A 72089-nucleotide genomic window follows, 5' to 3' on the forward strand; every position below is an offset into this window, starting at 1 on the left:
CAAATAATTGGCACGAAGCCCAATTATGGCATTCAACCCAAATAATAATGATAGCAAATAGATTTCAATCAAATACACGGAAAAATCATCAATCGGGACAGACCAAGTCATAGTTCCCAATAGTGCACGACCTTACGCTCGTCATCAAGCGTGTGCCTCACCTCAATATAGCACCACGATGTGCAATCCGGGGTTTCAAACCCTCAGAACATCATTTACAATCATTACTCACCTCGATCCGATCCAAACTCTAGCCCGCGATGCCTTTGCCCGCACGAATCAACCTCCGGATGCTCCAAATCTAGCCACAATCAGTACATAATCATTAAAATATGCTAAGGGAACGAAGCCCACTCGAAAATATCCAATTCACATCAAAAATCCCGAAATTGCTCAAACCCGACCCCCGGGCCCACATCTTGGAATCCGACAAAAGTCACCTTAATAGAATCCGCATCCTCGCACGAGTCTATACATACCAAAAACATCAAAATCCATCCACAAATGACCCTTCAGATCCCAAATTTTAGGTCTCCAATTTCAAGCCCTAGTTCTTCAATTTTAGGCTTTGATTCCATGATTTACTAGGTGGAATTCACATAATAATCGAGTATTGAGTTCAATAATCTTACCTCCAAGTGCTTCTCCTTGAATCCCTCTTCAATCCTCTTCAAAAAGCTTCAAAATTGACCAACTATGGAGGAACTTAGCCTCAAATTCACGGAAATGAGCTTTTAAAACATTTTACCTAGCTCCTATTTTTCCTTCATCGCAATCGTGGGAAATCCTTCGCGATCGCGAAGCACAAATACTCAACTCTCAAAATTTACTTTACGCGAACGCATAAAACACACTGCGAATGCGATGCTCAGCCTTTTTATACTACGCGATCGCGGACTCACTGCCGCGTTCGTAGCGAACAAAGATCAAGCCAAGACCCCAGGTCCAATAACTCTACGCGAACGCGACCTTCCCTACGCATTCGCGATCAACAATTTCCTTGCCTCTATGCGATCGCAACTCATCCTCCGTGAGCGCATTGAACAAAATGGACTGCCCCTCAGAAAGCTCTACGCGATCGCTTGACTCCCTACGCGATTGCGAAGAGTAAAAACCTCTGCAACAACTGAACCAAAATCTGCAACATCTCCAAGGCATGAAATGGTCCGATTGACCATCCGAAACTCACCCGAGGCACCCGGGACCTCAACCAAAGGCACCAACATATCCAAAAACCTTATTCAAACTTGTACCAATTTTCAAAACACCTCGAACAACATCAAATCAACCAAAACGCATCGGATTCAAGCCAAATTTTTCTAAAATCTTCCAAATTCCGCTTTTGATCAAAAACCCAACCAAACCACGTCTGAATGACCTGAAATTTTGCACACACATCCCAAATGATACAACGGAACTACTAAAACTTCCAAAATTTCATTCCGACCTCTATATCAAAATCTCACCTATCAACCGGAAAACGCCGAAATCTCAATTTCGCCAATTCAAGCCTAAACCTTCCACAGACCTCCAAAATGCATTCCGATCACGATCCTAAGTCCCAAATCACATAACGGAGCTAGCCAAATCGTAAAAGTTTTGATCCGAGATCATATACAAACAAATCAAATCTTGGTCAAACCTTTCAAATTTTAAGCTTTAAACTGAGAACTGTTCTTCGAAATTCATTCTGATTAGCCTGAAACCAAAATGAACGACTTACATAAGTCATAATACACCACACGGGGCAAGCATGCCCGAGAACTGGCGAGCAAAGTGCAAAAGCTCTAAACGACCGGTCGGGTCGTTACACCCAAATACCCAAAACACCCCTCTAACAGCCTTGTAAGTACTTCCAAAGCGACTAAACTCATGGGTCAAATTTGACCCAAGATCCAACCCAAATGAATGGGCCCCTTTAACTGGGTCAGAGATGACCACACTTAATACAGAAGCCCAAACGACAAAAATGAGCAAACAAAACTCAAATTCTAACCCAGGCCAAACAAAGATCTAATCGACAGAAAAGAAGAAGTTGAAAGGAACAGGGCCAAAAATAGAACGTGAGCAATTTAATCAAAGAATACTTAATCAATTTTGGATATTATCTCGAAACCTATGGACTAATTGGGTAAAAAAATAAATACAAGACAAACGGACAAAACGCAGAATAAGAGAACAAAATTAACTCCAATGTAATTATCCAAAACAAGCCATAGATTATTGCTACCTGAACTTCTTTATCCGGTTAAAGAGAAAAAGAAATAGAAAAATAGAAAGAACGGGAAAGGAAAATAAAGGAGAAAAAGAAAATAAAACAAAGAAAGAAAAAGAAGAGAAGAGAAACAGAAATACCTAAAATAGGTAAACAGATGGTTGACTTGAACGGACCTCCGGCATTCTCCAATTTAAACCGAAATTAGTATTAATCGAATGTTCTTGTTGAGAACAAACGATCAATACAAGTTTCAGGTCAAATCGTTCTTGGAAACTTTGAATAACTGGAACGGATCTTTCTCCTTTTTTTTAGATCTAAAACTGGCCGGATTTGGTAGGGATTTTGGGAAATATGGCGGTGGATTAGGAATTATGGTTGGGTGGTGATTGTGTGACACGAGTTTGGGGTCGATTGGGTCACCCCGCCGGCCGGTGGATGTTTGGGAATTTGGGGCGGCGGATTCTAGGGTTTGAGTTCAGAGAGACAGAGAAGTGAAGAGGCTCGGTGAGGTTTGGGGGGGTTCCGACAATTTTATACGGATTGAGTAACCAGTTCCCAGTCATTGGATCAAATTAGATCAACGGCTGGGATTTGGCTTTATGTAAACGGGGTCATTTTGGTATGGGGATGGGGCTGGACCGGGTCAATGGGATTGGGTTGGGGCGTATTAGGCTAGGAATTGTTTAGGTGTTGGCCCAAATTGCGTTTTAAGATCAAATTCCCATTCCCTTTCCTTTTGTTCTTTGTTTTCTCTTCTTTTTTTTTTTAATTAATTAAAACCTAAATTAATCTAAGTTGCAAAATTAAGCTAATTATCTACTATAATATTTACAAAATTAATTACTCCTAAATTAAAAGAAGAAATTACTAATTTAAAACTAAAAGGCTAAAAATGCAAAAGTAAGCCAATTTTTGTGATTTTAATTTTAATAAGGCGACTAATTCACCAATTAACCTCAAAAATGTAAAAATGAAACCTAAATGCAATGCATGGTATTTTTGCATTTTCAGGATTTTAATCAAAAATAAACATGCACAGAAATACAAACAATTAGCACACTCAGGACCTCAACAAAGCATACCAACACATCCCGTAACATCATTCAAACTTAGTCGAACCTTCGGATCTCCCAAAACAACATCAAAACACCAAATTACCCTCGGATTCAAGCCTAAGAACTTATAAACTTCCAAGTATCGCAAACGACGCCGAAACCTACCAAACCTCGTCTGAATGACCTCAAATTTTGCACACACGTCACGAATGAAACTACGAACTTACTCCAACTTCTGGAATTCCATTCCGACCCCGATATCAAATTTTCCACGGCCGACCAAAAATTGCCAAATTTCCAAATTTCGCCAATTCAAGCCTAATTCTACCACGGACCTTCAAATTACATTCCGGATGCGCTCCCACTTCCAAACTCACCTAAGGAGCTAACGGAACCATCAAAAGTCACATCCGAGATCGTTTGCACATAAGTCAACATCCGGTTAACTTTTTCAACTTAAACTTCTAAATAGGAGACTAAGTGTCTCATTCCACTCCAAGAACACTCCGGACACGAACCAACTAACATGATACGATAAAACACGGCTGAAGAACATAAAAGGAAGCAGAAATGGGGGAACAGGCTATAACACATGAAATGACCGGTCGGGTCGTTACAACACGTATGAAAAATGTGTGCTATGTTAATATATTCTGTGGTAATATTATTAGGCCATGCAAAGGAAGCTGAACACCGACATTCATGTCAATCAACACCCACATGCTATTTCAAATGCATCTACAGAGGTTAATCCTGTTTATGGTGAAGTAAGAATGCAGGGAAATACTACATCTGAGGTGTCGTGTATCATACCACCTATATCTGACGAGGGTGTATCTAGATAAGTACATGTATCACAATTTGAGTTGGCGGATGAGTTTTTTCCAAGTCAAATTCCAGAAACTAGAATTGTGATACATCATGCAGCAAAAAATGTTGATTCAACCCCTTTACCCTCTCATAGGAATCGGCATCCAAGTCGATGGTATTCTTCGCCTTACGAGTCAAACTTCGACTCCGCTGGTTAGTAAATTATTATACAAAAAATATGTATCATAAAGTTATGATCTATTTCCCCATGATATCTATAATTAAATGTCTCTATTAATGACTTCAATGAATAATAGGTAACTCAGTAAAGTTGACTCCCATATTTGATAAAAAAAAATACCCCTTTGAAGATGATTTAATATCGAGGCCACATCTTGCATTAGTCATTCAGGAATACGAGAAGTGGGTTCGTAATGGTTTTCTTGCTAAACATGATCAAAAGTAAGTTTTTTCTCCGATATGTATAATATGGTTTTATCAATTAGAAAGTGGATATAATATTTTTTTCAATTCCTTGCAGAAATGGTATGGAAGGCCATTACATTTGACGGTAAACTATGGAATGACAACGTAAGATATAACCCTTCTAAATTTAGTTTAATTCATATTTCTCTGTTTGGTTTGTCTAATTGTATATTTCACAATTTTGTTAGTAACATACAAATCCTGTATTCATTTTATTTGTAATGTTGATGTGGTATGTAGACAGATGTATTCTATTAACAGAAATACAGTTAAATATTGTATTCACTGTTCCTGGGACAGTTTTATCTGCTGCTAGTTTAATTCAATGAGTTCTGTGTATTCAGTGTGTCTAAATGTATTCAGATTTCTATTTGTTTCACTGTTTTATCTAGCAATTTGTTAAAAGCAGTATGTATTCTTCATTAGTTTTTTAAATTTACGATTGATACAGAGTAGTATTTTAGTTATTAGTATGTATTTAACTGTATGCAATATTTAATACTCAAATGTATTCAGCAGTATGTATCTAACTGTACACACTATATTCAATTTGTTTTCAGCAGTACTGGCTTCTATAATCAGTTTCTTCAACATACAATACTTGTATATATAACCTTGATTTCATTCAATGTACTGATGCTATACATTCAATTTTATATATAGCATATTGATGTCATATTTTACTACTTGAGAAAGAAGGGCAAGTAAAACCAAACCACCACCTTCAAGTATACAACTGTTGATTGTATATTCAAGACAAAAATTACTGAAATCTTTGACAGATATGCCGATACAGATAGTAATGCAAGTGTAGCCAAAAGAATAGGATGTCGTATGTGAGTACATAAGGGACTACAAATTGCTAGCTAATGTACCATGACATATTGTTGACAATGTCTTGATACCAGTCAACATGAAGGACAAACTTCATTGGATATTGGCAGTTGTCTTATTCAAGGAGGGATGTATCAAAGTATATGACTCATACAGATCAGCAGGTCATGATGCCTATGTGGGTTCTGAGATAGATAAGTTTGCTAAGCTTGTACCTCTGTATCTATTATCAGTGATTTTTACAGAGATAAGCAAGGCATAGATTGGTCTCGTAGCATACAATGACAAGGCACAAACTGATCCCTTTGATGTTGTTTTCATTTCGAATCCGCCTCAACAAAATTCTGGGATCATGTATGTATTCAATCCTCTTGCTTGTATCATTTATAAAACTAATAATATGAATTGTTTTTAATTGTGTCAATCTACATTTTCAGGGATTGTGGGTCGCATGTCGCGACATACGCAGAGTATTTGAGCACTTTTGGTTTGGTTCCACAAACAACATTAGATGCCAATTTACTCTGTCAAAGATATGGTGCTCTCCTTTGGGACTATGCTATGCGAAAGATAGACGCTAATGCCATAAGCGAGAATGAAGCACCCTCAAAGATTGTTGGGCAAATCATGGATTCGGATACTTCTATGAAGATATTTTCAGAATAGTTTCGGTGAATATAGTTTTGGAGGATAGTTTTATGTGAACACAGTTTTTTGAATGTTTTTCGGTTAAAGATGGTGTTCTGTTAAGAAAAACTCATGTTTTCACTTTATGCACTGTATCCACGGTGTTTATTCAGCAGTTTATAATTTCAAATATTGATGTTGTTTAATGTTTTGTGCAGCAGTTAATATTCAGCAGGTTGTATTCATATGTATTCAGCAGATGTATATATACGATATGCATTCATCAGTTTACTAAAAATAATCCTTTAGCAGATTGTATTCATATGTATATATGTATTTAGATATATATAGCAGGTTGTATATGCATCATGTATTGACATACATATTCAAGAGATTGTACTGTCTGTATACTGCATTTTATGTTCACATGTATTCAAATATATTCAGGAGATTAATTATGTATTCAAATATATTCTGGACATTGTACTGTATGTGCTCTGCATTTTGTATTCACATGTATTCAAATATATTTAGAAGATTGTATTCATATGTATATATGTATTCATATATATTCAGCAGATTGTATACTCATCATGTTTTGAGATAAATTCAAGAGATTGTGCTGTATGTGTACTGCATTTTATATTCATGTGTATTCAAATATAATCTGTAGATTAATATATTCATGAGATTGTATTGTATGTGTATTGCATTTTGTATTCACAAGTATTCAAATGTATTCAGACTGTATTGTATGTATAATGCATTTTGTATTGATATGTATTCAGCAGATTGCAATTATGTATTCAGATATAACTGCACCTGTGTGTATTCATATTTATTCAAAATATAAATGCAGTATGTATTCAACAGTTAACGAAATTATATTTTTAGTAACTGTTCTAAAACGAAATCATCATGCAATAATCCAATACACCAACAAATCAATATGTATTATTTCAAAATGTCACTGGAATCTACGACACGTCGTTATTGCAGTAATACAAGTTAGAACATGAACTAAGTCCTACGTGGAACATTTCTACAAGTACGCTTATTATGTCCTCCCTGCCCACATATGCTACACAAATGTTGATTATTCTTCTGCAACTATTCACCGAACGGCTTATCGCGCTTCTTCTTTGGCCTTCCAAGAGGTCTATTCTATTTGGTGGTAAGACAACTTCCTCTGATATATGTACTGGTATATTCCATTCATTTTGGTCAGGCAGCGGATACACGGGCACCTCGTATGTCATTACAACAGACTTTGGTTTGTAATTGTAATGATCCGGCCGATCGTTTTGAAAATTAATGCCCCAATCCCCTATTAATTGCTTCCCCCGTATCTTTTTCTGCTATTGTGACTTGCCGGGATGATTCATTTTGAGTTTCAGAGTGTTTTGGGACACTTAGTCCCTATATGAGAGCTTAAGTCTTAGAATTTGGACTGTAGTCAGAACAGTGTGAAAACGGCTCTAGAATAGAGTTTTGTCGATTCCGTTAGCTCCGTTGGGTGATTTTGGGCTTAGGGGCGTGTCCGGATTGTGTTTTGGAGGTTCGTAGCTTATTTAGTCTTGAAATGGTGAAAGTCGAATTATTAGAGTTTTGGGCCGGCAGTGGAATTTTTGATATCGGGGTCGGAATCCAATTTCGGAAGTTGGAATAGGTCCGTAGTGTTGAATATGACTTGTATGAAAAATTTGGGGTCAATTGGACGTGGTTTGGCTGGTTTCGGCCGAGCCGCAAATGCGATTTTTGGCCTGCCTAGCTGGGACCGCAGAAGCAGGCATGCAGAAGCGGCCCTTGATCGTAGAAGCGATTCTTGAGGACATAAGTTAAGTCCGCACCTGCAATATTTTTTCCGCAGGTGTGGGACCGCAGATGCAGAGGATCCCTCGCAGAAGTGGAACTCGCTGGTAGAAAAGGGGATTTTCGACGGTTTGAAATTCATATCACAAAATTCAATTTGGAGTTCGGTGGAAGGCGATTTTTCAAGAGTTTTTCATAGGAAATCATTGGGTAACGATTCCTAATCCTATTTTGATCAAATTTCATTAATCTATAGTTGTTTTCTTCAGTAAATTAAGGATTTGGAGTGATGAAGTTGGGAAATTGGAGGAAAAGTTCCCCAACCAAAAATTTGAGATTTGAGTGGGATTTAGGCGTCGGATTTGGATGAATTTTGCACGAGTGATCTCGTTAGTGAGTGGGTGTTCATAATTTGTGACTTTTACCCCATTCCGAGACGTGGGCCCGGGGAGGATTTTTGGGTGTTTTTCTATTTTCTTGCCTTAGCTTTGATTTCATTAGCTAATTAGTTGCTTGTAGATATATTTACATTATGTAATTGATTTGATTAGATTTGGGCCACTCGGAGTTAGATACTCGTGGCAAGAGCGTGATTTTGGATTGATTTGAGCTTGGTTCGAGGTAAGTGGCTTGCCTAACCTTGTGTGGGGGAACTCCCCTTAGGATTTGGTATTGTTTGATATATGAGCGCCGTGTACGTGAGGTGACGAGTGTGTACACGTGTTATTTGTTGAAAAACCCCATTTTCATTAAGCAAATCTCTGTTTTCCTTTAATTGAGCAACAGTAGTATATAAAACTATCATGTTTAGCTTCGGAAAGAATGCCTACGTGTCGTAACTGTCTTAACTGCCTTAGTTGCCTATCTGAACTATTTGCAGCATGCTTAGTGGAAATTATCTGTCTCTTTTGTTATGAACTTTGTCTAAACTGTAGAATTCCTTGTTGAAACTGTTGTTTATGTTGATTGAGTTGCATATTTACTTTGGAATTACGGAACGGTATTCCGGGAGATCCCCCTGCACGTTTACGTTTGGGACTACAGGACGGTATCTCGGGAGATCCCCCTGTACTGTATATTTACTTTGGGACTACGGAACGGTATTTCGGGAGATCCCCCTGCACATGTACGTTTGGGACTACGGGACGATATCCCGGGAGATCCCCATGCACATTTACGTTTGGGACTACGGGAAGGTATCCTGGGAGATCCCTTGTTGTTATATCTGTGTACTGAGGTGTTGTTTTTCTGTGATTTCATTCTCGTTTAATTTTAGTATTTATCTTTACTGCGATATTTCATTCCGTATTATTTTGTTATATATATATATATATATACCAGTAGGGCCCTGACCTGATCTCGTCACTACTCGACCGAGGTTAGACTTGGCACTTACTGGGTACCGCTGTGGTATACTCATACCCTTTCCTGCACATGTTTTTTGTGTGCAGATCCAGTTACCTCTTTCTAGCCACATTACCAGTGAGGCAAGACGACTGTAGAGACTTCAAGGTATATCTGTCGCGTCCGCAGACCTAGAAGTCCATATCTACTCTTCCTCAAGTTAAAGACTTCTTGTATTTTTCTTCTTTGTTAGATTCTGGAGTTTAGAAGCAGTGTTTTCTTTCTGTAGCTTGTGACTTATCACGTTCCGGGTTTTGGGAGAGTTTCAGTACTGTTCGGATGTGATTAATGTATACGCCGAGCGGCATCTCATTTTCCTTTTTTAAATTTGCTTATTAGTTGATAGCTTTTATGTTTGTTTCCTTTTCCGTGAATGTTAGGCTTACCTAATCGTAGAGACTAGGTGCCATCACGACGGTTCATGGAGGGAGAACTTGGGTCGTGACAGTAATAGTCCGAGCAATAATCTTCTAGCATTAGAAACTTGCTCTTCAAGACAGCCCAAGCGTGTGGGCATGGTAATTCGTCAACTTGGAACCGCCCACAACTGCACTTTTTCTCTAAGAGGCAAACGGTGTAATGCCTTCCTTCATCGGTCACCGTATGCAAGTATACGGTCGATGGTACAACCTACATTTAAACATAGACCTATAAGTTTTGAAGATTTTTAAAAAGTTATATATATCTCAAAGAATAGACGTATTAAATACAATATAGCTATATACGATAAAAAATTAATTTAAATATACAGCAGTAAACTTTTTATTTATCTTTCAGAATTATCATCTATATTGAATTTAAACAAATATGTATATATAATACAATGAAATACAAACATATATGAAGATATAAAATACAAAGATATACAGTGATATACAATGAAATATATTGAATACCGTGGAATACAGTCTATATTTAGGCTGGCAGAACATTAAAGTTGATGACATTTTAACCGATGAATACAGTAATATACAGTAACATATAGACTATCTACTTAGGAAATGCATCTGATTAGAAACAAAACCATTGAATTCAACCAATGAAATGCAAATGTATAAACAAGTAATGTATACATATAATGATCAGTTTTTTAAACATTTCATGAAACAGAAAACATGCACAATTGCTATAATACAGTGAGCATTTCGTATTTGAATAGCAGAAATTGTATCAGAAATAAATACATCTTGTACTAGGGCTAAATACATGATACAATGACTTAAAAAAAAACTTACAGTCATACGTGTAGACATTGCCTCATTCATAGAAAGCATTTCCTGGTATTGTTTTCCCAGTGTTGTGTACGTGCGTGAATCTTCTTTCCGATTTCTGCAATTCCAACGTCCGAACATCTTCCTAACTTCTTCGAGGAAGTCGTATATTGACAATTCTCTTGCTGACACAAGTTCGGTATTGATTGACTCAGTAATATTTGACGTCATGGTCCATCCCAAGTTAACAGGTGCATACAACCTAGCCCACTTTTCGTATCCAGCTAATTCCAAGTATTCTTTCACCCTAATATGTACATTCTCCATTACACTATCAAATTCAGCCTATGTGTATGCTTTTGCCATCGATAAGTATATCTCGCTCAACTTTGAATGACTCTTTTTGAATTTCTTATATACGTTGTTACATAGATGCCATATACAAGCAAAATGTGGTACAGTTGGATACTCTCTCGATACAGATTTGATGATGCTCTCATTCCTATCTGAAACGATGCACATATTTTCCCTCTCACCATATGCTTCCTTAAATTGCTCAAAGGACCACGACAAAGCAGTATCGTTCTCTGAATCAATAACACCATATGCTAGTGGCAGTATATGACCTGTAAATACAATTGCATACATATTAAAAATATGTATTTCAATCTTTAATAGGCAGTAGAATTAACAAATTTTATTATAATCCCCATACTCACCTGCACCATCCAACGTGCTGGCTGAGACGAATGTCCCGGTGTATGCCGATTTTAGGTGGCTATCATCCACAACCACAATGGGTCTACAATGATCGAACCCCTTTCTAAAGGCATACAAAGATATATACACATACATGAGCTTATTTTTTGGCGATTTTACCATTCTAATGTGTGAACCAGGATATGTCATATTCATTGTATATAAGTACCCTGGTAATATATTGTATGAATTAGCTGGTTCACTTCTCAAAAAACTCATTGCTTTTTCTTTAGCCCGCCACGCCAATATGTAACTAACATCTACACAAAAATCGAATTTCACATCATCAATTATATCCTTTGGGGTGTATTTCCTCTTATGATTAGTAAGCTTGGACCTAATCATATCACCGATAAGACTACTACTTGTTTGACGTTGCTCGTACACCTTATCCTTCAACGGACATGTATACTTATCATTGAACTCTCTCACTTTGAACATTTGTGATTAATGCTAGAAGCCTTAAATCTCCATTCACAATCCTCTGACATACATAATAATGTATAGCTGCAAATAATTTATCGTTATATATATTATCAATATAAATTATTAAAAAATATACTCATATACATTTGAATACATTGTTACATATATATACATTATTATAAAATACACACATATACATGTGAATACGACTGTAATTATTTATATACATCTAAATACATCTAAATACATCTAAAAACAAACAGAGAAAGTTACTGTAATAACTTTTTATCAGTAAAATACAGATGAATACATATATTTGAAATATATAACACATTCATAAGTACAACAGTGAAAGTCATGTAAATACATCCAAATATATCTAAATACATATAAATACAATTTAAAAATTCTACCATGAATACAATATACGAAAAATTTAAAATACATAACCATACATTTGAATATAACATGATGTTCAACAAGTTGTAATTAAGAACACTCAAACCTGATAGCATTAGACCTATCAACCCGGAATTAAAACCTTTCAGATATTGCATAATGCTCCATCACCTCTTTCAATGTAGCCTTATCATTATATACTTGTCCAGCCATAACCTCTCTTTGACTAGTTTTTAAAATAATCAAAACTGTGTCCAGTTCAAACACCTCAATTGGTTCGCCTGAATTGACGGACTCAAGAGCAAGCGTATCATCTGTATAAAAATTACACCTATGATTTGCTTCGTCTATTTGCACAAGGTCTCCTTGAATTAAACTACCTCCAGCTACAACTTCTTTATCAATTGTTGTTATACACAAAGGATATCCCGAATTCTCTGTTCACCTTTTTTAACTCTACATACACCCTGTAACCCATGTCGTTGTGTATTTTCATTGTCGTACAATTTCCTTCTACTTTGTATTCAATTTTAATTGACTTTGAGATCAAATCTATTTCGATTTGCTTCGAAATTGAAGCAACCAAATCATTGTATGACACATACTCCTTTATTGGTATCCCCTCAATCGAATAATCGACACAGTTACTCTCACTATTCCGCTTGCCAGAATGACGCAATAGCACGGTTAAACTTGCCATATGTAAAATCGATTTATATCGATTTCTGTATACAATTGTATGAATCTCGAATTTTATTGGTTGAAAACAGAACTTCCACGAACGACAGCATCAGAAAAGGGAAGGATTGAAAATGTAGAGATTGCTCTGTTTTGTGATATTTTTTCAGCTGGGAAATCTTTTCTACAACGTGAAATACAGATTCTGCGTGATATAATTGAGTTAGCTGAGGTATATTAGGAGTCTATTGCGTTAATTGATTCACTTACCGTTTTAAAACAGCTGAAAAGACCATTTTTTACGCAGTTTACGTTATTGTATTCACGAATACAGTCGAATACAATAATTGCTTAGCTGGACTCCCCTGTTTCACGCCGAGTTTTGCTACTGTATTCATGAATACAATAGCTTAAATAGATCGAACACATTCTATAACAACTGAAAACATAGCTATAGGAAGCAATATAGTAAATGATAGCTCCAGCTAACTGATAACCACTAAACAACAGTGGTTTGTGAAGATTTAAAAAATACCATATTCTTCTTTCGTCCAACAAACTTTTTGAACAGACTTCCCAAACAAAAGAATAAACCGAGAAAAACTTTTCACAAAATCTTCCAATTTTCAATAAAAAATTCCAAGTGGGACTTGAAGTACACCACGTTTATCTATTTCTGGTCTAGAACAAGCGAAGCATATGTTGAGTCTCCAATATATATTGGTAAAATGTTCCACGTTTTCTATTACTCGATTTGAAAGGTATTTTTAAAAATAAATTGGTTTTGAAGAATAAGTTACGTCGTAGAACTTTTTGATATAGCAAGGAAGGAGTTCACGTAATTACGCTGAAGTGGGAAACCATCTCATCTAAAAGGGCCAACATTTATTTACTTAATTTTCTAGTACACACCCCTCACGTGCTTAGTTCTTTCTGATGTATGTTAGATTAGTTATAGCCTGTTTGGCCAGAAAATCGCTTTTCAAAAAAGTATGTTTGGCTAACTAATTTGAAAAATACTTTTGAGCAACAATTAGTGTTTTACCAAACTTTTAAAAAGTGCTTCTAAGCGTATTTTTCTCAAAAGTGCTTTTGAATAGAAGCTACTTTTTTCTACTTCTCCAAAACTGCTTCTTCTGCTTCTACTCAAAAGCACTTTTTTCCTTCAAAAAGCTTGGCCAAACACCTTAATTTTGGCAAAAAAATACTTTTGACTAAAAAGCACTAAAATAAGCTTGGCCAAATAGGCTATTAGTGTTTGATGGGAGTACTTGAGAAGAGGTTGTTTTGGAGGGAAACTAGAAGTTGACTATATTATTAATAGTCAAGATTGGGCACTTGAGCCAATTAAATAGTAAAAAATTTACTTTTTAACAGTTTACTAATTTTGAAAACGTGACTATTGGTTTTAAAAAGGTGCTTGTTGGCAAAGGTTGAGTCTGTTAATTCTAGCGGACACCTAAAAGGGTTTATAAATACTCAATTCCTCTCCAAAACGATTAGAAAAGCAACAATTTTCCATCTTCTTGTTTTTCTGCTATCTTCCATTCACAAAGTTTGTTCTAGTAGAAATTTGAGCTAATAGCTGATACTCGAATTTCAGATACTTTGTAGAATCTTGGAGGAATTCTGCCATAATCTCTGTAACAACGAAAGTGGGAGGCTTAAATTCCGTAAGGATAGTGATTACACTATCAAGACCTAATTATTTCGTCCCCATATTCTGCAAATTTCTAAAAATGAATGTCTTAAGCGCATGGAAATTATTTAATCCTCCGCTGCAAAAAGAATGATACACCTCAGATTTTGAGAGTCAAATGAGTTGCTCATTGACCACAACTATTTTGTATGCATGCTTAAATATTTTGAAATTGTTAATTGTGACTTATAGTACTTTTTCTATAGTTTTCATATATGTTTTTTGTTTAAAAACACTTAAAGATTCTATGTTCGGATTTCAATCAAATTTAAAAGGCTTGACTCTCGAAATCCAACCCGTATCATTCTTTTTTGGACGGATGAAGTATATGAGGGGTAACGTTGAGACTCGAACCCAGGATCCCTACGCGCTCTGCTACTGTATTGAACTGTGTGATCATCTCATCTATGGTCTAACCGTAAACAAATACACACAAAAACTCACCGAGAACATAACAAAGATCATTAAAATAGCAAGAGTAAGAGTGTTTGAAAAATCATATACATTGATCAAGTGATTACTTATTCTGAGAGAGACAATCAGCTACTAATCAAGAACTCTAACATTGAGCCTTCTAAGCCAAATGGAATGAAGTATCATATGCAACAAATCAAAAGGCTTAGCTGGTCTATTTAATGTAAAATGTTGCCTTACTTGCATGACAATCTTCTGCTTCTTTAAGTACTCTTCCATTGACACACCTTCCAAAATCTTTTTAAGTTCAGGTATCCGACCAACTGATATCTGAATCGAGAATTCCTCCCAATCAAGAACATCACTAAACGGTAACACATAAGTATCAGAGATAATCACAGGTACACATCCTGCATGAATAGACTCAACGATTCGAGGACTTGCTACTTCATAACCACTAGGGCACAGACAAAACTTTGCTCGTCCCATTAATTCGAAATAATTCAAGTTTTTTGGGAGGTATTCATGGACTTGAATGTCGATATCTCTGTCTTTCCAATGTTTTAAAAGTTGTTCTCTCACGTAACCATGAGCTCCGCCCGCAAAAAAACCTAGGATTGAACGATTTGTTGGTGATTGGCCGAGCTCAGGTGGGTTAAGTGATACTGTATTGATGATTTTTACTTCTGTCAAGGAGACATCTCTAGATGGTATGAATCCTTCTGAACTGTTGGCATTGCAAAGAACTCTAATAAAATTTTTGAATAGGTTGGGGTTCGCTTTGGTTGCATCAGGTCCCTGAAATACAAATAGCAGTTAGTATCTAATACATTAAGTTATTACTCCAAATTGGTTCTATTTAGACATGATGTAGGTTTGAACTACACTAGTAGTTACCTCAATACTACTACAACAATAACAACCCAGTGGAATCCCACAAGTAGTGGAGTCAGGGGAGAGTATAGTGTGTACGCAGACCTTATTCCTACTTCGGATGAATAGAGAAGTTGTTTCCGATAGACCCTCGGCTCACGACGATGGAAAGAGACAAAGGAATTTACCTCAATACTAGATCATCAAAATTGGACGAACTTTATTTTCATTTTATTTTATAAACTAATACTGCCTCCGTTCCAGTTTATGTGAACCTATTTCCTTTTTGGTCCATTTAAAAAAGAATGACCCATTTCTAAATTTGGAAATAATTTTGCTTAAACTTCCAATTTTACCCTTGATGAGAAGCTTTTATAACCACACAAATACTCTGGGCCCCTTTTTGCCTTGTTTAGGACCACAAATTTTAAAAGTCTTCATTTTTTCTTAAATTCCATACCCAGTCAAATAGGTTCACATAAATTGAAACGGAGGGAGTAGTTGAAATCTCCCCTCTTTAACTAAAAAGTTTCAATGTCCTATAATGTATGGGGAGGGGGAGGGGGAGGGGGGAGGGATTGGTGGCGGGGGAGGAAAACTTTTCTACTCTTATGCATTATCTGTTCATCAACTCAAGGCACTAATCATGAAAGGAAGGAGCTACCACCAGGATATGGTGCAGCGGATGGGGTGCTCTTCCCTTAACCAGAGGTCTCGGATTTGAGTCTTGGGTATGAAAAAATTCTTGATAGGGAGCGCTTTCCCACGAATGGTGCCCTACGCTTGTGCTAATCCGGATATAATCGGACTCCAATGCTGGTACCGGACATCGGGTGGGTAAAAAAAAAAGAAAAAAAGAAAAGAAGGAGCTAAAAACAGATATAGCTTAAATCAATATTAACACATTTTTTAATGGAAGAAGAATATGAGACGTACCCAATCATGGCAGCTAACATAGAAATGATCAGCACCATTGCTTCTGTTCCAATAAGGATACTTGTTGGAGACAACGTTAACATAATCAACAAAAATATTCTGCAGCCAACGAGAACTGCATCTTGGATTGTAAACGTATTTGACTGCCTTAGCTATGCTGATAGAAAGAAAGAAGGCTGTGGCATTCTCAGGATTTTTAGTAAGGAAAGGACTTTCTCCACTTTCCATTTCATCAATGAATTGCCCTTCAATGGAATATATTTCTTTCATTGGTCCTCTATGAAATAGTGGTGGCTCTCCTTCTTTGTACACCCATATTTTCAACCTCTTCTGCATTTCTATGTGGCTCCTGTCATCAATAATTAGACATGTTTCAAGTATTAAGCATAGGCGGAGCCAGGATTTGAACCTTATGGGTTCGAGATTATAATCGTGTCATAAAAGAGATGTTTCAAGTATTACATACGGTAAGGATAACCTATATATACAATCACCTAAAGTGGTTCGTAGTATTTAGGGGTGGCATAACAACAACAACAACAACCTAGTAAAATCCCACTAGTAGGGTCTGAGAAGGGTAGTGTGTACGCAGACCTTACACCTACCCCGAGGGAGTAGAGAGGTTGTTTCCAAAAGACTCTCGGCCCAAGAAGGAGGGGGAGGGGGGATAATTGATCCAAAAATAAGTAACTACCCTCATCGTCCTAAATAGAATAAAAATGGCGTAGTCTATCCCATATATATATATATATATATATATATGAAATTTTTTCTGAACAGTAGGGATGCTAGTGACCCGTATTCTATAACGTAGGACACCTCTGGTCTGTTCACTTTTTCGCGTGTTAATATTTAGCCACCAAATGACATGTAACTGAAAAATAGCCAATTCTTAATACAAATAAAAAAATTTAAAGAAAAATATCACTAGGTAAAACACGGAAAAAAAAGATCTAGCACAGTGCGCTCGTATTCAAAATTTACTACATGTGAAATTAGGGGTGGCAAACCGGCTGGTTGGGTCGAATATGAGCGGGTCAAAAATGGATAAATTATCCGACCCGATCCATATTTAATACGGATAGAAAATGGGTTAACCATATTATCTATGCTTTTGAATATGATCACTTTTGGGAGAATTCCTAGTCTCCCAAACTTGAGAAACTCCCAAATTGGATTTTTACAAATGTCAAAATTAAACCCATTAATTATCCATTTTCTAAGTGGATAAGATGGTTCTTATCCACAATTGAGCCGTTTTTAAAAAGTTCACTATCTAACCCATTTTTTTAATGGATAATATGGGTGGATATAGGGGTATCAATGGTTCGGTTCGGCCGGTTATATTATAAAATTTGTACCAAACCAATTTTTCAGTTATTCTATTATGTATAGCAAAAATTAGACTTTTAGAAACCATATAAGTTATGTCGGTCTCTCTTCGGTATAAGTATCGGCATGATTCGGTTAATTTTCTGTATTTTTTTTAATATCATTTAAAAGTCACTAGTAGAAGCAAATGCAATAACATATATATTTTTATACGACTTAGCAAAACACTCTAGACATTTTTACTATTTAAAGGATGATAAATTAAGAAAACTTGAAATATGGCCAGAGTATAGGTCCACCAACTATTCTACAACAGCATAAAAGAAACTAAGTAAAGACAAAAAAAATATAAATCACACAAGTGAAAAGATATTAAGCAAGTTGGGACTCAAGAATAAAGTCTATAGAAGAGTAAATATTCAAAAATATAAATTTAAATCATATGAAAGGAAATATATTCAATACGTTGTAGTTTGCTACTCATAATTGCTAGAATACCTTGTGTCTTGCTAGTGAATATACTGGAAATAATTTAGTTTCAATAGGAAAAAGTTTGAGAAATAGGATTTTGAGTTTAATTACTTGTTGTCTTGTAACCGTTTTCATAATTCCAAGGCCCAATGAAAAATTTAATGCTTTATTATTTTTAAACATAACATATAAATATATATTTTTTTCCATATAAATTTATTTGGTGCACTTCGGTATTATTTTGGTTTATTTTTATAAAATAAAAAACCTACCCTAATTATCAGTACGGTTATAAATTATATAAAAACTTACGATTTTATTAAAAGAAACCTAAAAATTGATTTAGTTCGATTTTATTCCGTTTTGCGACTTCTTTAGGTAGTATATGGTATTTGTTTTCTTCCATTTTAGAATATGATGAGTTTAGTGATTAATTTAGAACTCACTTGTAAAAGTTCTAACCTCCATCACAGCGTGCTGAAAAGTTTCGAACTTCAGTACATTATACTAAAAATTTAACTTTTTGTGTCTTAACTAGGATCGGAGTATTATTGATTAAAATTTATTTTCGTTAACTGAGAAAATTTCGTACATGTAATAACATGAATAAAGGTTATTGCACTTCCTCCCATGCAAACTTTACCCTTGGGTCAATTGTATAGTAGTTTCTGTATCAATCAAAGAATGGGGCGTATCTAACATAAAAGTCCTCTCTTTTGACTTCTCTGTTCAGATTTTGATTGTGTTAGATTCTTTACTAAAGCCAAAACCATACCCCCAAGCTCTTAGAGTGATAAAATGACTTGTATGTTTTTAATAATGGTGATTTTTGTTGGAAAAATTGGTTATGAAGAATAGAATTTATCAAAGTTTGAGGCGTGTCTTATGTATATTGATATTTCTCTTTATTTCTTTTTAATTTAATCAATATAGTTGTATTTTTCATTTTCCAATTCAAATATTTTTCTTAAAAGAATCTATGCAACAAAAATAAAATTCTAATAATCCTACTTGTTAGGTTTAAAAAAAAAAAAAGTATTCTGGTGCATAAGAGATCCCGTACGCGTTCCCGCAGGGTCCAAAGAAGAGTCGCACCCAAGGGGTTAATGTAAACAGCATACCCTAATGCATGCATTAGTGGCTGATTCCACGGCTCGAACCCGTAACCTAAACGTCACACAAAAACAACTTTACCATTGCTTCGCGGCTCCCCTCTCTACTGGTTAGGTTACGACTAGAGAAAAGATCAAAAGCAGAAGAACAGCAGGAAAGCTTAACTGATAAAAGGCGTAAGGATTTCTGTAGACAGATCCTGTTGGAATAAAACTCCCATTTTCATAGATAATATAAGTGCGTCTTTTAGCTGCTTCACGTATAGCTCCTCTAGCTCTTGCCAATCCTTCCTCAATCTGCCCAAATTTTCCATAGTTTTGCACTTTCTATAATGAATAATATAACAGAATAAATGTGATGAGACCAAAAGAATATAATTAGAAACATAAAAAATGAAGAAGTAAATACACAACAATATTTTGTACCTTATGTTGAATGGAAGAAGAAGAAGAAGAAGACCGGAAAAGATTAGGGAATTGGATATGGAGAGAGGTGAGCAAGAGTAGGAGGAAAAGAGAGGGATAGAATAGTGATGAAGTATTAGCCATTGTTAAGGAGAAGCAAGTACAAGTCTAGTAAATAACTGAGACTTTTATATATATGACAAATTTAAATATTCTCCGTTTATCTCAAATAAACTTGATTTTGATTATATTAATTTTTCCCCACCAAAAAAACTTACTCACTCTCGATTTTTACAAACTAATTTTTGTGCTTGCTTCTTAGAATGAAATGGGAGACTAACTTATTTGTTGTGGTTTACATTTTACAGTATTACACTTAAATCGATTCCTGCGTAGAAATAGTTTTAATCTACTAGTTATGTTAAAAAATTACTATCTTATTAATTTGTCTTTGTAATGTTCTAATCAATTAATTTTGTGATGTTTGCCAGTGAGAGTTTATTTTACAAAGGTGATTGTTCATTAACTCATTTTTCTGTTTTCAGAATCACTTATCCTTTTTTGTAGAAGGCTCAACAATATAATCTGCCTACCATTATTAACGCCTAGTGATACGGAGTTAAGTAAAACTGCATCAACGTGAGATTAGACTGATAACTTCACTTGATAATATCGAGCAAGGCCGCCGTCTTCTTATTTTACTTATTTTAATATGTTTATATAATGCTCTAAAATTTAAATATTATGTAAAAAAAGAACATGACCCATATTTTGCCTCTTTGTTGATAGGTAACCGAATCCCTTTTTTGCTGCTAATAACATCACATCTTTTCATTTCATTCCAACAACTTGTGAGATCATTACGTTCCATATAACGAACACAAATAGAACTTGAATTTTATCTTGTATTGTAGCTCAGTCATTTACAGAATTGCAATTGCAGTTACTAATATCAAACAATACACACTAATATATTATACCACCCTGGTGTTTGGGTGGGGATGGGAGGAGCACTAACATAGAAAATATAAAACTAAACTTGGCTTCCTAAAGAAAATCAAAAATATTATCTCTTACACATTATCCAGAAAACTACATGAATGCAACAAGACATAGGAGCAGAACTGGTCATCTAGCCCCTAAAGAAATCCAAGGTTATTTAGTGCTACACTAATGTCCTCATTGCTGCAACATCCACATTCAACAATGCTAGGGTTCTTGGCTGGCAAAACATGTTCCAGAGGGTAGTTCCTGTTTGAGTGAACTTTAGAGGCATCGCTGCAAACTCCCTTCAATATCACAGTTTTGTGTATTCCTCCAAGCAATAATTCATAATCCGTGTCTCCACTTTCTCCGACAAAAACCACAAGATTTGACAAGTCTATGCCCCATCGAATGAACATGTACCTGAATGTAAGGTCAATAGTTAATATAGCTTTTACATATATGCCTATAAAAGAATTGATCACAACAACAAAAATTAATTACTAGACCTTAATCTTTGACTAGTTGTGGTCAGCTCGGCTATATGAATCATCTATATCCATTTTATCAGCCGGACTCGTTTTTTTCCAACATAGTGTGTTCTAGGACAAGCTAGAGATTCTCTTAGAGTAGAGATTTTACAGTTTTTATTAGGCGAAATACATAAATGGTCCGTCTAAGTTGTCCACAACTAGGGTGGCAAAATGGTTCAAAAAAAATAGTTAACCACCCATATTATCCACTAAAAAATGGGTTGGATAATGAACTTTTTAAAAACGGGTCAAATAGGGATAAGAACCATATTATCGAGTTAAAAAATGGATAACCAATGAGTAACCAATGGATAACCAATGGGTCTAATTTTTACATTTGTAAAGCCTCAAATGGGGGGTTCCTCAAGTTAGGGAGACTAAGAATTTTCCTAAAAGTGATTATATACAAGAAGTTATGGATAATATTGGTAACCCATATTATCCGCCGGTTAACCCGTTTTTATCCGTATTAAATATGGGTCGGGTCGATAATTGATCCGTTTTTTCATTACCCGTTTTCGACCCAAACACCCGGCCCGACCGGCCCGTTTGCCACCCCTATCTACAACGGTCATTTGAACACCTCAACAGACTTATTTATCAAGTAGACACCTCAATTTATTTTTCAGTGTATCTCTTAAACCCTATAAAGTGACATGGCAAAATGTGTGTACTACACTCGCGTTGCAGCAAGTGAAGCCTTTCAAAATTGTGTGTATTTCTTTTCTTTTTTTTTTAATTTAACTAGTGGAGCCCACTTTTCCTCACTCTTTCTTTCTCCAAATTTTTCTTGCCTATTCACCATTCCTTTGAAACAACTACTTAACAGGAGACGCACAGTACCGACGAGGAAATCCTTAAGGACACCAACAGCGTAGATTTCAACGGAGACGCCAGAGGTATCGCCGGAAAAGAATTTCGGCGAAACACGGAAGAGGAATTTGTCGTTCCAGGTAGGGTTTTCGTTGCCGAAATATTGGTACGGAGTTTATTGGATGAGTCAACCCAGAGTAGGGCGTAAGTTTGCATTCGACGCAAGTTAGTGATTGGGGTTTTGAGGGATTGAGCAGAGATCAAGTTGATTGAGTTTTTGTTGTTGTTTCTCTCAAATTCTGCTTCTTTTCTTTGTGTGCTAATAATACATGTTGATGTGTGATTTGTAAAATTGATTGGGCTTAACAAGAAATGAACGAACTTTTCTTGATCCAACGAGACAGAAGGGGATTCGTCGGAAGGTCTTCTTTGACATCGGAAGATGAAGTTGGGGAGGGGGGGTGAGGGGGGGGGGGGGTTGGGGGGGGGTTTCTTCTTTAAATTCATTTTGTTTTTTTGGTTAATTTGTGTTAAGTTTTAATTACAAATTACACGAGTCGTTCATTGATTGGCTCATTTGGCAAGTGTAACTCACGCATCTGGTATGCTGCACCGGGGTGTTTATTTGATTTACTTAACAGTCACTTGAAGTGTCTAGCTGGAAATTGTCTCAGTTGAGGTATTCAAATGACCGTTGTGGACAACTTGGAGGGGCCATTTATGTATTTCGCCTTTTTATTAACATGCAAATGACTCCTATCAAAAACCTAACCTAATGTAAGTGTACGACAAGATAAGTTCTTAATAGAAATAAGGGATGTTGAATATGCAAATGAATGGCAGCTGAGGTCTAGAAGAGAAACAATGCATTTGGTCCAACAAAAGGTGCGGAGTTTACTCCTATGAACTTTTTAACCTTGTATTTCCACCTAAAATACATGTTGAAAACTAAAGTCATTTATGCAATGGAGAAAGCTAGTTGCCGTTCCCCTACTATGTAATCCTCAGAATTTCAAAGCAATAGTCAAGGAGATAAAAGGGGAGTTGTAGGGCAAATCCTTTATTAGGTCTTCAGAAATAAATCCCTTTTTTCTTCAAGATATCTTCAATTCACCTCACTTCTTAGTCAAAATCAAAAGTAAATATCTAGTAAAGTCAAGATCCTTAGACGAATTTTACCATAGACAAATTTTACCACTTAGCTAACCTGTAAAGTCATAATTAAGACTCAAGATCCACGTCTAAAAGGATTGACAATTTGATACTAGCACTGTGAAAATTTGTTAAAAAGAAAGTTTTGAAGGAGAAAGAAGATGGGCAGGAAATTACCTGAGGGCTTGTGTTCTTGAAGCGAGAACAGGGATCACGTTTAGCCTGCTACCACTTTGGCAATATATTGCATGGCATCTTAGCGCCTGAATTCTCAACAATCTCCTAACTTCCTTTACAGGAGGAACCTAAAGAGGAGATCAAACTCAGAACATTAGAGTTACTTAGATGAGCTGATCACTTAGAGGTAGTATTGCCACACAGAGATGCTTTTATGAGGAGGTGAACTTACTAATGATTGATCATTTATTCTGAAAGAATAGCAATGTGAAGATGCTGAGTCAATCTCTTTTATAGCTATCTCAGCTTTGTTTTTAACTTTGTCATTTAAAGAATCTGCCCAACGAATTATAGTTTTCCTCAGATCTTCTCCACCCCAACGATAATCAATGTGAGATTGATAATCTGAATCTACTGTAAAAGGAGGCCCCGAAGATTTCTCTTCAGAATTTAAACATGGATAATAAACCTCCCCTCCACTATTGCAGATATAAGCATCAAAGTCGTGTGGTTTGAACTTTGCCAACTCCAAAAATGACTGCACCTCAGTAATGGTCAAGGCTGTAGACAAGATAAAGCCACAGTGTGAAGCACTATTATCCTTCTTGATAGTCTCAGTAATTATTTTGGTAATATCTGCCAAACCAGCTATGGTATCACAATCCGCAGCAATCACAACTAGCTTCCTTCTCCTTGACAGTGAAAACTTACTTTGCTCTGCTTTCTCCATGGACCTACTTACTGGCAGTGGTGAGACCACATCCTCCAATTGACTCTTCTTTTTGCTGGCATTTTCCACGAAATCCAGGGCAGTCACTGAAGTACCACTTTTCTCATTTTTATCCCCGTCCAATGAGAGCTTCAAGCTTAAAGATAGATCTTTAATATCTCTCAAGGAATCTCCAGGTGAATCTGGTTCTGAATCAGAGGACTCATCCTCATTTCGTTTCCATCTTGGCTGCCTTTGTTTGCAAGACATCACTCGCGCTAAGTACGTCTTACAGTGCTCTGGCCAAGAGAAGAGATGTATATTTCGCAATCCGCTACCCCTACATCTTGCCCAAAGCTGCTTATCAGCTACTAGCTTTAAAAGTGCATCAGCCACAGAATGTTGATCATGTGGGTCAACTAGCAAACCATTGTCAAGCACCTGAAATGAAGTTAATAATCAGACCTCGAACACTGACATGACTTCTAAATTCAGCTCCAATGGACAAACCAAAAAGTCCCTCAAGCAATAAGTTAGCTCCATCAAGAGACAAACCCGGTGAATGTCAACAGGACCACCATTTTTTGTGGCAACGATGGGCAAACCATGAGCTGCTGCCTGTTTGAATATGAGACATCAGTTTGCAAATGGAATAAGCATATACACCATAAATCTGTTAAACTACGAAAAGGAAAACACAATAAGCACCTCAATCAAAGTGAGTCCAAATGGTTCAATGAATGCTGGATTGATGAACACCCCCTGCAAAATTGTGATATTGACAAGTGAAAATTTAACGAAAAGATAAGAGCTTAATTCCCGCCATGTAAACATTCAGACAACCTTCCTCCTTATGGCATTCTCAGTTTGTCATTTTTCATCCTGTCATTGTTCATTTTATACCTGTCTTTTCTAAGCTTATTGCATCGAATTATAGTAACCTTAAGAATTACAGCCTATCATGAAGTAAACAGATTTTGAAATCAATTCTTAGGTCCCTGTAACTGAAGCAGCAACCTGAACTCTAAGCCCTCATGAAAGCTGAGGCAGCAGATACTTCCAACTATTGCGACTACTTTTCACTTCTGCTCCACAATCCAAAACTTCCATCTAGTCTTCGTATCATGAGAAAGGTCTAACACGAGGATATGTCATATCATCACGTGACTCACACTATAAGTGAGTGGTCTATCTTCAAAAACAAACAAACAATGAAGTGATTCATGCGTCTTCAATCTGGAGGTTACACGGGGTAACACTGTATAATCAGAGATAGAAGAATGGAAATTTTGTAGGGAAAAAAGATTATGTGGGAACAAGCTATACAAACAGCTTACACCAAGATCACAGATATTTATGTAATTTGCTGCTCTACCTTTGATTTTGCAGCCAAACGATATATTTCCGGAACATCAGATTGCTTGTGATGCTTAGGATATGCCACTTGACCATATAAATCATACTTGTCGATCAATTTAAGTATTGAAACAAGGACAGATGAATTTGTACCGGACATTTCATCAATTACATCACGATTTCCCATCACTAATGTCTGCAATGGAACAGAATAGAAGAATATTACAAAAAGAACTACAATTAAACCACAAAATAGGCTTTAAAATATTGATGTACAGGGGAAATTTGTAAATTACGAGGTTTGCAAGCTCTCTCAATTGTCGGCACTCTCCAAATGCCTTGACTAGAGTAATTAAGTTTTTCTTTGGGTCAGGCCTGGCAAGAGCAAGTATCATAGGCTTGTGTGGATTGGTAAAGAAGCGCATGACCTGTCAAAGAATTATAATTGAGTTAGGACCTACATCAAATCTTCACAATGTTAAGTAGATGACTGGTTGAAGCAAAAATATAAAAAGGAGCCACATGAATCTTCAGCATAGAGGATGATAGATTCAAGGAAGATAGTGATTGAAACCTCCAACCAAATAGGCGGATCTGCATTCCCAACATTATGTTCATTCCCTTCGGTTTCTCCATCCATGTCACCTTCATGTGGAACAATATGGTGAAATTCCATTCCTGGTGGAATCACCTGCCAAAGTAAAATAACAAAGTAAATATATACACAAAAGGGGAAAGAAAAGAACTAGATAAAGATACAAGGATGATGCAAGAATAACGAGTTCAAGAAAGTCTTCGGAACAGATTATACGAAAAGAAAGAGAGCATATTTTAAGTACAGTGAAGACAGAACTACATCTAAAGGAAAAGATAAAGTGGCTCACCATTGCGCGAGGCATAAATCTGCCATAGCAACTCACATTTCGTTTCATTCTTGCCCTGAATTTGCGTTCTAACTTTGGATCAAATCCATCATAGAGATTCCATTGTTCTTCTATTTCCTGCTTTGTACTAGTAATGATCATCTCAGATACATCAAGAGACAACTCTTCAGCCTCTATACGCCGCATTATTTTGTAAATTGCATTTATCTCCTCTTTTGGTTGCCGCCCTTGCTTTAGTAGTTGTTCGAACTTGTCTCGTCCAAGTGAATGGCCAGTTAAAACCATCGGTACATTTAAAGCCCCCGACAGAAGAGCAGCGGACTCACCGGCATCTGCGTAGTGTCCATGAATTACAACAGGCCAAAGTGGCTGCCCGCTACCAGTTTGCTCGCCTAGAACCTTCGACATCTGGACTATATGACTAAGTGCACCATCAACAAATTCAGGAATATGAGGCCAAAGTAACTCTTTTGGGACATATTTATCTTTTGGGCCAAATGGTATGCGGATGATGTAGGCACCACCACTCTCTCCTACTTCATGCATGGTATCTGAAGAGTCTATTAGATTTAGCATTTCTGTTGGTTCACCGTAAGTCCAATCTACATCAGGTGCTGATACTTGTCTTGTCAGCAAATCAACACGATAAACTCCAGGCATCACACCTAAAGCTCTAGCTAATTCCACGACATACTTGACCTGAGTTGAAAAAATGAAAAACATAAAACCAACTTCAAGAAACAGAAACCCATACTGACACAGAGCATAAAAAGTTAAGATGATGTAGCAGATAATAGCTATATGAGTAACTGTGCCAACAAAGTGTTGTTCAAAGAAAATATCGAAGTTACCTGACCACCCGTGTCAGAATCCCGACCAAGCTCCATGCTTTCTCCCCTTATTAAGCCATGAAGACTGCAGTAAGGTTTCTGTTAGACAGAACTGATAATATGAAGACGCTTCAACTTACTCTTAGGACCCGAAGTGTAGTAATTATGGAATACGTTAAAACATAAGATCTCAGAAACTGAAAAGAATCATGCCTTATCAACACAATGTAAAGTTTCTTTTCCATGTATTGATTAGCCCAATTTGCCATCGCATCAACAGAGCTGACCCTGGACATTCTTCCTCGGACACTATCACCATGAGCTGAGAGGTCACCAACCATATCTACCTTTTCGCCATCCGATAAGTCTGACATATCAACAATTGCCTCTCTACGTGCCCTTTCACGTTCACGATGCCTTTTCGCCACACGCTGAGCTTCTTCCCCTTCAAGCTGCAAGTATCATGCAAGGGCAGACATTACCTTCTGATTGAACCAATTATACAATGGTAGAGAGAGCATGTCTCAGTAACCAAGGACATTGACAATTACCAGAGCAAGTGGTAGCAAATGAGAGCTACCACACTGTCCAGTGTAATTTGCAAATTGGTAACTGTTATAGCAGCTGTCCAGCTTTTAGTGACTTGAGGTGATGAATGTACAAATTCATAAACTCTATATGAAGGGAATCAATTGGACAATAAAGGTTTATCACAGTTTCCTAACTTGATATATACTACAAACTGGATAAAGATGTCATACAATGGGCAAGAAATTTGCCTGAATAACATTATTGGCATTGCTATGGTTTCAAAATGTTTCTCATTAAGATACAGGCAAAGTTCGATACATAAAATAAATCTAGTAGAGTGACATTCATAATGGTATTTGATACTATTAAACAATATAAACGGTATCACTTATACATTGCGTGTGAATAACCATCACTGACTTTAAGTCATAAACTCATCAAATTGAAAGACGATGCAATTAAGTGAAGTCAAAGAACTAATGAAATCAAACTTTTCAAACCAATCAAACAAAGAAAAGAAAAACAAGTGAACTAAAAGTACAACCAGGGATATAATATTCCTAATTAAGAACCTGTTTCTTCTTGCGAGTCAAATTCCAAATCCTCCAGCACATGTTTTCCAATCTCGTATTCCTCTCCTGTGAATCCCGAATTGACGAAGCCTGTGACACAATAATTTCATGAGACCTAAACTTAATACTCATGTCATTGCATATGCATTTCATTTAGGCCCCCAAAAAAATGTAATTCTCTATCTACTTCAATTTCCATATCTTGTGCACAAATATGAATTCACTTGTATAAATTTACTGAATAGGGCCATTAAAATGGCCGGTAAAGGAAGACTTACGCGAACCCAAGAGCGGTGAAGATCGGTTTCATCGAAACCAGTGATGACTTCCTCGACGAAGTAACGAGCTGGACTGAACCGACCTCTTTCCCTTAACAACAGCGACGATGATTTTGGATCGTTGATCGGCGGACCTACGTCCAGGATCGCCTCTAGGTAACTGTTTATCCATTCGTTCCCTGCCATTTTCAGACTAGAAGGAGAAAAAAACTCCAAATTCTTCAGTAAATTTCAAACTTAAATGGTGTATAAACATGTACAGAAAATTTTATGTAGTGCAGTTCATGTTGCTGTAATGTCAGTGTGTATTACTCTGTGTGAGTGTGTGAAAGAGAGAGAAGTGAGAATGTGAAATGGGGAAATGAGAAACCTTTGCTTGCATTGTATGGCAGTTTTTGCATGTGTGTGTGTGAGAGAGACGGTTGGAAAAGGTCCATATGCAAAATAAACGGCGACGTAGGAGGTGGTGACCGAGTGAGAGGCTAAACTCGTAAATTGGTTATTTTCATAAACTAGTATACGTACCCGTGCGGTATTTAATTCAAAAGAGATGAACAGCGAGAGATATAATAAAAATAGATGTATATGTAGCATTAATCATGTGAAAGACCAAAGTCCTCTCCATTGTTGTATCAATTAAAAGTGTCCTTGGCTTGTTATTTTTGCCTTTAAAAGTACGCTTGGAATATTTATGCATAACATTTTCTTCCATATTCTTGGTAATAATATATTGCATAGACGCTCGAGATCATATGTCGTCATCTAATATAATAACACATTCCTCTGTGGGTTCGATTATATAATTTTAAAATTTGAAATTCTCGCACATAACTTCATTTTAGGAAGAAAAACGCTAGATGTGATGAACAAAACTCAAATGTTTTATTCTATAAATTATGATTGATGTTAGTACAAATTAATTTTATGATATTTTGAACTAAAAGTAATTGTTAACCAAGTTAGTGATTAAACACCCAGAAATAACGCTTGAATCGGCAGTTTCTTAAGTTTTGAAATAACGCAATCCATTAGTGTGACTTTAGTTCTTTTTTATCATATTATTCTTTCTTTTATCATAATTATAATTCGAGATGAATTAATATCTCATATGAGATTATTTCTAAATAAACATGTATTTAGAAATGAACCACTTTATAATTTTCATCACGAGTTACACGTAAGAAGCTAAGGGACTGAAGATTGAAATGATGATTATGGATAAATAACAAATGAATTTAAAAGATTAGTAAATAAAGATTTTTTTAGATTCATTTAGTTATAAATTATTCTTATTCATTTTAAATCATGTTATATTTTCATATTATATGCAGAGGCGGATCTAGAGTATGGTATATGGGTTCTCGGGAATCCAGTAACTTTTGGAGATCTAACTTAATTCATTCTGGAGACTCCAACCAAGGATAAGAACATGAATGCTCCAAGATTTTAGTATCTAGTTACAAATGTAGTACCAAAATCATACCCAATAAGCTAGCCTTACCACAATTAGCCATTACCCAAATGCATCTTATTATCAACTATAGCTATCCATGTATAAGTAAAATAAGTGTCATCATAAGGACAAATTAAAAGTAAGCGATGTATTTACCTCGCATTCCATCGCTTCATCTACGCCTTCAATAGTATTGAAGTCGGGATCCTAACAAATATAAAAAAATAAGTAAAATCAGAAAAGACTTAAAACATGCTTTTTGACGGAAATCTGCAACTTAAATACAGCTTTTTGCAACTGGTTATCCCATGAATATGCACATCGAAATTAAAAAATATATGAAGAGCATATCAAAAAATTAAGATTTGTAAATACACACCCATGTTAATCAAAAAATAGAGTTACCAAAACGAATTATGAGAAAATAATAGTTTTTAATGCCTTTTCATCTTGTAGAACTGATTCAATCGAGAAAGTAGCATCTCAATTGTAACGATCTGGTATTTTCCACGGACGAACAATCCGAACTTTCAACTTTCATTGCATTTGCGATATTATTATATCATTAAATAAATCACTTTGAGTAGCCATATTTTGCAAGCCGTATGTTTCTTGAATTTTTGATAGCAACATGAAGATTTGAATCGGTTGGAGAAATGTCCGTTTGAAGCAGTTCCATATGGTTTCGTGTGATTCAATCGTGCAATTTGGTTGGAAAAATCGTGTTTTCGTGCATATGTTTGAGGGGTTGTACGCTATTTTTAGTTTAGGTTTTGTAGAGGATGAGGGGTTTTAAATGTGAAATTTTTTAATTTTTAAATAATAAACTAAATCATTTTTTAAAGTTAAAGAGTAAAGAACATAACTTTTTAAAATTAAAGAAATATGAATTTTTGAATTAAATTAAAGCTCTTTTCTAAAAAAAAAAAAGTTACGGCGTTCATGGTCCAAAAATTTCGAAGGAGCTTTTATTTCCAAATAATTTTGAATCAGTTAATTTTTTAAAATGCATAAAATCAATTGATTTAAAAAAAATCTCAAATTTTAAATTAAATAAAACTCTTTAAAAAAAAATTATGTTTTCATGGTTCAAAGTTAAAGAGTAAAAAACATACTTTGTAAATGTGAAATTTGTAATTTTTATATAATAATTTAAATCAAATTCATTTTTTAAAGTTAAAGATTTAAAAAACGTATGAAACGTGGGAGTTTTAAAGACTCCCAATGTCTACATACTTCTGTAAACCAATTAAAGAAGTTTTAAAAAATTTGAACTGTTTTTAACAAATTTAAAACCGTAGAACACATTAGCATGTAAGTTCAACTGCATTATCATATTTAAATTTTTATTTGAAATAATATTAATTTATTTTTTAACTTTCAAATTAGTTGGAAGTGTGTCCAAAAATTGGACACATGTTTAATTTATGTATTGACACTTGGCACAATAATATGACTTTGCTTCTCCTATTCTATATAGATAGATTCACTTTTTCCCTTAAATGTATGCATAAAATGATAGTAAATGACAAAATCACAAGAAAAATAAGTAAGGAGTGTAAGTTAAAGTAATTTATTTTCTTTTCAAATTATTTAAATATTATTTAAAGATTTATGTAAATTAAGATATACCTCAAAAAATATGATTGACAAGATGAAATTGAACATCTACTACAATACCTGTAAATTACTACTACTATCAATGCCCTCCAATGAACCAATTTTGTCAAAGATTATAGGCAAGTTAAAACTTGGACACGTTGCCTAAACAGAGGGTACATGTGCCGGTCCAATCAAAGACTCACGCAAGGCGTGCATTCCCGAGGGATGCCCCGACTGTGAAAGTAGTACTACTTGAATAAAGTAGGAGTAATTTGGTATCACAAATCACAACGATAAATCTTCCTTCAATTACATGCAAAGTAGTTGATGACACCGAGGTTTAAAATACTATTCCTTCTTAGAAAAAATGCATAAAGACCCATTTAATTTGTCCGGGGAAATCATTTACATACTTAAAGAATTGTATTTATTTACTTTCTCTTAAGGTCTGGCCAGTCGCGCATCTTACACAATCGAATTGAGCGCATCCGTACTCTCTTTTAATCGTTGAAAACACCCAAAAAAAAAGAAAAAAATAAATTTTAACATGAATATAATCCCCAATCAACGGTAAAATCCCCTCTTCCCAAATATTTTACCAAACCCAATTGAAGAACCCGAATTTCTTTCTTCTTCTAATTTCTGCCGAAATTCCATCAAATTGCCCTTTGAAGTTTTAATCTTTGAAGGCAAAGGTTAATCTTTCTCCTTCTTAAGAACCATAATTTCTTTCTTTTATTATTGTTATGTCTTTTTCCTAAAATCCAATTATCTGATCTTTGAAAGCAAATGCAAATTATCTGACTTTGATATTGTCTGTTTGTGTTGTAGTTGTTGCAATGCCTTCAAAAGGCTTGAATTTGACAAGGCTTTGCACGGAAGAGGAAGAAAATGAGTCAAGTGGAGAAATTCGATGCAACCATGGCTATGTGTTGCCTTTATTAATAGCTTGGACCCCTCGGAACCCAGGAAGAAGATATTGGGTTTGTCCATACTATGGGGTAAATGATAGTAAAAATTCTTTCACTAATTGAGTTGTGAAAATTTATCATTGATTAATTTTCTTTTGTTATTCATCTTAGGGTCCACGATCTTGTGATTTTTGGGTTTGGAAGGATTCCAAAATTGATCCTAGGTCCAAATTTGTTATTTCAAAATTGCTTGACAGAATGGGTGAACTTGAGAATGCATTAGAAGGCTTTGAAAATCTTGTCAAGCCGAGGACAACTTTAAAGGTTGAAAACACCATAGAAGGGGACAAGATGAAGAAGATTGAGGCTCGGTTGGTGAAATTGCAAGATGATATAGAGAAGATGAAAGAGAAGGAAAAGAAGTGGAAGAGTAAATTGGCTAAGTCAAAGGCTAGGGAAAATATACTTTGGTTCATTATATTAGGGATGTGTATTATACTTGTTGCTTGTAGGTATCCAGGAATATCATTGAAAGAAGATGCAATGAGGTTGCCATTGTGAATCTAGTTTTGTCATCTCAATATATATGTAGTTGTTGCTTGTAGGTTTTATTTTGTATGTTTGCAATGTACCTTTCATTTGAATGTAAGCCTTTTGTAGTTTTGTCATCTCAATATTTTATAGTTTTCTCATCTCAATATGTATGTAGTTGCTGCTTATCAATTGTTGTTTCTAAAGAAGTGTTGTTTTTACATTGTGAAGTAAACTGCATAAGCTTCAGAACTTGGCAATCAACAATAGACACACAGCAGTACTAAGTTTCCTTGTCATCCTTCACTTTCAGTATATGGATTGTAGGAATATATCATGTCAAGGTGGGCACTCAAATCCACTAAGGTATTTCTAGTTTGTCACCAACCAAAGTATTTTATTTCATGGCCAACACGCATTCTATCAACCTTCTGATCCCATAACATTTCTGACATGTACAACACATAGATCACCAAAACATCATATATGCATTTGTTGCATAAAAGTCACAAAATGAGTTAACAAAACAGATATTTTTTGTCATTGTAGAAGCAGCAAAACAGACACCAAATGTAACAAAATGCGAAATGCAGTTTATAGCTACCTAAAATTCCTTATCAAAATATAGAATTGCAGTCTATAGATGCTTAAAATTTTAGCATAATGCAGTCTATTGCAACACAATCATCAACAAAACAATATCTTTATCAATTGGGTTGATTTGCAGTGGTGCTTTCCTGGCTCAATTTAGCAGCCCTAGACCTTGTTTGAATGAGTTTCTTGCCTCTCAATTGTTGAAGCTGCCTTGATGTCATAGCTTCTTTAACTTTCCATTTAACACCTCGTGTTGGTTGATGGCCTAAATCTCCAGTTACTTCTGCCGAAGACCTCACATTCGTAAAGTTTGTAAATGACATTAAAGGCAGCCAAAACCCAACAGAAAATCAGACAATGAATTCAGCTAAATATGAGAGGTTGTGTTAGACTTACATTTTGAATTTTGAAGCCACTTTGAGTGCGTAAAACTCTCATCCCAACCATCTTTGGCTTCTTATATTGTGTTCTTACATCAGTGTTAGTACCAACATCCTACATCAACCAATCAAAAGTAAGAATCTGGTAATTGTTTAAAAAAGAGAAAGCAGACATTAAAGGGAATAACTTCACCTTTTCTTTAGAACCTTTTGGCCTTCCCCTTCCTTTTCCAGTACTTTGCTTTGGTGGCTTTGAACTACCAATATTTGCATGCACAGAACTTGTTGAAGTAGCAGCAGTATTACTTCCAGTAGCTTTATGACAGCACATCTTGTTGTGACCCTTGTTATGACAATTGCTACATGTCATATTACTCCACTTTTGGACAATTTTCCTGTCCTATTTTCACTTGGCTCTTTTCTTCTAACCTTCTTTGGCGTTCCTGGCATCTTCATGCCATGTGATGGTATAACAGTTGGGTTTTGTGACTCTGGGCACATATTCATACCCAAGACAGGCTGAAGAAAGTAACTGTATGTTTTCATGTAAGTGGCATTACTGTACCAGCGAGAAATATAGTTCAAAGGCTCCAGATTTTTATAATGCAGGGCAGCAACTGCATGAGCACATGGTATGCCTTTTAACATCCAAGCTATGCAGGTGCATTGTTGCATGTTGATGTCCACCATATGCTTCACCTCACTTGCACCTGATCCTTGCTTCACTTCAAATCCAAACTTACCATTCCAGAAAATGTTACATTTCATTGACCTTTATGTGTTCTCTTCCAAGACTTTCATGGCCATTGGTGAAAAATCAGTAATCCAAGTGTTTCCAAACTATCCAAGCTGGCTTTCTTCAAGCATTGTAACTATAGTCTTCTGTGTTGCTGCCAAAATCCAAGCATTGAAACATTCTGCCATATTATTGTCAACACTATCACACTTGCAGAATGTGTTGAAATACACCTTACTCCATCTTTCAATGTTGTAGTACAACAGTTCATCAACTATTTTATTCCCCAATTTCTTCAGTTCTTCCAGATTTTTCTTCAACTCCCACTTATAAGTAGACCTTGTACACCTCCAGAAGCAGTTCCTTCTCTCTATGCCCCTCCATTTCTTAGACCAGTTAGCTAGGATGTGCCTTGCACACATCCTATGCTCAGAATTTGGAAGTAGATCTGCTATATCATTCTCAAGCCCCTGCAAAATGAACAATGATAGTTAATTTTAAGTGAAATAGCAGTAGGAAAATAACAATCAACTACAAGTGCTTACCTTTTTCATGTCTGTTATTATGGTCAGATTTGTACCATCTCCAAGCTGAAGATCACCCTTTAAAAGATTGACAAACCACCTCCAAGTGTGTATATTTTCAATCTCAACAACAGCCCAAGCAAGTGGAAGCATCTGATTATTTCCATCTTTGCAAACTGCTACAAGTAGTTGGCCTCTACATACCCCCTTTTAAAATATATCCATCCAATCCAATACATGACCTACAACCAACTAAGTATGACTTCTTCATTGCATCAAAACAAATGTAGAACCCAACAAATATTTTCTTCCCACCTTCAAAAGTTCCTTCACTAAGCTTCACTACACATGTACTCCTGGATTAGATCTAAGCAACTCATCCCTATAATCTAATATCCTTCCATACTCCAGTTTATGATCGCTCATTATCTCATTCAATACAATATTTTTTGCCCTCCTACAAACTGTTCTCCCAACATATAATCCCAATTTCTTTCTAATCAACTCCTGAAACTTGATTATTCTAATGTTAGGTTGTTCTTTTATCCTTTCATTGAACTTTTTGGCCAAGAACTTTGAATTACATAGCTTGTTTCTGTTAGTAGGGTCATATTTGTGAACTGGATTGTAGTTCTTGACTACAAAATCCTTAGTCCTAGAATCATAACTAGCAACTAGAAGTCAAGGACGGGATGCCTTCTTGCACTTAACCCTCACCCTTGTAGGTTCATTGACATACTTTTCTATAGATACCTTTTGTTGAACAGCATATTTAGTTACAGCTTCTCTGAAATCTCTCACACTTGCAAATGCAAGTCCAGTTTCCCAAACTATTTTCTTGAAAGTCTTGTCAAAGATTACTCTTCTTTTAGTCTTTCTTCTTCTAGCTTTAACTTTCTGTTGAACCTCCCCTTCACCTTCATCATCAGCATCATCTGGATCTGTCTCAAAACTAGCAGCTTCATCTGAGTGGTAATAAGGCTCATCACCACCTATCTTACTTTCTAAACTCTTCTTCTTCCTAGATTCATATTCATCATACCCCACACCTAGCCCTCTCTTACCTAGTTTAGCATGTTCTTTTTCAGGAGCACTTTCTTTCCTCTTCCTCCTCTCTACAGTCCTTCTTTTTGCCCTAAATGTCCTGTATTCCTCATGTGTATCACTGCCATAATCAGCTTCTCCTTCTTCAAACAACTCCGCATGCTCTGAATCTGAGCTATTATCAGTGCTGCTACTAGATTCAGATGAGGAGTCTGAACTATCATCAGTAGTAACAGTTGTAGGCACACTGTTATTGGCATTATTTTCAGCAGTATTGGATGCCTTTTTAGAAGTTCCGAAACCCTCACAGCCCCCCAAATCTTGACCAGATTCCTTCTCAAAAGTAACATTACTATCACCCTCACTTGGTTGACATATTCTAATAGAGGGGGGGACCACTACAGCATCATCAACCATGTGATCTACATATACCTCCAAAATATCCCCACTTTTTAACTTTTCACAAATATCCATAAGGTCCCTGTCAACCTTAATTACTACCACAACCAGGACAATTAGGTGGTCTAACATAAATAACAACAGAAGAACTATTGTACCCAAACTCTTTCACATAACCTAAAAACTCAAAATATGAGAACATATCAACATCGACATCAACACAATCAGTAATCATCCCACCAACACAATCCTCCACTGAAAAGGAATGTAACTTATCCATGGAGATTTTTCCACCATGGAAAAACCTCAGTGTAACAAGTACAAAAGACATTAAAATACCTGAATATAGTAGAAAATAAACTAATTAAGGATTAATAGTTACTATTAGACCCCGACATAAGAAGTCACAATACATGCAACAAGAAAAATTTGAAAATTGGTTATTATTACACCTTAAAAATTGTATTTCTGTTACTCGACTTTACATCGAAAACGTTTCAGTGAAGAAATTTGAAGCAAGTTCAAAACCCTAGATACGCATGATATTAAACAAACTAAAATAGAGATAACATTTAGGGTTGATGATAGAAAAGGCCAGGGTTGATGTATTTACCTCCAAACTAAAACAAAGATAACGTTTGAACTTGATTCTTCAAAGACCTTCAACTTCGAACGGGTCTTCCACCATCTCGTCAAATGAAACATTTGAGAACAAACGGAACCCTAAGGAACAACAAAATCGAAGGATTTTGCAACATGTCCCTTCGATTTTGGTCAGGCAAATCGATTTTGGTGAGACAAATTGAATCTTTGAAGGTGGGGCATTAGGGTTCTTCAATTTGGGAATTTTTTACTAACGGGGTTAACGGGGTGAATGAGAGTTTTTTAAGGTTGTTATGTTTATTTACTGAACAATTTAATTACGTGGCTTCATAATAAAAGCGTGTGTTTCCCACTCAAGTTATTATAGTAGGGCTAGGTCTTAGGAGGGAGTAAATAAATACAATTCTTTAAACAATAGTGGAGTGTTAGGACACCCGTAAAGTTTAGGTGTGTAAATGATTTTCCAGGACAAGTTGAATGGGGTCTTTATGCATTTTCTCTTCTCTTATTCATATCATCTGTCATTTAAATATATATCGTTAGAGTCAAAAAAATTATTAAGAAGAGTCAAAATATAAAGAAGTAAACCAGTAAAGAATCAAAATGTCTCGGTATATAGTATATATACATTAAAATAAATTACATAGCTAAACAGCAAATGTTCCGATAAAGACGCATAGGTTGACACTCCGTGAGTATATGTGGCTCCGCAATTGTGTGTAATAATATTAATCACAAAAATACTGTCTTTCATTTACTTATCCTTGTAAACATGCTTAAAATTCAAAAGGAAAATACTACTATATGACTTATAGTTCATCTAAAATGTCATATGTACGTATGGCTTCTACCGACAGTACAAGATAGTTTAGTGAGATGTGAGAGCCTCTCTCTAGAACTACGCAGTACCCTACTAACACCAAATTATATTCCTTCCTTTCAATCAGTTCCTTCATTAACCAGCGTACAATCATATTGAGCCAACACATTCCCAATCACGTATCAAACCACTCTGATCATGAACCTTCTGACATAGGAAACATGCAAGTTGATGACCCTGTCACACCTGCTTTAAAGGCAATCTTCCTACACACATTGTGCTCCACACGCTACTCCTCCTTCCCCATGGCTACTTGCACCATTACTAGTGAAATTGATCTATCAGATGAAAGCATTACCTGCGAAAACGATGATGAAAATTTCATCTCACTTAGCACCACTGATAGATCGAGACTATACTCCCTGTGGAATAAATTTTATGTCATTATCAAAGTTTTTGGAGAAAAAAAAAGGCCACTATATCCTCCGTAACAAAATTACCTCTCTGTGGAAGCCTGCTGAGGATCTACCATTAATTGACCTGGGGTCTCACTTCTTCCTAATTAAGTTCAATAAGGAAGAAAACAAGCATAAAGCTCTTCACTTCACGGGAGACCTTGGTTCATCCTCAATAGCTTTATCTCTGTCCGAAAATAGGAGCCAAAATTGATCGCCTTCAACACACAACTAATATGCTCAGCACTGTGGGTTCGCCTACCTGAGCTACCCAGAGAGTTTTATGATTTAGAAATCCTCCAACAAGTAGGCTCTAAATTGGGCCAACTATTGAAGGTGGACACTTATGCACGTATTTGTATTGAGGTTCCTTTGGAAGAGCTTATTCTTAAAACACATATATACGTATGATTGAGGTTTATTCTTTATAATATATAATTGGACTTATATTTCAAATTTGAGCTCATTGAGAATAAATTAAGGCGTTGAATTGTATATTGGATTGTTAAAATTTGAAGAACGAGTTATTATTTCTGCGAAGAAGTTTTCTCGCATGAACTTAATGGAAGATTTTAGGAAGTTTAGTCTTAGTAAGACAAACGTTAGACAAAAGAAGTCGAAAGTTTGACCTTGACAAGCCAAATTTCATACAAATATGCCGAAAGTTTCGCCTTAACACTCGCTGCCAAATTTCAGATATGAATTTTTGCAACTTCTATCGCATATGTATGAAGTTGGTTCTAAAGTGGCTAAATTTGTAACTTATTATACACCGGGACTATGACTTAAATGATGGTCCCAAAATTATCTATATGTGCACTTCCTCATTTTCTTTTGTTTACCGTTCACCACAGTCTCAAAATAGCATTGTAACATTGATTTTGTGCATGAAAATATCAAAGATAAGACAGTAACATTTATTTTTCAAATATAATTTGTAGTACAATCTAGAAATGATTTACATTTGAAAGATATATATTATATCCTTTGTTTTTTGTCTTCAATTGTTAGCTCTAGAACTCGATTGCTTATTCTTGAGTTTGATTGATTAATATTCTAATTTAAGAGCTTGAAACTTAACCTTGAATTTAACTTTTAGTATGAGTGCGACTGTGTGAGTTTGGTCTGTGTGTTACAAACGCTTTCGTGATCGCCACTAACAGTAATGGTAAAGTCGATCACTGGGCTTGAAGCCTATGAGGTAAGGCGTGAGATTGATGGTTGAAATTCAAAAATAGCCAAATTTACAAGTGGCAATTGAAAAATAGCCACAATTTCAAAAGTAATTAAAATTTAGCCATTTTTTATATAAAGATAAATTTGAACGAAATACTGTTCAAAATTCAAAAAATATACCAGCATAATATACTGGAGTTCCAGTATAATATACTTGTCCAGCATAATATGCTAGAAGTTCATACACATGTATTCCAATCTCCAGTATATTATGCTGGAACTATCCGTATTGCAGCAAAATAATAGCTATTTTTCAATGACTATACAAACGCTGATTATTTTTTAATTAACAGACCAAAAACTGGCTAGCCCGTACTATTTTTACCAGATTGTTGAGCTAGAAGCCAATGTATGGGCTCATTTGATAGGAGCCCAACCAAATATGTTAGCCCAATAAATAAGACTTTTATTAAATTCATTTAATTATATTTAAATAATGAATTCAATTATATTAGTCCATAGTGTTATTTGGATTATAAATTTAGAATAAAAATCAGAACTTCTCATGAATTTAAAGTTACCAAAATTTAATTGTCTACACTCATTACTATAAGATTGCACTCTTTTTAAATGGTTTGAGTAAAAAGATGCATGGTAGAGTTTTTATTCTCTCTTTTTTCCTTCTTGCCTTTTGTTAATCTCAAAATAAATGGTCAAATTTAATAAATTAATACAGTTTCGTGAATCAAAGTTCAGAAAAAACTCTGATAGTTCTCCACAGTTCGTTAAAATTCAATTTAAATTAACGATTTAAATAATCTTAAAAATTATAATGAATGATTAAGCTAAATTAACTAACGGTCATTCAAAAGAAAACAAAAAGTAATCTATTTAAAATTCTCACATGCATGAAGTCTGTGAAAAAAGTGAGTTTGTCCTTCTCCTGTAAGACATATACAAGGCATTGTATTCTAGGTGGTTTTATTTTTTTAAAAGAAAAAATAGAACCATCATTTCTTAATGATTCTTGTTAAACCCATAACTCAAGGATAAACAACTCAATTGTCTGTTTTGCCAAGCTTTTAAATCTTTTTTTTTTTTTGAAATAAAAAACGAAGTGCTTATGTTGAAGAGTTTTAAGCAGTTTGACCAAACATTTCGGGTGAAAACATGTGTTTTAACTAGTAGTGAAGTTGTACTTTTATTATGAGAAAGAAACTGAAAATAACTTTCCATAGAAGCAGCGAGGCAGAGACAGATACAGGATTTCCGGAGGATGTGTGCACTATTAATTTTAAATAAAAATTTAACAAAAAGGCTTGGTAGGGGATTAGATCCCTTGACCTTAGGCTATTGAAAATAGGAGACCAAAATCAAAACACCACTTGGTCGCTTTTGACCATAGGTTCCATCAAGTCTATATATATCTCTATTTTTGCCAAATTATATACATCATATCTATACTTTAACCCGAGGACCACGGGTTCACGTGAACCATATTTTACATGGTAGATCCGCCCCTGAAGCGAGGGTTATTTTAAAAAACTTTAATCAAAGTCTCTTATCATAAATATTAAATCATTTAGTTTCTAAATAATATGAACTGTATCTTCTTTGATAATTTGATGTTCCAATTTTTTTTAGAAAGATTGGTACATTGCTTTTATAATAATATTGATTAATAAAAAAGCAAAAACTACTAACAAAATTAGGAGCAAATAAAATAAATTTGTCTCAATCACTTCTTCTTCCGTTTTTTATTGGACCAAAGGGTATTTTTGTTATCGTCATAATGAACTAACATTAAACTGAAATTTGACGACCCAAAATGTGGCACTATTATTAGAATCCTAAAGTATTAAAAAGAAAAAAGAAGATGCCAAATGTTTTTCTTTTCAAGCAGCACTAATTGTTAAGTTAAATTTTAAAAAAATTGCATATTCTTCTCTAGAAGGGGAGTCTTCTTTTGCGTTCATCTCGTCCAAACCAATAGCCGTTTTTCTTTTTCTTTTTCTTAATATTAAGTACTCAAAAGAAAAAAAAAACAGAAAAAGAAGAAAAGGCAATAGTGTTGCTTGGCCTGTGCCTAATTGCCAATCTTCTTCTGCCCGCTTCGGAAAAAAAATTGCAAATATACCCGCTTTTTCGCGTAACTTCAGCATACGGAGCTGAAGTAGCAAAGACAATCACGCAAAACTTCAGCATTTTAGTAGACGTGTCTGAAGTAGCAAGTGTGCTGAAGTTTTTGTTTGTAATTGCTGAACTTAAACATAGTAGCAGGAGTTTTGTTCTCTATTTGCTGAAGTTTTTGTATGTAATTGCTGCACTTATGCATAGTAGCTGAAGTTTTGTTCTCTATTTGTTGAAGTTTTTGTTTGTAATTGCACAAGCTGAAGTTTTTGTCCTGGATTCATTAGTTTTGTCATTAAGTTTTTTCAAAAACTTCAGCAGAAGATACTGAAATTATTTAGTTCATTTATAAAAACTTCAGCATTAAATAAACTGAAGAATTTTTGTCATGAATAAGCTTTTTCAAAAACTTTAGCAGAGATGCTGAAGTTATTTAGTTTATTTGTAAAAACTTCACCTTATTTAGTGCTGAAGTTTTTATAAAAAGCAAAAATTTTAAGACAATGCCGTCAAATTTGTCACGAGAACTATGTTCTATGTCGCATTACGAAGACTGTTAATTTGTGTGCAAGTTCTCAGAATGTCCCTTTGGCCATTAGTGGCGAGAATTCTGATGCCAATGTCATATCTGAGGAGCCGCTAATGCTAGGTTATTTGAATCTGGAATGGGAACGAGTGCATAAGCGTAGATAGTATACTCACATAAGAATCAAATACTTCTCCATTGATCTAATTGCCTCTAATCTCTACTGAAGAAGCAGAATGTTCAGCAGCTGTGGCACAATACAGAAAGCAAAAAGAAGAAGAAAGAGACAGCGAGAAGCTTCATAAAATCCTCATGAACTTGATATACGAGTCATTGGATTCAACATATATCTGTATTATTTACCTTGTCTACCTATTTATTTTTTTACCCATAAACTAATTACATTTCCTACTCATAGTAGTTTTTGTGGCGAATTTTTTCTTTATTCTTCAATTCTTTTTTACTTCTATGCTTCTTTTCTTCTTTTTTTTCTTTTTTTTTCTTTTCTGCTTTTCTTTTTTCTCGTGTTCTTTTTATTTTTTTATTTTTTCCTTTTCTAATTTCATTACTTCTTGTTTTTTTATATTCTTTTTCTCTTCATAATCTAATTTCATTTACCATTTTCACTATTTTTTATTATTCTTTTTTTATACAATAAGAAAAATAATTGATATAGTAAATATTTGTTCATATTTTTTTAATATAACTAGTACAATATACCCTTTTTTCTCATTTTTTAAATTCAATTATAAACTGAAATAATATCAGTTGTCACTTGATCTAATACACTGGATATCACATTAACTGCTGTTGAGCACCATAAATTACATAATCAAATTCTAAGAATCAACACGTGGTTGCTATGCAAACCTTGATCTCCTTCCCTATAAATATCAATACACACTCTACCATTAGCAGTAATACAACCAGTTATAGAGCAAGAAACATAATCTACGGCAACCAAATATTCATATATACTAGTTAGAATAAAAATGATAATAAAATGTTAAAAAATACAACAAAAGTATAAGTAGCGAAAAAGACTTCTAGTACCATGTGATACCAATATGGTATATATGTATACCAACAGACCATATGATTTCTACAACTATCTGCGACTATACTACTCTACCAAAATATTAAAGGACGCAATAAAAGTATGAGAAAATTACATGCTCGTATTGCAAGCTAAATATTCGCAAAACAACTTGCTCATTTCGTATATTAAGAAGGTATATAGTTGTATGGGGTCGTTCCAACAATTGCCTTTAACTATAAAAACTATTAATATACACAATTTATGTCCATCGGCAGACAAAAATTCCAGCATTATTGCAACTCATGTTGATATAAAAAATTTCATAATAGAATTCGCTTAAAATGCAGCTAAAACAACCAAAACAATGTTCAAACTACCATATGATACCAATATGGTATATAACTATACCAACATGGTATACAGTTTTACTAGTTAACCGGCAACTATATGACTATACTACTATTAATAACACACATGCATAAAGAGAAAAATAAAAAAAATAGTGTACCACATATTAATATAATAAGGTATTTCAAGATATTGTACTATATTACTATTATTAAAAGAAAATCAAATATTGTACCATTTAAATGCAGCTAATACAATCAAAAAATAATTCAACTAGCATATGATACCAATATAGTATATAGCTATACTAATAGGGTATATAGTTGGAATGAATTGTATACTAAAATGGTATATTTGTATACTATTTGGGTATACAATACAAATTCGTTTTCTTCTCTAGTTCAACTATATTTCAACCAAATTTCTAAAATTTACTACAAAATTCTCCACCAAATTGACTGAAACTTTACTACAACCTCCAATCAACTTTCCAAACTAATCCATATAGGATCGAATCAAAACAATTAAAACTCAAAAACCAAGTTATGAGTTTTCAAGCTTCAAGGTCCGTGCGGTATTGAAACCATATCTTAGATCCTTTAATTGGCACCTGTTTAATGCGGGACTTCAATAGTGTGGCGGAAAGGACAATCTTTTTTGTGCGCTGGCTGCTGAGGAGAAAGAGTGGTCAATGTGACTTCAATTTCACATAACATTAAACAGATAGTGATCAAATTCACAGAATATTTTACAAATGATTGATTAACAAACTATTAAAGCATTACCAGTCAGTCAATCAATGTTCTAGATTGACTATACTGCAAGGTTTATAAAATATAGACAATATATGAGGTTGGATCAGTTGGCGAAGCCACATGGTCATATGGGTGTCAATTGACCACTTTCGTCGAAAAATTACAATGTTGTATTTAGGTAAAATATTACGTTTAGAGTTATATAACACATATTGAACACCTTGTTTGGTGCATCGGCTTCTAACAATATTTATACATCAGAAACTCCACGTTTCATATGTTTAATCAGTATATTGTCCGAGATCAGGTATATTTTGATTTCCCAACTTAAAAGTATACATTAGTAGCATGTTACTTGCCTATTTCCGAATTACTTATTATGGCTTCTTATGCACGAATACTTATGTATAGTTATCTTTTCTTTTAGTTAGTGTAAAGAGTTTTTTACTCTATCACCATAGAAGTTCAACTGTTTATAGTTAGAACTCAGAGTTCAAGATATTAGCACATTCAAAATTTAAAAATTAACTGTGATATTAAATATTTGAATATTATCCATAACTTCATTATATCCAACATGGAATACATATTTATTGCTTTAGTTGTATACATCTTTAACTTGTAAAATTATTCTAACATGATTTCATTAAATTTATTATTAACACTCTCTAACGAAAAAAGAAGTAGACAAAAAATTTAAAAGAAGAAAATCATGTTCTTAATGTCAGGAGAGAAAAATAAAATTCTTTGTTTGCATTCAAAATTCTAAATTTTAGGAGTTTTTACATACATTAAATAAAGAAACCATTTGGGCGGGTAAATAGTATTGATTGCATAGGTAGGAAAAGTAAATAGTTTAGGTATGGGTATTTAAGGGTAAATTGTTTGAATTTAATGGGTATAAAGTGAGATTTTCTCATATAAAATCTCTTAGGAGATCTTAATTTAAAAGGAAAAATTTCACATAAGAACAACTGGGCTCCCTACTTTTTATTTTTATAGCCCATATTTCAATTACAACCAATTAGCCCAAAAATAATAGGCTAATACTCAACATTCAACTCCAATACGTTCTCGAAATTACTATTTAATTGTTAAAAAGATTGCTCAAATTTTTATGTTAACTTTCGAATCAGTAACCGTGACTCAAATATTAGTTCAACAAACCAAATCCACTTGGGTAGTGAAAATTAGATTTTTAACAAGCTTAAATATGTGGATTTAAATTCCAGATTTGATTTCGTGAGAATTTTGGAGTGGGTATTATTTAAACTTGTCAGAAATAGTATAAGGATATTGTATATAAAATTTGAAGTCATTTAATGGAGATTTGGACTGGCTTTGAACAAGAATTGCAACTGAAAATCGTGGAAGAAGTTCGTCTACAGCCGTTTGTATAAAGGTATATAAAAGTATATAATAGTGTATAAGATGTGTTTATACACTCATATACACTATTATACAAGATTATTGATAATAGGCTAGATTCAAGTGATTTGGCGACTGTTTATGCCCCAGCTTGACTATATTTCACTGCTATAGGATAGTTAAATGATGATAAATTGGCTCTAATTGTGAATTTCATGTTTTGCAGGAGCGAGTTGCGTGTATGAGGACTTGGAACTGTAATTGGAGCTAAATTGAAGCAAGGGAAGCCCCTCGGGGCTGAGTACATTGGAAGAAGAGAAAAAGAAGGGCTAAAATGATGACCCAAACTAGCGCGCCCACTACGCGTCCACTAGCGCGACCGTGCTAGCCCATGTGTTCGAGGCAGAATGTTATGCCATATGCGCGGTCATTAGCGCACCCATTAGCGCGACCGCGCTAGTCCAATTCCAAAAAATAAAGTTTAGGGGTAAACTTGGAAGTTTGGGAGTAATTTCACTTAACCTATAAAAGGTCCAGCTCGCCCAAAGGAAGATTATCAAGATTTTTATAGCTTAGTTGAAGGCAAGGAGAGGCCAGAGGCAAGAAGGATAATTCATCATCGAGTTCTTCCTTTCTTCCTTTTGTATTTTACCATTTGTTATGAAATTGGCTTTTGTTATGATGAACACTAGCATGAGTAGCTAAATATTTAGTCTAAGGTTTTGATGGAACCTATTGAAGGATGAACTTCATGTTATGTTAATATAGTTTTCCCAGTTTAATCTCTATTTGTTCAACTACGTTCTTGTTGTAGTTAATTGATAGGATCCTTAATTAGCTGTGCCTATTTAGTATGTATTACTTGGGAGAGAGTGCATATTTAGGTAATTGTTGAACAACACCACTCCCAAAGTATATGAGGGATCAATAACCGAGGGTTTAAAGGCGGGATTAGGGATAACGAAGCCTTGGGTGCATTCTAAAGTGAGTTGTAAACAAAGCCAGCTAGCGTAACTCGGGAAAGTGCGTCTAGTAAATTATCGTGATTACTCGGGAGAGATTTGCGGTAATAAGAGTGCTCATGATCGATGGAGACGATTAGGCAAATCTATGTAAAACATAACCGGAAGGGATTCCATCAATAGAGAAAATCTAGATCCTTCTCATAACGGAAAATGGTCACAACTATCCCTATCGTTTGCTAAGTGGTTTATAAATACCCTCCGTCCATCTATCCGTTCAAAAAAATACACTCCGTCCATCTATCCGTTCAAAAAACACACGAAGTTAATTCTATTAACAAAAATACCCCCGCGACTAACGACCGAACTGATGGAGTATGTTTTTTTGAATGGATAGATGGACGGAGGGTATTTATAAACCATTTAGCAAACGATATGGATTATTGACAAAGAATTAAATATGGGTCTTATTTTTTACCCATTTTACCTGGTCCGAACCTATTTATTTGACCCGCCTAATTATTTTCTTTCTTTTTCTTTGCTTTTTTTTTCCTCTCTTTTTCCTTATCAACCAGCACACCCACTCTCATCTCACAAAGAATTTTTAGCGTTTCTTTGTTGAAACAAATCTTTCTTTGTGTTTGAAAATATGGCTTTGGCTTTCACTTCATCTGCAATTCATGGCTCTTTTTCCTCTTCTTCTTCATCTCCTACTCTTTTTTTTTTACCTTTTATAAATTCAATCTTTATCCTAGAATGTGATAATTTCAAGCTTTTTAGCACCTTGGTTTCAATTTTCTTGTGTACTTGTATCAGTTATATGTAGTTGTTTTTTCTCTGTAATTTCGTAGCTTTTTTGTCTTCTTATGAACAATACAAAGATTTCCATTACTTGTCCCTTTCAAAGTTTCAATATTTCTCCTAGATTTGATTGATATATTTGGACAATTTTAGCATTTGGGCTCAATTTTTTTGTTTCAGATTTTAGTTTGTTTTGATCCTTGTCTTTTTACTTAACAACCCAAATGTATCTGTTGATTTTCTATTTAAGAGTTTCAATACTTACCCTGAGTTTGAATGGAGAAATTTCATAATCTGGTTTGAATTTCGGGTTATTTAATTTGATTTTGGGTTTTATCGATTTTTTAATTAATTTGTTATTGTGTGTATGTACTGTCCCAATTGGAGAAGAAGAAAGGGGGAGTTCATATGAGCGGGAATGGGTGTGATAGATTGTGACGACCCAAAGGGTCATCACCTGTTTCCTCATTCGTTCCGTGCTTCCGAGGCCTTAAAAACCTCATTTTTACTTGTCTCGATTTGCGTGCGCAGTCGGGCTCGTAGCCGGAAAGCTTTTATGTTGAAATATGTGAATTCTGTGTAAAATTTGAAGAATTTTGATATTAATATGTTTAAGGTTGACTTTGGTCAACATTTTTGGTAAACGGACCCGGACCCGAGATTGGACGGTCCCGGAAGGTCCGTAGAAAAATATGGGACTCGGGCATGTGCCCGGAGTCGAATTCCGAGGTCTAGAGCCCGAGGAAAAGAATTTTTCTGTGAAATTATTTTTCTGAAATTATTAAGGAAAATGGAAATGAAAATTTATTAAAAGACTGTGGTATCGGGCTCGTATTTTGGTTCCGACGCCCGGTACAAGTCTTATATATCGTTTAAGCGCTTTCTGTGAAGTTTGGTCGAAATCGAACGTCGTTTGACGTGTTTCGGACTCGAAATGGAAATTTGAGGCTTTATGAACATTTCAAAGAAAATCATGAGTTTTGAGACTTGATTCTATGTATTTGATGTTATTTTGGCAATTTGATTGCTCGAGTAAGTTCGTAAGATGTTATTGAGTTAGCCTGTGAGATTGGTTGGGAGCCCCGAGGGCTCGGGAGTGAATTGGAGGTGGTTCGGGATGTTTTTGCACTTAGAATGGTAGCAGATTTTCTGCAATTTTTACACAGGGATTTCCTTCTTCGCGATCACGCTCTTCCCCACGCGATCGCATAGCACTGAGTCGTTCTTCTTCGCGATCGCGCTCTTCCCCACGCGATCGCGTAAGCCAAATCCTTGGACCCCCAGTAGTTCTTCTATGCGATCGTGTATTCCTCCACGCAATCGCGATGACCAGTCAGTGATACCCTTCGCGATCGCATCCCTGTTTCCGCGATAGCGTAGGGTAATTTTGCCCAGCGAATTTTGTTAAAAACAGAAACAGTAGCTACGGGTTTTATCACAAAAATACACGAGCTCTTTTCTCCACAGCCCCTAGGCGACTTGTAGAGCGATTCTTCACCAAATATTCTTGGGTAAGTGTTATCTAACTTATTTCCTTCGATTTCCTCCATTAATTAGTGAATTCCTAGCCCTAAAAACATGAAATCAAGGTAGAAATTATGGGTTTTGGGTAGAGTTAGGGTTTTGAGAATTTTGGGTAATTCAACCCCAATTTGGGGTCGAATCTTAAAACAAATTATATCCTTGGATTCGTGGGGTTATGGGTTAATTTATCTTGGTTCGAACCTCGTGTTTTGACCAAGCGGGCCCGGGGTCGGTTTTGCAAATTCCGGGAAGAATGTTGGAAAGATTATATTTAGGTATTTGGGTTGGATTGTTGAGTATTATTGATGATATTAAATCAATTGTGTATAGATACGATTGAGTTGGAGCTAAATTCGAAAGGAAAGGCATTGCTTAAGGATTGAATTGGCCGTAAACCTTCGAGGTAAGTGTTTGGTTTAACCCTAGCTTGAGGGAATAGGAGTTGAGTCTTGTTGCTAATTGCTATGTGATCGAGTACGATGTATAGGCATGGTGACGAGTATCTATACATTGGTGTCTAGCATGACCGTGAGTCCTTATAATGTGATTATCACGATTTGGTTGTGAACTCCGTGTTTATTGGAGGATTTCTAGTTGTTGTGAATAACATGTGAACGGTAATATGATCACTTGATTCCTGGGAGCATTGGCTCAAATTGTGATACGAATATTGAAAGTATACAAAAAGACTTGATTCTTTGGAGCGTTGGCTCAAAATAGTAAAGTGAATTAAAAGATAAGGAAAGTAAGAAAGAGAAAGCGTTGTTGATTATTCCCTTGCCGGGATGTTTGGTTGCATTTGATGAATTCTTTCCCTTGCCGGGAAGTTTGTCAAATATTTGCTTATTTTTATGCCCCTTTATTGTGACTATTGATTGGGGAGTCGGGCTGTTAAATGATATTGAGGATCGGGTTGCGCGCCGCAACAATGATATTGAGGATCGGGTTGCACGCCGCAACAATAAATGTGAGGATCGGGTTGCGCGCCGCAACAATGATACATGATAAATGATATTATGGAGCGGGTTGCACGCCGCAACAATGGTAATTATGGAGCGGGTTGCACGCCGCAACAATTATTGAGGCTATGTGTTTACATTTGAGAATTGATTCTTGTTCACTGTGAACCCAAGTTGTTTTAGTTGTTACTCTGGATTGTTGTTATCATTGTCTGGATTATTGTTATTATTGTAACTCCCCATAGCATGTTTCCCCTCCCATGTTGGTAATTGCTTTGTATTCGATTTCCGCTGTATACCTATAACTGTACAGGTTTATGTGATGTCCAGTCTAGCCTCGTCACTACTTCGCCGGGGTTAGGCTAGACACTTACCAGCACATGGGGTCGGTTGTGCTGATGCTACGCTTCTGTGCATTTTTGCACAGGTCCAGGTATTGAGGAGCAGCAGCAGCAGTAGTTCGGGAGCAGGCTTTCATCATCACGAGACTGAGGTAGCCTTGCAGGCGTCCGCAGGCCCCGCGTCTCTTCTTTATGGTTTTCTTTTGGACTGTTGCCTCCTTGTTTCGAGACAGACAGTTGTTATATTTCTTTCAGACCTTTGTATTTAACTTATTCTTAGTGGTTCGTGAGTAATGTGACACCAAATCTTGGGTAGAGGTTGTTTTTGACTATTCCGCATTTTCTTTAAATTCATCATTTTAAGACAGACTTCTGCTACTGTTTTAATAGACTTTATGTGCTAGATTGATGTTATAAACTGTTAAAGATAATTGTTAGTGATAGGAAGGTAATGAAGTTGGCTTGCCTAGCTACCACGAGTAGGCGCCATCACGACTCTGATGGTGGGAAATCCGGGTCGTGACAAGTTGGTATCAGAGCACTAGGTTACATAGGTCTCACAACTCACGGACAAACTTAGTAGAGTCTGAGGGGTAGGTACGGAGACGTCTGTACTTGTTCCCTAGAGTCTATTGAGTTAGGAAAATCTCTCATCTGTTCTTTCTTGTCGTGCGATTTGGTTTCTTAAATGCTGATTGAATTTCCACTCTGTTCTTTCGCAGATGGCGAGAACACGCGCTTCCTCATCCACCGATCAGCAGTCCGAGCCCCAGGCAGCTCCCGCTAGGGGCAGAGGACGTGGCTGTGCTAGGGGCAGAGGTAGGGGCAGGGCCCAGCTACCAGCAGCAACACCAGTGGCGGACCCTCAGGTTAGCCTCGACGAGGAGGTTCCGGCCCCAGCTCAGACAGTTCTGGTGGGCCCAGCTCAGGTCCCAGATGGGTTTATTGCTACCCCAGTTCTTCAGGACGCCTTAGTCCGGTTGGCTCATGGAGAATGTCACCCGAGCAGGGTTGCTTCCTGCAGCACCAGCCACTTCCCAGGCTGAAGGAGAAGCTCAGACTCCTGCTGCACGTACTCCGGAGCAGGTAGCTCCCCAGACTCAGATTCCACCAGGTCAGCCAGCTGTGGAAGTTCAGCTGGGGGTAGTTGCACAGGCCGGAGATGGAGCGGCTATGTCCGGAGATGCTTTGTGGTGGCTGGACAGGTTCACCAAGCTTTTCACTGCTACATTCAGCGGAGCTTCTTCTGAGGACCCCCAGGATTTCTTATACAGCTGCCACGAGGTTCTTCGAAACATGGGCATTGTGGAGTCCAATGGAGTTGATTTTGCAGCTTTTCGTCTATCTGGATCCGCCAAGACTTGGTGGAGGGATTACTGTTTAGCCAGACCAGTAGGGTCGCCGCCTTTGACTTGGGATCAGTTTTCGGAGTTGCTTCTGGAGAAGTTTCTCCCCGTTACTCAGAGGGATGCTTATCGGAGGCAGTTTGAGCGCCTCCAGCAGGGGTCTATGACGGTCACTCAGTATGAGACCCGGTTTATCGATCTAGCTCGCCATGCCCTCGTCATACTCCCCACTGAGAGGGAGAGGGTGAGGAGATTTATTGATGGTTTGATCCAGCCTATTCGTCTTCAGATGGCCAGAGAGGCGGGGAGTGACATTTCTTTTCAGGAGGCGGCCTATGTGGCCCGGAGGATCGAGATGGTTCTGCCACAAGGGAGTGGTCATAGGGGAGACAAGAGACCCCGTCACTCAGGTCGATTCAGTGGTGCCTCATCTGGAGGCAGGGATTCTTATGATAGGGGTCAGTCTTCCAGGCCCTTTCAGTCAGCCCTCTAGGCTTCACAGGGTGCTCCAGGCGATCGTGGTTCTCGTGGGCAGTATTCTGATCAGCAGCCCGTCAGTGCACAACCTCTTCAGAGTTTTTGTGGAGGTCATTCGGGTCGTCAGGGCCAGTCTCATCGTACAGAGGGATGTTATGAGTGTGGCGAGTATGGTCACATCAGGAGAGCTTGCCCGAGGTTGAGGGGTACACAGTCACAGCAGCAGGGTCCTCGCCCCATGATTCAGGCACCAGGTGACCCACAGCCTGCCCAGCTAGCCAGGGGCAGGGGTAGGGATCATGGAGGTGGAGGTCGAGACCCTAGAGGTGGAGGCCGGACCGCCAGAGGTAGGGGTCAGCCGGTGGCCGATCGTCCTAGAGACATGGTTCAGGGAGGTGGGGCTGAGCCCCGGTTTTATGCTTTGCCAGCCAGGCCAGAGGCGGAGGCGTCAGATGCTGTTATTACAGGTACTATTCTGGTTTGTGATAGAGATGCGTCAGTGCTATTTGACCCTGGGTCTACATATTCATATGTGTCGTCTTATTTTGCACCCTGCCTGGCTATGTCTTGTTATGCTTTGGACATTCTTGTTTATGTATCTACACCGGTGGGTGACTCTATAGTAGTCGACCGGGTGCATCGTTCCTGTGTAGTTGTGTTTGAGGGTCTAGAGACCCGTGTTGATTTACTGCTCTTAGATATGGTGGATTTTGAGGTTATATTGGGGATGGATTGGTTGTCCCCGTATCATGCTATCCTAGATTGTCACGCCAAGACCGTGACCTTGGCTTTGCTAGAGTTGCCCCGACTAGAGTGGAAAGGGACTTCGGGTCATGCCACTCGCACTGTTATTACATATGTCAAGGCTCGACGCATGGTCGAGAAGGGGTGTTTAGCTTATCTGGCGTATGTTCGCGACTCCAGCACAGAGGTTCCTTCTATTGACTCTGTTCCTATTGTTCGAGAGTTCCCTGAGGTTTTCCCTTCAAACCTGCCGGGCATGCCGCCCGACAGGGATATTGATTTCTGTATTGATCTGGCTCCGGGCTTGTGTTATTGACTTTGGAGGCTCATGGGATCAGTTCTTGCCTTTAGCAGAGTTTGCCTACAATAACAGCTACCGGTCCAGCATCCAGATGGATCCTTATGAGGCATTGTATGGTAGGCGATGTCGGTCTCCAGTCGGATGGTTTGAGCCGGGAGAGGCTCGGCTATTGGGTACAGACTTAGTTTAGGAAGCCTTAGATAAGGCCAAGATTATTCAGGAGAGGCTTCGTTCAGCTCAGTCTAGGCAGAAGACTTATGCAGACCGTAAGGTCCGAGATGTAGCCTTCATGATCGGAGAGCGAGTATTGCTCCGGGTGTCGCCTATGAAGGGCGTGATGAGATTCGGGAAGAAGGGCAAGCTTAGCCCTAGGTACATCGGTTCGTTTGAGATTCTTGATTGAGTAGGAGAGGTGGCTTATAGGCTTGCATTGCCACCTAGCTTATCAGCCGTGCATCCAGTTTTTCATGTGTCTATGCTTCGGAGGTATCACGGCGATCCTACCCATGTATTAGACTTCAGCACGGTCCAGTTGGACAAGGATCTGTCATACGAGGAGGAGCCGGTAGCTATTCTAGACCGGCAGGTTCGACAGCTAAGGTCGAAGAGTTTTCCTTCTGTTCGTGTTCAGTGGAGAGGTCAGCCCCCTGAGGCCTCGACTTGGGAGTCCGAGTCTGACATGNGGACCAGTTGCAGGATTACTAGAGAGGGTTTTATAGGCCTAGTGTTTCTCCTTGGGGTGCGCCGGTGTTATTTGTGAAGAAGAAGGATGGTTCGATACGGATGTGTATTGATTACCGACAGTTGAACAAGGTGACGATAAAGAACAAGTATCCATTGCCGAGAATTGATGATTTGTTTGACCAGCTTCAGGGAGCAAAGGTGTTTTCAAAGATAGACTTGAGATCTGGCTATCATCAGCTGAAGATTAGGGCGTCTGATGTCCCTAAGACGGTGTTCCGCACTCGGTATGGGCACTATGAGTTTTTAGTCATGTCATTTGGTTTGACCAATGCCCCAGCAGCGTTTATGGAGTTGATGAACCGAGTGTTCAGGCCATATCTAGACTTATTCGTGATAGTCTTCATTGATGACATCTTGGTGTACTCTCGCAGCCAAGAAGAGCACGAGCAGCACCTCAGAGTGGTTCTTCAGACTCTGAAAGATAGTCAATTATATGTTAAGTTTTCGAAGTGCAAGTTCTGGTTGAGTTCGGTTGCATTTCTGGGTCATATTGTATCAGCATAGGGTATTCAGGTGGACCCGAAGAAGATTGAGGCAGTCAAGAATTGGCCTCGACCAGCTTCAGCGACCGAGATTCGGAGTTTCTTGGGGTTAGCAGGTTATTACCGTCGGTTCGTGGAGGGATTTTCTTCTATTGCAGCCCCGATGACCAGATTGACCCAGAAGGGTGCCCAGTTCAGATGGTCAGATGAGTGTGAGGCGAGCTTCCAGAAGCTCAAGACAGCTCTGACCACGGCACCGGTGTTGGTTTTGCCCACTGGTTCAGGGCCTTACACAGTCTATTGTGATGCTTCCCGTATTGGGCTTGGAGCAGTATTGATGCAGGGTGGCAAGGTTATTGCTTATGCTTCGAGACAGTTGAAGATCCACGAGAAAAATTATCCGGTTCATGATCTGGAGTTGGCAGCAGTTGTTCATGCTTTAAAGATTTTGAGGCATTATCTATATGGTGTGACGTGTGAGGTGTACACGGATCACAAGAGCCTGCAGTATCTGTTCAAGCAGAAGGAGTTGAATGTGAGGCAGAGGAGATGGCTAGAGTTGTTGAAAGATTATGAGGTTACTATCTTATATCACCCGGGTAAGGCCAATGTGGTGGCCGATGCATTAAGTAGGAAGTCTGCCAGCATGGGTAGTCTTGCGTATATTTCGGTCAGCCAGAGACCGCTTGCTTTAGATATTCAGGCATTGGCCAATCGATTGGTGAGATTAGATATTTCTGAGCCCAGCAGAGTGTTAGCTTGCACGGTCGCTCGTTCTTCTCTATTGGAACGTATCCATGATCGGCAATTTGATGATCCCCATTTGTGTGTCCCGAGAGACACGGTGCAGCGTGGAGGTGCCACGAAGGTGACCTTAGATGATGATGGTGTTTTGAGATTACAGGATCGAATTTGTGTGCCCAATGTTGATGGGATTCGAGAGTTGATCTTAACGGAGGCCCATAGTTCTCGGTACTCTATTCACCCGAGCGCCGCGAAGATGTATCAGGACTTGCGGCAGCATTATTGGTGGCGTAGGATGAAGAAGGATATTGTTGCGCATGTGGCTCGGTGCTTGAATTGTCAGCAGGTCAAGTATGAGCATCAGAGGCCCGGCGGTTTGTCTCAGTGGATTGAGCTTCCCGAGTGGAAGTGGGAGAGGATTACCATGGATTTCATTACTGGACTTCCGTTGACTCGGAAGAAGTTTGATGCTATTTGGGTCATTGTTGATAGGCTGACCAAGTCAGCGCATTTCATTCCAGTAGCAGTCTCCTATTCATCCGAGAGGTTAGCTGAGATTTATATCCGGGAGATTGTTCGCCTTCATGGTGTGCCAGTATCTATCATTTCGGATCGGGGTACGCAGTTTACCTCGCGCTTCTGGAGAGCGGTTCAGCAAGAGTTAGATACCCAGGTTCAGTTGAGTACAGCGTTCCATCCTCAGACGGACGGTCAGTCCGAGCGGACTATTCAGATTTTGGAGGATATGCTCCGGGCCTGTGTCATTGATTTTGGAGGCTCGTGGGACCAGTTTTTGCCTTTAGCAGAGTTCGCCTACAACAACAGCTACCAGTCCAGCATTCAGATGGCTCCATATGAGGCGTTGTATGGTAGGCGATGTCGGTCTCCAGCCGGATGGTTCGAGCCGGGAGAGGCTCGGTTATTGGGTACAGACTTAGTTCAAGAGGCCTTAGATAAGGCCAATATTATTCAGGAGAGGCTTCGTTCAGCTCAGTCTAGGCAGAAGACTTATGCAGGCCGTAAGGTCCGAGATGTAGCTTTCATGATCGGAGAGCGAGTATTGCTCCGGGTGTCGCCTATGAAGGGCGTGATGAGATTCGGGAAGAAGGGCAAGCTTAGCCCTAGGTACATTGGTCCGTTTGAGATTCTTGATTGAGTAGGAGAGGTGGCTTATAGGCTTGCATTGCCACCTAGCTTATCAGCCGTGCATCCAGTTTTTCATGTGTCTATGCTTCGGAGGTATCACGGCGATCCTACCCATGTATTAGACTTCAGCACGGTCCAGTTGGACAAGGATCTGTCATATGAGGAGGAGCCGGTAGCTATTCTAGACCGGCAGGTTCGACAGCTAAGGTCGAAGAGTTTTCCTTCTGTTCGTGTTCAGTGGAGAGGTCAGCCCCCTGAGGCCTCGACTTGGGAGTCCGAGTCTGACATGCGGAGCCGTTATCCACATCTATTTCCTGACTCAGGTACTTCTTTCTTTTGTCCGTTCGAGGACAAACGGTTGTTTTAGAGGTGGAGGATGTGACGACCCAAAGGGTCATCACCTGTTTCCTCATTCGTTCTGTGCTTCCGAGGCCTTGAAAACCTCATTTTTACTTGCCTCGATTTGCGTGCACAGTCCGGGCGCGTAGCCGGAAAGCTTTTATGTTGAAATATGTGAATTCTGTGTAAAATTTGAAGAATTTTGATATTAATATATTTAAGGTTGACTTTGGTCAACATTTTTGGTAAACGGACCCGGACCCAAGATTGGACGGTCCCGGAAGGTCCGTAGAAAAATATGGGACTCGGGCATGTGCCCGGAGTCGAATTCCGAGGTCTAGAGCCCGAGGAAAAGAATTTTTCTGTGAAAATGTTTTTCTGAAATTATTAAGGAAAATGGAAATGAAAATTTATTAAAAGACTGTGGTATCGGGCTCGTATTGGTTCCGACGCCCGGTACAAGTCTTATATATCGTTTAAGCGCTTTCTGTGAAGTTTGGTCGAAATCGAACGTCGTTTGACGTGTTTCGGACTCGAAATGGAAATTTGAGGCTTTATGAACATTTCAAAGAAAATCATGAGTTTTGAGACTTGATTCTATGTATTTGATGTTATTTTGGCAATTTGATTGCTCGAGTAAGTTCGTAAGATGTTATTGAGTTAGCCTGTGAGATTGGTTGGGAGCCCCGAGGGCTCGGGAGTGAATTGGAGGTGGTTCGGGGTGTTTTTGCACTTAGAATGGTAGCAGATTTTTCTGCAATTTTTGCCCAGTGAATTCCTTCTTCGCTTCGCAGCCTTAGGCTCGCGTTCGCGTACCTTCCCCTGTTCCTTCTCCGCGTTCGCGATAAAGTCCTCGCGTTCGCGAAGTTTCAGGCCGCCTTTCATCGCGTTCGCGTGTTACCGAATGCGTTCGCGTAGACCAATTTTCCAGGCACCCAATATTTTCTCTTCGCGTTCGCATCCCTTGTCCGCGAACGCGATGCTTGCCAACTTCTGTTCATCGCGAGCGCGACCCTACTGTCGCGAACGCGTAGGGTAATTTCGCCCAGTGATTTTTTTAAGTTTTCAGAAACAGTACATTCGAGAATCTTTCATTATTCCCACACGAGTTCTTCTCCTTCACCCTCCATAGACAAGTTTGAAGAACCTCTTCCTCCATAACTTCATAGGTAAGTGTTCCTAACTTCATTCCCTCTTAATTTCTTCAACTAATCACTAATTTCCTAGCCCTAAAACATGAAATCAAGGTAGAAATTTTGGGTTTTGGGTAGAGTTAGGGTTTTGAGAATTTTGGGTGATTCAACCTCAATTTGGGGTCGAATCTTAAAACAAATTATATATTTGCACTCGTGGGGTTATGGGTGATCGGGTTTTGGTCCGAGCCTAGAGTTTGGACCATGTGGGCCCGGTGTCTAATTTTGGTATTTTTGGAATAATGCTAGAAAATTCATATCTAGGCTATGAGAAGTTGTCATTGAGTCCTTATTGATATTGTTGAATTAATTATGCCTAGATATCACTGTATTGGAGGTGGAATCACGAGGTAAAGCGATAGTTGAGGATTAAGTGGATTTCAAGGCTTTGAGGTAAGTGTTTGGTTTAACCCTAGCTTGAGGGAATAGGAGTTGAGTCTTGTTGCTAATTGCTATGTGATCGAGTACGATGTATAGGCATGGTGACGAGTATATATACATTGGTGTCTAGCATGACCGTGAGTCCTTATAATGTGGTTATCGTGACCTGGTTGTGAACTCCGTGTTTATTGGAGGATTTCTATTTATTGTGAATAACATGTGAACGGTAATATGATCACTTGATTCCTGGGAGTATTGGCTCGAATTGTGATACGAACAATGAAAGTATACGAGATGACTTGATTCTTTGGAGCATTGGCTCAAAATAGTAAAGTGAATTAAAAGATAAGGAAAGTAAGAAAGAGAAAGCGTTGTTGATTATTTTCCCTTGCCGGGATGTTTGGTTGCTATTTGCTTATTTTGTGCCCTCTTAATTGTAACTGCTGTTTGGGAAGTCAGATTGTTGAGTGAGATTGAGGATCGGGTTGCGCGCCGCAACAATAATATATGAGGATCGGGTTGCGCGCCGCAACAATGATATATGATAAGTGATATGGGCCGGGTTGCACGCCGCAACAGTGATATTGTGGAGCGGGTTGCGCGCCGCAACAATGGTAATTATGGAGCGGGTTGCACGCCGCAACAATTCGTGCAACAATTATTGAGGCTATGTGTTTACATTTGAGAATTGATTCTTGTTCACTGTGAACCCAAGTTGTTTTAGTTGTTACTCTGGATTGTTGTTATCATTGTCTGGATTAGTGTTATTATTGTAACTCCCCATAGCATGTTTCCCCTCCCATGTTGGTAATTGCTTTGTATTCGATTTCCGCTGTATACCTATAACTGTATAGGTTTATGTGATGTCCAGTCTAGCCTCGTCACTACTTCGCCGGGGTTAGGCTAGACACTTACCAGCACATGGGGTCGGTTGTGCTGATGCTACGCTTCTGTGCATTTTTGCACAGGTCCAGGTTTTGAGGAGCAGCAACAGCAGTAGTTCGGGAGCAGGCTTTCATCATCACGAGACTGAGGTAGCCTTGCAGGCGTCCGCAGGCCCCGCGTCTCTTCTTTATGGTTTTCTTTTAGACTGTTGCCTCCTTGTTTCGAGACAGACAGTTGTTATATTTCTTTCAGACCTTTGTATTTAACTTATTCTTAGTGGTTCGTGAGTAATGTGACACCAAATCTTGGGTAGAGGTTGTTTTTGACTATTCCGCATTTTCTTTAAATTCATCATTTTAAGACAGACTTCCGCTACTGTTTTAATAGACTTTATGTGCTAGATTGATGTTATAAACTGTTAAAGATAATTGTTAGTTATAGGAAGGTAATGAAGTTGGCTTGCCTAGCTACCACGAGTAGGCGCCATCACGACTCTGATGGTGGGAAATCCGGGTCGTGACATAGATACTTCCCATTCTGTAAATGGGTCGGATAAGATAAATGGGTTGAAATAATATCCTTTTTTTGTTCCAGTCAAAGATTGTCACGTGGTCCAATTAAAAATCCCTTTCGTTTGCTAAATGGTTTATAGATACCCTCCATCCATCTATTCGTTCAAAAAAATACACTCCATCAGTTCTGCCGTTAGTCGCGGGGGTATTTTTGTTAATAGAATTAACTTCGTGTGTTTTTTTGAACGGATAGATGGACGGAGTGTATTTTTTTGAACGGATAGATGGACGGAGGGTATTTATAAACCATTTAGCAAACGATAGGGAGTTTTGGCCCTTTTCCGTTCTCATAATTGTTTACAACCTAATCATAGTTAGTCTTTAGTTACATAATTGCAGTCAGTTATAATTAATAGAAATATCCTCAATTGTTATTCAAAACGTTTGGGAAGTTGATTACATAGAATTTAGCGAGTCTAACAAGAGTAATTGATATATTAATTCCTTGTGGGTTCGACTCTGGGCTAAATACGCAGATTATATTTGCAACGACCGCTTTGTCCTTTTTATAAGGCATAGTTGGGCGTGATCAATTATACAAAAACTGACTTCGTCTTCTTACTTGCGTATTTTCTGAAATTTAACTAAAATCTACTCAAAATCACTTCAAATTTAAATCTTGAACTCCTTTTGATATTTGCAATCAATTGGAACTCAATCCAAACAACTAACAAACTCAAAAAATTATACTTTCGAAAGCAAAACTTTGAATGGCCTTCAATGGGGGACTTCTACTTTTCAATTTTCTTACATTGCAACCAGGTGACACAAGGGGGAAGCAGAAAATACTCAGCCCCTTGAAGCATATGTAGAAGATGTGAGAAGAACAGAGAGTGAAAGCAATGGTTGTGAGAATACATATTTAACTCCATAGCTAGAAGCAATGATTGTAAGAACACAGATTTTCAATTTGTCATTGCGTTCAAAATATGTACAATACGCGATACGTAGGGTAAAACTTAAAAACATGGACCATTTTTTGTAATAGTGTGAAGTAATATATTTTCTTGTAATTCGTTCAATTTAAAACGCACGAGATTTGAGAATAAATACATGAAATTTTTGTAGGATTTTTTTGTTGTAATAGGTTATATTGAACAAATACATGAAATTTTTGTAGTATTCTTTTTGTTGTAATAGGTTATGTTGAACCATTTCCTTCTCATACTTCCTTCATTTCATTTAGATGTCTTTCTAATTTTCCTTTTTGAAATAATGTCACCTTTTGCATATAAGTTGTCAATATTTTTATTTATTTTTAATAAAATGTTTAAAATAAAATATTTCGGAAAAATATTTTTGGATTATTATATATTTTAATTTTATTTTTAGTATAAATACCATAAAATTCAATTCTTTTTGTTTTTTTAATCAATTTGAATATGTTTTAAATTTTTAAATTTCGTATCAGATCAAACTAAGACAAATAAAAACGTAAATATTTTCACTATCCAGTGCATCAGCACAGACAGCAAACAAAATCTCAAATTTCTATAGGAAGACACGCCAACACTTTTCTGGTAAACGTGGACATCTCCCTTTGTAGCCAAAGTAACCACAAAATTACAAGTCAGCAGGCTTCAACCGCAGTCATACTGTATACCACAGTACCAAAGTAATAAGTTTCCCATCATAATTAGAAGCCGCTTTTCGTTTACAATTAATTAATCATCCTTTCTCAATAAGTTTAGTTTTCTAATCTAATATTATAAAGGTGAGAGTTAAAATATCAGTCACAATTCACTAATTCGGCTTTTCTAACCTAAAAACGTGACAAACATTTTGAAACAGATTGATATTTCTTCCGGTTCACAATAAGTGTTTAATTTGCTTTTTTATTTTGGTTTAAAATAAGTGTTCAGTTATGTTATCAAGAAAGAATTCAATTTATTTTTACAAAATAACCCTTATGTAAATATTCCTAAAAAAATTTCTTACTCCTCACATTAAATGTCTAATTAGGGGTAGTTTAGTCATAATAAGTATTTTTGTATAGAATTTAGTATTTTCTTAATGAGCGTGCTAAAAGCAAATTGGACACTTATTGTGAACCGAAGGGAGTAGCATGTTTGGTCAAGGCTTTTCTTAAGTACTTTTTATCCGGTTAAAAATATTTTTTTTAAGTTAAGGTGTTTGAGGGAGAAATTCAAAAATAACCAGATTTACAAATGGTCGTTCAAAAATAGCCCAGTTTCAAAAGTAATCGAAATTTAGCCACTTTTCATGTAAAGATAAATATGAACGAAAGCACTATTCAAAATTCGGAAAAATACTCCGGCATAGTATACTGGAGTTCCTGTATGATATACTGGTCATAATATACTAGAGTTTGGAGCACCGGTGCTCCAGTATATTATACTGGAGCCAGCAAAGTATACCGGTCCAGCATAATATGCTGGAAGTTCATACATAGGTGCACCGAACTCCAATATATTATTCTGCACCGGTCTCTGTTGGAGCAAAATAGTGGCTATTTTTCATTGGCTTGGTAAACGCTGGCTATTTTTGAATGACCAGTCCGAAAACTGGCTAGACCGTGCTATTTTTACGGTATTTGACCAAGAGCCCGATTGGATTGACTTTAAAAAAGTGACTTTTTAGCATAAATGACTTTTAAGCCAAATAGGAATAAGTTAGGGTTGCACCGTATTGCTTTTGGCTTGTTTTTAGCAGTTTAAACTTATTTCAAACACTTTATAGCTTTGCCAAACACTAAAAAAAGATAAAAAGAGCTTAAAAGCTGATTTGACCAGCTTAAAAGCCAATCCAAACACCTTGCAAGTTTTTTTAAAAAAGTACTTTTAAATAGAAGTAGAAGCTATTTTTAAAAAACAGAAAAAGATAATTTCTCCCCGAAAATACTTTTTCGAAACTCACTTTTAAAAAAAAAATATATATTTAAAAGCATTTTTTAAAAGCTTCGAAAAATACTATTATCGTCAGTAGTTATTTTTAAATTATTTAGTCAAACACAAATTATTTCTTACTAAAAATACTTTTAGAAAAGTACTTTTTAAATAAGTTGATTTTAAAAGCTTAACCGAACATGCAATGGGTGTGTCACTTGTTACACTCTACATTGCCTAAGCTCATTTTATTCTTATGTTAAATTCATGATAAAGTAGGCCGTTTTGTGATTAAAAAGTTCTGAAAATGTCACAGTTACGCAGAAATAATAAAGATTTCGACAACCTTATCAAAGATTCGACAATCTTCAAGAACATTAAAGAGCATGCAATATAAATTTAGGAATAATTCCATTCCTCTACACACTACCACTAATAATTAAAAACCTGTAAATAATTAAAAGATGATCAGCAAAGTACAGAAGACTCAAGAAAGGAATAGATTGCTTTCTTGACAAAAACATTACTTTAAACCGATGCTCTAGAGGAAGGCAATGAAATTTTGGATGCATCGAATGCCATGCCATGGTTGGCTTTCAATGTTAGAAATGCCATAACTCTCTTTCTGAATGTCTCGACTTTCTTTCTCAAACCACCGGACAGGGGTGCGGAAATAGCAACAATTAATGGTAGAGCGGAAATTGCTTCTGATTTTATTTCGCCTGAAACGAAGAGAGGAATAAATACCTGGTCTATAATTTTGACAAAAGGAGGACCGCTATTGGGAAATACGATCGCGCGCAGTAACTGGGAGTCCTATTACACCTAAGGCCAACTTCAATTCACCAAACCAAGGTTCATCTCGTGTAGTCATTGTGGACTCGTACAAAGATATTGAGTAGACGGTTGATGTATCAGACTCGAACCTATCTTTCGTAGCATGCATTCCCATCCGTGTCGCAACTGATTCGGTAAGCTACGTGTCCGGTGCACGGAGGCAACCTTCGCATTTCCTGCTGAGATCCCAAGTCTCCAAGTGGGCCCTCTTGGCCACCCACGACCTTGGCTTTTTAGAGAATCCCGCTCCTGTGTCGTAGGACTTTCCGCTTGGTAGTCCACCTAATAAAAGTTGGCTTGAGCTTCAATGAACGTATCTTAGAAAAAAGGTACCCTAGTCGCCCCGGTGGAATGCATTGAAGAAAGGAATCCATCCTTGAAAACAGCTTTTCAATTTAATTAATCACTATCTTTATAGTGTTATAACGCATCAGATCTGTCGTCGCCTAAAAAATAAATTAAAATAAATATTTTTTTTTATATATATACACATTATGTATGTTATATATGAAAATTATAAATTTTATATATTTTTCGGCTATCAAATATAAATAGTTTTTGACGCTGGTTAAAAGTGAAAAAAGTCCATAATAAAGAATAGTATAAAAAAAAAGGGATTTTTTCCTAACTATACCATATATGAAACTTTATTACCAAAAATGTGCATAATTTGTTAATTACCCGCCCAGTCCACACTTTAACTACAATTTATATACCAATCCATAATTAGGCAGATTCTGCCATTTAAAACGCGCGAAAAAAAGGCACAAAATCTGCGTTTGATTCTTTCCACATTAAATTCGAAATTTGAAACGGAAAGAGATCTGATTGCTGCGTAATTCTCTCTTTCACTACAATTCAAAAACAACGCAGAGCTTCAGAAGCTTCAACAACGCAATACAAATTGTAGAATTCAAAATTGTTCTTCATCGTCCTCAGTACTCAAATTGTCGAACCTATATATGTTCTTCATCTTTTTTCTCTCAACTACACAAAATCATGTCAAAACTCCCAATAATGCTAAAATTGAATGGGAATTGGGATAACTATGGCAGATTTAGAGATTTTGAAGTTGATGCCATTGTGGTAGATGAGAATGCAGGTTTGTGTAGTTCGAAAATGCTTAGAATTTTAGTTTTATGATATTATCTACAAATTTACTACATATATCTACAATTTGACTACAAGTTCTTTATTTGGTGCAGGAAAAAAATATTTTAATATACAGTGTCTCCAGATTGTAGATAAATTGTAGGCAAATTGTAGTTTACTTGTAGTTTGTAGTTAATTTGTAGATAAATTGTAGATAAAATGTAGATATATTGTAGATACTATATTTTTAATATTGTAAATTTTTTTTCTTTGTGTTTGTTCTGAAAATGTAGGTGAGGGCTTCAACGGATCATATACATACTGTGTTGGATGGTGTGAAGCGGTGCATTGTGTGTCTAGAAAACAAGAATGTAGTTGTGGCCAATTCCAACTTGAAGAACTTCCATGTGTAAATTGTTTCGAGATTGTAGTTATAATGTAGGTTAAATGTAGTTAATTTGTAGTTTTTGTAAAATTTTATAGACAATTTGCAGATTAATTGTGGATAACACATTTCTACGATTGGAGTATTTATTTTTTATTTTTTGTTGTGTAATTTATATTCAACTGACAGTTATATATAAATATTACATAGAACTTGGAGGTAAACATCTAAAAATTATGATAAAAAGCTACAAAATTTATATACAATAACTACATTGAGTCTTCACACAATGTAGATAGTTTGAAGATTATTGGCGAGGGAGATTTACGTCAAGGATTAAGGCGAGAGAGATGCAAGCAGAAAATTGGAGGGAAGCTGGAGGTAGTGAAGGTAAAACGTGGGGGGTGTGGGGGGGTGGGATGAGAGAGAGGCGGGTAAAGGTAAATATGAGAATATACGCTCCTAAATTAACGCCTAATATAAATGAAGCATTAATTATACCCCTAACTTGAATTATGGTATATAAACGGTAATTTGGCATGCTGAAATGTAATTAATACAAAACTTAAACATTGAGAGTAATAAGATTTGTATAGGAAGTTAAAAATTCCTATAAAAAAAATATAAGCCTAACTTCCTAATCAAAATTCTGTTGTCCTCTTCCCTTGGTCCCGCGGATTCCTTCCTTTCTTCCACTCACGACTCCAATATTTTCTCTCCAAAAAAACAAAAACCTTCTTTCTTTCTAAACAATTGATAGCAAAAAAGCATAAAATCGAAAAAAAAAACATCTGAATATTTGTTTTAATTCTTGAAAAACAAATATGGGTTTGTTGGTGGGGTTCTTCTTAGGTGCTGCATTGGGTGTTGGTCTGATAGTTTGTTTTGCTCGCTTTCAAAATAACAGATCCAAAGCTCGCATTGATTTGGTACTCTTTTCTAATTTATTGGATTTATTTTCACGTTGGAATTGGTATTTTGTATTTTCTTGTAATAATTTGGTGTTTTTGATATTTTGTTAGGCAAAAGCTATAGCAGCATTTGCCAGGATGACAGTTCAAGATTCAAGAAAGCTTCTTCCTCCTGAAGCATACCCTTCTTGGGTTGTCTTTTCACAGAAGCAAAAGTTGAGTTGCATTTTCTGTAATTTTTTTTGGGCTTATATATAGGTGTTATTAAAAGCATTCAATTTGCTAATAATGGTTGTTGTATTTCCTTTTTGTTAATTGCAGTTGAATTGGCTTAACCAGCACTTAGAAAAAATCTGGCCTTATGTTGATGAGGTAATTGTGTTTTTGAATCTTTAGCATACCTTTTCTTGATTAAAAGTGGCGGAACCAGATAGTCGGGCTAAAACAGCCCAAAGATACTCTTTATGATATTGTCCACTTTGAGCCAAGACTGCATGGTTTTCCCAAAAGGCCTCACATCATCAAGAGTATCCAACTCTTCATAAGTAGCTTATTGTTATTTCTACTTTTCATATGCGACTTTGTTCAACACACGTCCAATAATTTTCCTCTTGAACACATTACCCATCATCATTTATGGGCTACTTTGGAGATTAAAGACGATAGGGGTACAAGTAGTAAACCAGTCCATAAAAAGGCAAAGACACTAAGTCGGCCTTACACCATCACTCCACCATCTTCATACTCGTCGTGCCAAACTATTGGCTCTGATACCAGTTTGTAATATGCTAATTGGCTTTACAAGAAAAGGATGTTTTTTTTCTTTATTATAAAATCCTAACTCATTCTTCGTTGGCAAATAGGCATGTGCCTATAAGAAAGGTGTGCTTGGCAGAGATTTATTCTCGGCTACCAAGTTTGAATAAGTGTGGAGATCTCTTGCAAGTTGGCAACTTGCCTTTGTGAACTTGCAAGACTTAGTTCAATTTCTCCTATAAATACTCCTGCTGTTCTCCTTTCTTAAACACACCAATAATTCAAGAGTATTTATTCTCTTGTCTTTCTCTCCTCCTTTATTGAGAGTATTTTGTAAGAGAGTGAGTGTTGGGAAACACTTGTGTGAACCCTTTTTTTGGAGTGATCTTGTGAGGTCATTCTCTTGGGGTGTTTGGATTATTTAGAGTATTTACTCTAATTTTGTACTCTCTTTTTTGTACTCTTGTCAGTATAGTAAAATTGTTTCTCTCTGCTTGTGGACATAGGTCACCTTGACTGAATCACGTTAAATTTGTGCCTCCTTTATATCTTCTTTAATTGCCATTATTATTAACTTGCATTGTCTTTGTTATTGTCATTATAACGTTGTTTGGCTAAATTTCACACTACCCGGGTTCTCGATCCTAACACAGTTGTTAGGCTAAACGGCCCAAAGATACTCTTTACATAGTGTGATATTGTCCGCTTTGGGCCAAGCTCGCTTCTTCCCCAAAAGGCCTCACACTATCAAGAGTATCCAACTCTTTATAAGTAGCTTATTTTTCTTTTCTACTTTTCATATGGGACTTTGTTCACACATTCAACAGAATCCTGACAAGGGGATTAAAAAAATGAAAACTTGCACAGCCAGTAAATAACTTAACTCTTTATATACACCAAAAAATTATCTTCACCTTATTTGTACAGTTTAATTTTCGACGACGGGAATTCAAGTGAACTCCCTTCAACACACTTAGCTCCGCCATTTCTTGATTGGCTTTTACTGTTTTTTCTTGTCTCATTTTAAGTTTGTGTCAATTCTTGGCTTAGGCAGCATCAGAGTTGATAAGAACATCTGTTGAGCCAGTTCTTGAGCAATATAGACCATCTATCTTAGCTGCTCTCAAATTTTCGAAGCTCACATTGGGTACTGTTGCTCCATCCTTCACAGGTTAGTTCAATACTTGCTGCATATTTTGACATTAAAGTAATTGCTTTTATAGGTCTACTTTTAATAGCTTAGCTTTGAGTTACTGAGAGATTTCTATTCCTTATGAAGTTACCAATTTGTTTAGATGATATAGTTTTTTTTTCTTTACACTAATCGCCAACCTCTACATATGAATTAGTCCTTGAAACCGATAGAAATTTATATGGTCTTCAATGTTGTATACGAATTTTCATGGTGCTTGGTATTCTGAATTTTAATATGGATGTAAATTTGCATAGTCAACCCTATAAGTGGTAGCAGTTTTTTATGCTTATAGCCATTAACTTCCCCCGTGTTTTTCGATAGGCTAGCCATCCACTTCCTATCATAAGCAAGTTATTAATCTTGGAATAATTTAACCCTGACATCTCCTTTTTGTCTTTCAGGAGTTTCTATTATTGATGGTGATCCTGGAGAAATTATTATGGAATTGGAAATGCAGTGGGATGGAAATCCCAATATTGTGCTCGATATTAAGACTTTAGTTGGTGTCGCACTACCTATACAGGTACTTTTGAGTTTTGACATCTCTGGTTTTGCAATTTTTGATGCAGGACATGAATAAACTTCATGAACTATTCAGATTAAAATCAGATATATTTTACTAACATGAAACTTTGGGTCTGAAAGAATAATATACTTGCATTGGAAGAAATTTTGTCGGAGCTTTTAAGTCAAATTTTACATCATACTCTCCTTTTGAAATATTGGTCTACGAAATCCATTTTTTGCAGAAAGATCAAGACTTTATTCATGGAAGCTTTACTACTAATCCAGTTGTTTAATGTAGGTCAAGAATATCGGATTCACTGGGGTTTTCCGGTTGATATTCAAACCACTAGTTGCTGAGCTTCCTTGTTTTGGAGCGGTTTGTTACTCCTTGCGTCAAAAGGTGAGCTCAAATTATTCATATAATTTGGTTTTGAAGTTTTCGACAAACAAGTTTTCATGGACGTCAAATGGCCTGGTTCACACTTTTTGCTTTTATGTACTGTTTAAGGCTCACAGACTTGATGTAATAACAGACTAAACATTTTGATATGCATCTTCAATTTCGTTTTTGGTTCTGTTCTCATTCTTGCTTACCATATGGAAATGTTTCTCTTAAGTATTTTCGCTAGAGATAATCTTCGTTCTGATATTACGTTTATCCTGAATGTTTCTTCCTGTAGAAAAATCTGGATTTCACTCTCAAAGTTGTGGGTGGTGATATCTCGGCTCTTCCCGGAGTATCTGATGCCATTGAGGTCTGAAATGTCGTATGTTTTATTTCTTTCTTATCCAGGTGCAAATGAATTGAAAACGATAGAGTTATTCTTTACCAAAATTAATTCATTTCTCATGCCAAAATGAGATTCCTAAATTCTAATTGAGAACCCAGTATTTTGTGATACGACGAACTCTGAAACTGCAACTCCTTGATGTCATGCAATCTGCTTTGGACAGGGTACAATACGGGATGCAATTGAAGATTCTATTACTTGGCCTGTCCGCAAAATCGTTCCCATATTACCAGGAGACTATAGGTGTGCCATTTTCCTAAACAACACTATACTCGTTGCTTGACTCTTTTTTTTTTTAACCACTCGATAGTAAAGATTCTCTTTTGTTTGAAAATGCGAGCTTAATTTTAATCTGGAATAACATACCTAAGAAAAATGAGATACTACTGTTCCAGATTATATATTCCGAGAGAACGGTGAAATAGTTGTACCCTTAAATTGATCTTGCACTGCCCACTATAACTTTTGCAACCTCTTGCTCCACCACAGATTCACAGCCCATTTTTTTCTTCTAACCAATCTTCTGGCGGAAAGTTAACTGCTTCTCGACTTGTTTCTCAAAAAAAAAAAATGCGAACTGCTGCTCGACCTGAAATACTAAGGGTGAGGAGGAGGACCTTATTTCCATTAAAAATGTTCTCTTTTCTTTTTGTAGTGACCTGGAACTAAAGCCGGTTGGTATATTACAAGTCAAGCTCATCGAAGCCAAAGAGTTGACTAACAAAGACATCATTGGGAAGTCTGATCCTTTTGTTGAGTTGTTTATACGTCCACTACGTGACAGGACAAAGACCAGCAAAGTTATTGTAAGAGAACTTCCATCTATTATTGTCCTTCTTAATTTATTTATCTCCTGATGAGGAATATTTAACTCCAGATTTTGTTTCCTTTGTTAAGGATAACTGCTTAAATCCAATCTGGAACGAGCACTTTGAGTTCATAGTTGAAGACATATCCACTCAACATTTAACAATTAGAGTTTATGATGACGAAGGGATTCAGGCTGCTGAATTCATTGGTTGTGCTCGAATAGATTTGAAAGACCTTGAGCCCGGTAAAGTGAAGGATGTGTGGCTGAAACTGCTGAAGGATCTGGATATACAAAGGGACAACAAAAACCGAGGACAGGTAAGAATATGTTGATATTTGTTTCCCAGCAGTCTTGTGGATTAGAATCTTGGGCGGACGTAGTGTAGTAGTTACTAGTTCGGATGAACCCAGTAGCTTTTGCTTAGATCCTGTATTTGTATTAGAAAATCCATTAAATATATAGAAATATTTAATTGCAATAGTAACTAAACCGAGCTAGGATCCAGTAACAAGTTCAGAACCCAGTAACAAGTTCAGAACCCAGTAACAAGTTCAGAACCCATAACCTTCAAATCCTGACTCCGCTCTATTTAAAATACATCAAATCATAGTGGACACTCAATTGGGAGCTTCATTATGGAGAAGTAGCCGTGCCTGCCTCGCTATATTACCAATTAGCTTGGCGCTCCCTGAAAATATTCCTGAATATTATTAAGATGAACTCAATGGAATCCAACCAAAAACGAACGTAAGAATGCATCATCCACAATTGACTTATTTGTTCTTTCTTTAAAAAATATAAGAAGAGCCATGTCTTGCTCACCTTCGTACCCAAATTCTTAGCGGCTGAAAGCCTTCAGACCTCCTAATGCTTTCCATTCTGTGTCTCCTATTATCATATTTAATCTGATAGGAAAATAAATCCATCAATCAGTAGATACAGTCTTCAAAAATATAATTAAAGAGAACTTGTAAAACTTGAAGTATGACCAACATTGACTTACTGCTAAGAACAATTCTTTTTTCTTTTTAATTCTCAGTGTCACTGGAACAGAAGGCTTTTACATTATAATACCGGTGTTTCAAAAGGCTAGCAGAATATATTAAGGGAGAAACAAATAAAAAGATATTCCCGCTGTCCCAAAAAGGATGATTCTTTTCGGATTTCGAGAATCAAACTTCTTAACTTTCACCGTGAAATCGGACATAGAGTATTTATGTTCTTTTTATATAAAAAAAAAATATATATATATATATATATATATATATATATATATATATATATATATATTTGGAAACTGCATAAAAAGTATTATAAGTCACAATAACTAACAATTTAAAATATTTAAAAGAGTATATGAAAAAGTCGTAGTCAAAGAACAACTCGTTTGACTCTCGAAATTCGAAAAGTATCATCCTTTTTGGGACAGAGGGAGTAGTTGTTTAAGCATAAAATATAGATAAAGTCCGATAAACAAGTATGTGTACTTTTTATTGGAGTCGAGCTCTATGTATTATGTAGAGGTTAATTTTTTCTGTTTTTTTTTTCATTTTTGTCATACATCATGTTTGCATGTTTGCGTCCGCGTTGAATGCTTGCCCATGCTACATGGTCTCCGCATACACTCCTCAGAACACATAAGAGCATTCTTGTCTGCACAACAATGCATGCATGGAATATTAATCAATCCTATTTTCTTGTCAACTAAAACAGGTTCATTTGGAGCTTCTCTTCTGTCCTTTTGGTATGGATAGTGTGTTTATGAAGGGCTTTAAACCCGACTACGCACTAACTACCTTGGAAAAGGCCCTTAGACCAGAGTCAGCTAATTTTTCACAAGCGG

The 72089-nt window shown here is 36.7% G+C and overlaps 5 protein-coding genes across 5 annotated transcripts in view; 2 read left to right on the plus strand and 3 right to left on the minus strand.

Moving 5' to 3' along the window:
* Positions 1 to 10345: 10345 nt before the first annotated feature.
* LOC109216580 lies at positions 10346 to 11657 on the minus strand. Its single transcript, XM_019380745.1, has 5 exons — positions 11386 to 11657; positions 11177 to 11280; positions 10917 to 11083; positions 10482 to 10802; positions 10346 to 10372 (listed from the first exon to the last, which is right to left on the minus strand). The coding sequence occupies exons 1-5, from the start codon at positions 11655 to 11657 to the stop codon at positions 10346 to 10348; spliced, it is 891 nt and encodes a 296-aa protein (XP_019236290.1).
* Positions 11658 to 14964: 3307 nt separating this feature from the next.
* On the minus strand, positions 14965 to 19862 carry LOC109216581 (probable glycosyltransferase At5g11130). The gene is made up of 3 exons (XM_019380746.1): positions 19723 to 19862; positions 16642 to 16990; positions 14965 to 15630 (listed from the first exon to the last, which is right to left on the minus strand). The coding sequence occupies exons 2-3, from the start codon at positions 16975 to 16977 to the stop codon at positions 14965 to 14967; spliced, it is 1002 nt and encodes a 333-aa protein (XP_019236291.1). The 5' UTR covers positions 16978 to 16990; positions 19723 to 19862.
* A 971-nt stretch (positions 19863 to 20833) lies between these two features.
* LOC109216583 (probable sucrose-phosphate synthase 1) lies at positions 20834 to 29157 on the minus strand. The gene is made up of 13 exons (XM_019380748.1): positions 28781 to 29157; positions 28503 to 28592; positions 27613 to 27851; positions 27421 to 27484; positions 26570 to 27268; positions 26260 to 26376; positions 25982 to 26113; positions 25705 to 25881; positions 25038 to 25091; positions 24885 to 24947; positions 23853 to 24770; positions 23621 to 23748; positions 20834 to 21368 (listed from the first exon to the last, which is right to left on the minus strand). The coding sequence occupies exons 1-13, from the start codon at positions 28964 to 28966 to the stop codon at positions 21101 to 21103; spliced, it is 3135 nt and encodes a 1044-aa protein (XP_019236293.1). The 5' UTR covers positions 28967 to 29157; the 3' UTR covers positions 20834 to 21100.
* Positions 29158 to 32444: 3287 nt separating this feature from the next.
* Positions 32445 to 33390, plus strand: LOC109216582. Its single transcript, XM_019380747.1, has 3 exons — positions 32445 to 32530; positions 32667 to 32836; positions 32918 to 33390. The coding sequence occupies exons 2-3, from the start codon at positions 32675 to 32677 to the stop codon at positions 33305 to 33307; spliced, it is 552 nt and encodes a 183-aa protein (XP_019236292.1). The 5' UTR covers positions 32445 to 32530; positions 32667 to 32674; the 3' UTR covers positions 33308 to 33390.
* Positions 33391 to 65935: 32545 nt separating this feature from the next.
* LOC109216584 (synaptotagmin-5-like) overlaps positions 65936 to 72089 on the plus strand; it is a 7137-nt gene continuing 983 nt past the window's right edge. Inside the window, exons 1-11 of the mRNA XM_019380749.1 lie at positions 65936 to 66204; positions 66298 to 66402; positions 66508 to 66558; positions 67993 to 68113; positions 68539 to 68660; positions 68943 to 69044; positions 69325 to 69399; positions 69599 to 69678; positions 70091 to 70241; positions 70333 to 70563; positions 71960 to 72089. The exon at positions 71960 to 72089 is cut by the window's right edge and continues 152 nt beyond it. Of these exons, the coding sequence (XP_019236294.1) occupies positions 66100 to 66204; positions 66298 to 66402; positions 66508 to 66558; positions 67993 to 68113; positions 68539 to 68660; positions 68943 to 69044; positions 69325 to 69399; positions 69599 to 69678; positions 70091 to 70241; positions 70333 to 70563; positions 71960 to 72089 (1273 nt within the window). The 5' untranslated portion in view covers positions 65936 to 66099. The remainder of the gene's footprint in view (positions 66205 to 66297; positions 66403 to 66507; positions 66559 to 67992; positions 68114 to 68538; positions 68661 to 68942; positions 69045 to 69324; positions 69400 to 69598; positions 69679 to 70090; positions 70242 to 70332; positions 70564 to 71959) is intronic.

Source organism: Nicotiana attenuata, unplaced genomic scaffold (assembly GCF_001879085.1).
Source record: "Nicotiana attenuata strain UT unplaced genomic scaffold, NIATTr2, whole genome shotgun sequence".
Taxonomy (NCBI): Eukaryota; Viridiplantae; Streptophyta; class Magnoliopsida; order Solanales; family Solanaceae; genus Nicotiana; species Nicotiana attenuata.

Coding starts and splice junctions, on each gene's coding strand:
- LOC109216580 (XM_019380745.1), bottom strand. CDS start 11,657: ATGTTCAAAGTGAGAGAGTTCAATGATAAGTATACATGTCCGTTGAAG. Junction 11,281..11,385: donor TCATACAATATATTACCAGG/GTACTTATATAC, acceptor GTATGCCTTTAG/AAAGGGGTTCGATCATTGTA. Junction 11,084..11,176: donor CAGCACGTTGGATGGTGCAG/GTGAGTATGGGG, acceptor TTGTATTTACAG/GTCATATACTGCCACTAGCA.
- LOC109216581 (XM_019380746.1), bottom strand. CDS start 16,977: ATGCAGAAGAGGTTGAAAATATGGGTGTACAAAGAAGGAGAGCCACCA. Junction 15,631..16,641: donor ATGTTAGCTGCCATGATTGG/GTACGTCTCATA, acceptor TTTGTATTTCAG/GGACCTGATGCAACCAAAGC.
- LOC109216583 (XM_019380748.1), bottom strand. CDS start 28,966: ATGGCAGGGAACGAATGGATAAACAGTTACCTAGAGGCGATCCTGGAC. Junction 27,269..27,420: donor ATTCTGACACGGGTGGTCAG/GTAACTTCGATA, acceptor TTTTCAACTCAG/GTCAAGTATGTCGTGGAATT. Junction 26,377..26,569: donor GATTTATGCCTCGCGCAATG/GTGAGCCACTTT, acceptor TTACTTTGGCAG/GTGATTCCACCAGGAATGGA.
- LOC109216582 (XM_019380747.1), top strand. CDS start 32,675: ATGCCTTCAAAAGGCTTGAATTTGACAAGGCTTTGCACGGAAGAGGAA. Junction 32,837..32,917: donor GGGTTTGTCCATACTATGGG/GTAAATGATAGT, acceptor TATTCATCTTAG/GGTCCACGATCTTGTGATTT.